General features: G+C 45.0%; 4 protein-coding genes across 4 annotated transcripts; all 4 read left to right on the forward strand.

Annotated features, from left to right (window-relative positions):
- The first annotated feature begins 13,904 nt into the window (after nucleotides 1-13,904).
- LOC111138922 (T-cell surface glycoprotein CD1a-like) lies at nucleotides 13,905-17,464 on the forward strand. The gene is made up of 6 exons (XM_022490919.1): nucleotides 13,905-14,087; nucleotides 14,646-14,912; nucleotides 15,584-15,862; nucleotides 16,060-16,338; nucleotides 16,665-16,755; nucleotides 16,902-17,464. The coding sequence occupies exons 1-6, from the start codon at nucleotides 14,027-14,029 to the stop codon at nucleotides 16,996-16,998; spliced, it is 1,074 nt and encodes a 357-aa protein (XP_022346627.1). The 5' UTR covers nucleotides 13,905-14,026; the 3' UTR covers nucleotides 16,999-17,464.
- A 17,090-nt stretch (nucleotides 17,465-34,554) lies between these two features.
- LOC111139021 (T-cell surface glycoprotein CD1c-like) lies at nucleotides 34,555-38,458 on the forward strand. Its single transcript, XM_022491113.1, has 6 exons — nucleotides 34,555-34,615; nucleotides 35,137-35,403; nucleotides 36,064-36,342; nucleotides 36,547-36,825; nucleotides 37,162-37,252; nucleotides 37,397-38,458. Exons 1-6 carry the CDS (start codon nucleotides 34,555-34,557, stop codon nucleotides 37,416-37,418), a joined length of 999 nt encoding a protein of 332 aa, XP_022346821.1. The 3' UTR covers nucleotides 37,419-38,458.
- A 6,283-nt stretch (nucleotides 38,459-44,741) lies between these two features.
- Nucleotides 44,742-47,594, forward strand: LOC111138941 (T-cell surface glycoprotein CD1b-like). The gene is made up of 5 exons (XM_022490964.1): nucleotides 44,742-45,009; nucleotides 45,675-45,953; nucleotides 46,166-46,444; nucleotides 46,775-46,868; nucleotides 47,537-47,594. The coding sequence occupies exons 1-5, from the start codon at nucleotides 45,003-45,005 to the stop codon at nucleotides 47,556-47,558; spliced, it is 681 nt and encodes a 226-aa protein (XP_022346672.1). The 5' UTR covers nucleotides 44,742-45,002; the 3' UTR covers nucleotides 47,559-47,594.
- Nucleotides 47,595-62,917: 15,323 nt separating this feature from the next.
- Nucleotides 62,918-65,681, forward strand: LOC111138829 (CD1e molecule). The gene is made up of 6 exons (XM_022490730.1): nucleotides 62,918-62,978; nucleotides 63,284-63,580; nucleotides 64,168-64,446; nucleotides 64,652-64,930; nucleotides 65,293-65,389; nucleotides 65,507-65,681. The coding sequence occupies exons 1-6, from the start codon at nucleotides 62,918-62,920 to the stop codon at nucleotides 65,679-65,681; spliced, it is 1,188 nt and encodes a 395-aa protein (XP_022346438.1).
- The last annotated feature ends 4,585 nt before the right edge of the window (nucleotides 65,682-70,266 follow it).

Here is a 70,266-nt window from a genome sequence, read left to right on the forward strand (position 1 = left end):
ACCTCAATGTTTGAAGGGACAGAGGGCTGAGAGGACAAAAATGTCAGCAGGTGGCAGTCAATCTCAGAAAGACAAAGATTAGTTTGCACATTTGTCATTATGTTCCTTCCCAGAAATGGAATGGGGCAATTGGGTAAAACAGGAAAGGATTGGATAAAGGTATTGTTACCCAAAGAACAAATTAAATGGGTGTCTGGCTATGTGGGTGAGGAGAGTCTAGGACTGAAATGTGACTCCTGAGTATTTTATAAGGGTGGGAAAGAAGACACTGGTATGTATTAGGAATTCAGTTTTTCTCCTGCAACATCTAGGGTTACCCAAGTCTCTACCACAGTGATGGAGAAGATGGGAGCCTACACAGCCTTTGGGCCCCTTCAGTCAAAGGAGAGGAGACTGTTCACCCCTTCTCTGTTGGGCTGATCAAGTCAATCATAATCAAGTTACAGAGTTAAGGGCATCTGAGGGTTGTCTGGAGTGGCATTGGTGTGAGGCTGTTGATGACCTGGGATGGCCTGGGCTTGGGTTTTGGGGCCTGGGGGGACCCTCCTGCATGTGGGAAGGAGGACAGTCCCATTTCCAGTGCCCTGATTGTTTGCTCAGCGCAGGTCCTGATAGAGGATGCCTTTGACACTCTTGGGCCAGATGCCCTGACTGACAATAAGAGATACAAGCTTGACGTGCTCCTGGGACATGGGAGGCTTGTACCTTTAATGGCTTTTGCCCTTGGATGGACCCAGAGAAGGGCAGGAAGCTAGCGATAGCTGTGGTCATATATTAGGTCTGCCCCTTGTCTCTCTGTTCCCTTTTAGCAGTCAGGGCTACTCTTGGTTATTGAAGACCTTGAAGGCCATATCCAGAAGTGTTGGAACATGGGTCTGAGGTCCCTGATTGAGCTGGGTAATACAATGCATTGCTTATATTGCCATGACCTCTTGGCCCTCAGGATGTAGGCTGGTGTATATTCTCATGGCCTCTGCTAAGCAAGAATGAAATTAGATGGGATTTTCATTTGGGCCTTGGGTTATTTAAGTTGTGCATAATTCAGAGTTTTCATGACTGCTTTTTGCTTACCCTGATTAGGCACAGTATCATGTAATCCTGAATAATTCTACCAGAGTCTCCTACCTGATAATTCCATCTAGGTTTGGCATTTGGGACCACCCATACCTCCACCAGAGCACTCATGATTATGGGTCTGGGTATCACCAGCCCAGTTCTGAGACAAGACCAGATATGGGTTTTTTCCTCATGGGTACAGCACATGGTAAAGACGGTATGAATGTCCTGCCAGGTGAGATCCAAAAATAATTGTGAGGCTTTCAAAGTCCTTAGTGAAATGGGAAAGATCTTGGCTAAAGGGCCAAGTTTTCTATCTGAGATAAATCAGACATTGAAGAGGGAACATGGACACTTATGGTCCTGGCATCCTTGTTTGCTACCTCACAGAGGGTTACTATATTTTGTGGAGAAACAGAAGTCAGTTCCTTAAGCTTGTAGTTAGTGGCAGACTGGGTATGAGACAAGGAGAAGTGTCCTTGGTAGAGTGGTAACATAGTGGCTGCAGTGGCAGGGACACCTAAGGCATTAGTAGGATACAGGGGATCCTCTGAGTCTTCAGAGGGAGGGGTAAGATCATGGTATGGAATGAAAGAGAGGTGTTCTAGAATGTCTACAAGGTTAGATGGGCCATGAAACAGGAAGACACATTCCGCAGTTTTTTGCGGAGGCCAGGGTTTTGGGATAATGCCATGACAGATTGCACATATGAGACCTCCACATATTTGAAGGAGTTCTGGCAAAAGTGTCAAGCTTGAAAATAGTATTATAAAAACAAGTTCTATGGAGGGCTCTTCCCTCTTCATCCGGGAGTTTGTTCTGAGCCCAGGAAACACTACAGAAAAAAAAAAATAATAAGATGTTGCCTCTGCAGTCCTTGGGGGTCGAATTTGTTTCAGTTTTTTTTAAAGGTTTTATTTATTTATTCATTTATTTGAGAATGAGAGAGTGGGAGAGAACACAAGCCAGGGGAGGGAGAGGAACAAGCAGAATCTGCACTGAGCAGGGAGTCCACCTTGGGGCTGGATGCCACCACCCTGAGAATGTGACCTGAACTGAAATCAAGCATCAGACCCTCAACTGACTGAGCCACCCAAGGACACTAAATTTTTAAGAATACAGCCTAAGGGTGAGTCTGCAGGAATAGAGAGATTTTGTGCCATAGTTGAAAAGACCAGCTGCCATTTCTCAAAGGGCCAGTATGCCAAAGGGAATGGAGCTCTGACTCCTGGATATTTTTTCAGTCAGGTCATCCTACTAACTTCAAAAAGGACCTGACTATAGATGGAGTGACTGACCCTACTGTGGAGGCCCTACAAGAAGAGTGTCATGGCAAATAACAATGGCTATTCTTGGTGGGATGCCCCCCGCAACAGGGAGAGCCAGACCTCATTTGACCGAATAGGATTGGAAATTGAGGGGGGGATCTCACTACTCAGACACATAGGAATGTATTTTTCTTGTAGATCAAGGTTGTGATAGGGCCCATGGGAACAAAGAAATAAAGAGGTGGGACATGGAAGAAGTAAGATGACTGATAGCCAACACCAGGAAAGGGTCCCAATATGTGTGTATTTGTGCACTTCCCTCAGTCTGTAATGTGTGCAGATTTGCCCTGAATGACCCACTGTTGGGAAGTGTGCCACACATTGGGAATGGAAACCTCAGGGGGACAGAGTGGGAAAGCAGAGAGAAAAGGGTCCTTCACCCTCACAGGCATGGACAATCTGATGTGTTGTTCTCAGACCTTCAGACCACACTGGAAACCTGCAGTGGCTAGAGATCCTCAGTTATTTAAGTAGTACTAGACACTGAAGGGCCAAAAAGAGAAAGGAGAGGAAGGGAAGAGTCCCTCTGAATGGCATGAGCGAAAATCTCTCACCTTTTTGGTCTATTTCCTGGAGCTATAAAACCCCAGGGAGGGGTAACCTTAGCTATAGGTCATCAATTTCCCAAGAAGTACTAGAGTTGGTCCACTGAGGGAAAGTTCCAAGAAATTCCATGGGTATCTGGGGTGACCCTGGCCCTGCAAAGTCTCCACATTAGAGCCACCAAGTGTGGGGCAATGGTGAGAGCAATGTAAGAATCCACCAAAGGCTGGGCAAAGAAAATAGAAGTTTACTGAATACCCTGTCAGGGAGCTGTGGACAAGACAGCAAAGGAGAGACTGTCTGGGAGGAGGAAATGGTGGGTAACTGTAGTTAAGGAGGAAGGTGAACATGTCTGGGATCATATGGAATTTTCCATTTTTGGTATATGTATCCAGGTGTAGTAATCCATTGGTCAGCTAGGGATTATGGATGTTGTAGGTACGTCACCTAACTGGCTTGCTTGTATTCAGCCAAGGGGTAAGGGTTCACTGTGGGCCCTTCTACCTTACTCAGGTTTTCATCACTCAAGCTCATTGCCTAAAAGTGGCTTGCATACATATCCTTTTTTCTGGGAGAGTTTGTCTTTCCCTAGATTTTGGGTTAATGAGCTGCCTTGGTACTTCAGCTTTCTGATAGATTCAAGACAAGTGATTTGATTATCCAGTTTTTCACATTCTTAAGCACAGGAGTGAGTTTTTTTGAGCTGTCTGTGTTCTAATCTTTACTTTATATATATAAAAAAAATTCCTTCCTTTCTTTAGACTGAGATTATTTCTGCTTACTGATTTACCAAGAATTAACAAGACAGGGGCACCTGGGTGGCTCAGTGGGTTAAGCCTCTGCCTTCAGCTCAGGTCATGATCCCAGGATCCTGGGATCGAGCCCCGCATCAGGCTCTCTGCTCAGTAGGGAGCCTGCTTCCCTTCTTCTCTCTCTGCCCGCCTCTCTGCCTACTTGTGATCTCTGTCTATCAAATAAATAAAATCTTAAAAAAAAAGAATTAACAAGACAAATAGCATGAACACATATATTCAGATGAGATAAAGTGCAAATACTGAAGAGCATTTAACAGTTATGAACACCATAGAAGTAGAAGGTCAGCATGTCTAGCAGAGCCAGCTCATTTTTAGACAAACATGGAACATTCATGCAAGAACAGTAAGAAGGGAATGTAGACACATGATTTCAGAACACTCTATTAACTTCACTTGCTACAAATTCTCATGGTATCTAATTAAAGTAATAGAAGATTCACAGCAGACTCTGCATGAGCTTCATAAATATTAGCATATGCTTTTCTCCTAAAGGAAAGAGTATAAAATTCTTATTTCCTCAAATAGGGTTACAATTAGTGCTTTCTCAACATTAAGAACTTTTTGTTGAAACTCCATAGTTTTAAGACTAATTGGATGCCCAAAGCAAATTATTCAATCATTCAAGAATTTGGGGCATCAGGGTGGCTTAGTCAGTTGGGCACCTGACTTCTGATTTTGGCTCAGGTCATGATTTCAGGGTCATGAGATAGAGTCCCATATCAGGCCCTGTACCAAACAAGGAGCTGGCTCAAGATTCTCTCTTTCAAACTTCTCCCTCTGCCCCTCCACTCACCCCTATTGCATACGCTCCTATCTTGGAAATAAATAAATAAATAAATAAATAAATAAATAAATTTAACTAAAAAATTAAAAAATAACAATCTATGGGCACTTCCTACTTATTGAGCTATCTGTTAGATGCTGGGGATCCATTATAAGAGGGGTATGTACCTAATACCCAAATGCAACCAATGAAGTCATTATTCTGAGTGAGCAAAGATCTGTTAAGGAACACCACTTTAGAAAATTCATTTCATGCAGTCATATTGTTGTGCAGACACTGTGTATCGTAATGAAACTCAGTGCACAGAGTTCTGGGGAAAATTGTGCTGCAGGAAATTTCTAAGATCACCTTTTCTCAACTATATAACAGTGTAAATAACCCTGAAAATGACCTAAAGACTGGCAGAACAAACTGTCTACAGGTAAATGTAGAGAAGAAGCTGCACTGGAGAGAGTAGGATTGGGAGAGACCCAGTAGGGAGCTAAGAGGACCTGCACAATGGCCACAGGAAGAAGGGATGCCATGGGAACAGATGAGGCATAGAAAAAGACTCACACTAGGGAGCCCACATGGGGAAGATGAATTCCGACACTATTTGATTTTGAAAACCAGAGGGGCTTAATTTCTGGGATTCTTATAATTCATGGGGTTTAATATATGGAACATAAAAAAATCAGCAGGCTCAGCTCTGGGATAGCTAGGAGGTCAAAAGAAAGTTGAAACCTCCTGCTCTTAAAGAGCACAAAAACAAGAGCCAAGAGAGTAACAGCATAGATGCTGTGGTTTGAAATAGGCCTGGGTTTATGGGAGAGAATCGTTTGCTAATGTCAGCGCATGCCCCAGAGGGACAGAGATTGTTGAAGACCCCTTCAGGAATAAAGAAGCAGGCAGGTGACATTTCCCTCCTCCTCTGAGTGTGAGCACACAGACAACTGTGAAAACCTGTGTTGAGCCTGTTGGGGTCCGTTATCATAGGAACGGGACTGAGACAAAGTGAAAGTTATGCAAAGCCTTATTCTATGTCAAGCATTAGAAGTCAGACTGACCAGCCAGGGCCGCCTCCGAAGAGAGCAACCCCCTCCCGATCTCACAGGCTGGTTTTATAGGGCATAACTGCAGACCCAAGGTATGTGGCTTCTATTGTTAAGGCGTTTACTCCCGGAATCGATACCCGGAACCATACCAGGAACTACTGGGGTGTTTATTCCCGGAATGAAGTCCGTGGATGTAAACAACAATATGGCTACCTAGGCAATATGGAGTCACTCTGGCTAAGCAGGCCCTAATAGTTAAACAGGTTTTAACATTAAATTGCCCCTAACAGAGCCAACTAACTCACTTGCTATCAGCACACCACAAACCCACGTTCCCCGGCAGGCACACTCCCTCCAGTCAGGTTAATGCTCCAGGTGCCCTCCTGCAGCAGATCTATGTAAACCTTGTCAACACAATGCATCCTGCCCCAGTGCCCTCTGGTGGGGGTGGATTCAACCCCTTCAAACCAGCCTGCCTGCATCTCACTGACTACAGACTCCTCCAAAAACATACCTGTGCAATTCTTACTAAGACTATGCATCCAGTACTAGTTTTCTTTGTCAGATGTCTCTTCGTCAATATGATCTTGATAAGACTATAAGCAAAGCAGTGCCACAATCTTGGCAATGCACATGCAGTCCTGACATGGGCCATACAACTCCAACATGAGTCTTGTGCTGGGGAGAAAGAAAGGTAGCTACACAGAACATGGTGACTGAGGCTTCAGAAGCTCTTCTTCGTAAAGCCACTTCTCTCAAGAACAGAAGACATACCTAACATTCCTAACACACAGAAATAGACATAGAGACTTAGACAAAATGAGGAGACAGAGGAATATGTCTCAAGTGAAATAGAACAGGACAAAAATCACAGCAAGAGTACTAAATGAAAAAAAGAATAGTAATATACCAGATAGAGAATTTAAAGGAATGGTCATAAAGATACTCACTAGACTTGAGAAAGGAGTAGAGGACCTCAGTGAGACCCTCAACAAAGAGATAGAAAGCATAAAAAATAACCAATCAGTAATGAAATCAAAATATGAAATTAAAAATGCACTGAAGGAATGAATAGTAGGATAGAGGAAGCAGAAAAGCAGATCAGTGACCTGGAAGGCAGGGTAATAAATAGTGGTCAAACTGAACCAGAAGAGAGAGAGAGAAAAAAAAACTACAAAATGAATAGACTTAGGGAAGCAGTGACTTTATTATTTGCATTATACATCACAGAAGAAGAAATAGGAAAAGGACCAAAAATTATTTGAAGAAATAATGTCTGGAAACTCCCCAAATCTGGTGAAGGAAACATAAATCAAGAAGCAGGAGGCCCAGAGATGCCCCAATAAAAAATCAACTCAGGGAGGTCCACACCATAATACATATTAATTAAAATGGCAAAAAAAGTAGTGCTAAAGGAGAATTGTAAGACCAGCAGGAAAAAAGAATGCAATTACATCCCAGGGAAACCCATAGAGTTTTGAACTGATTTTCAGCAGAAACTTTGCAGGCCAGAAGATAATGTCATGATATATTCAAAGTATTGAAAGAAAAAATCAGCAGCCAAGAATACTGTATCCAGCAAGGCTATCATTCAGAATAGAAAGAGAGATAAAGAGTTTCCCAGGTAGGCAAATTTTAAAGGAATTAATGACCACTAACACAACACTACAAGAAATGTTAAGGGAGGCTCTGAATGAAAAGAAAGACTAAAAGGAAAGGAAGTACAAAAGCAATAAAAATAGACATCTGTAAACATCAGTCAAGGGACTCACAAAATAATAGGATGCAAATTATGACTTAATATACTGAAAATGTAGGTGGGGGTGGGAGAGGAATAAAGGATGTGTTCAGACTTAAGTGACCTTAACTTAATATTGACTGCTATATACAAAAGCTGTTCTGTACAAACTGAATGATAACCAGAAATCAAAAATTTGTAACAGATATGCAAAATGTGAAGAGAAAATCCAAGTCCTTTGCTAAAGAAAGCCAACTGTCCATTGTAGAAAAGAGCAAGAGGAGAAAGGAAAAAGAACTACAAATACAACCAAAAAGCAAGTAAGATATTTGCAAGTGACAGTACAGACAAAGGGCTGATATCCATGATCTATAAAGAACTTCTCAAACTCAACACAAACAAAACAGATAATCATGTCAAAAAATGGGCAGAAGACATGAACAAACACTTCTCCAATGGAGACATAGAAAAGGCTAACAGACACATGAAAAATGTTCATTATCATTAACCATCAGGGATATTCAAATCAAAACCACATTGAGATACCACCTTACACCAGTTAGAATGGCCAAAATTAAGAAGACAGGAAACAACATGTGTTGGAGAGGATGTGGAGAAAGTGGAACCCTCTTACACTGTTGGTGGGAATACAAGTTGATGCAGCCACTTTGGAAAACAGTGCGGAGATTCCTCAAGAAATTAAAAATAGAGCTTCCCTATGACCCTGCAATTACACTACTGGGTATTTACCCCAGAGATACAGATGCAGTGAAAAGAAGGGCCATCTGTACCCCAATGTTCATAGCAGCAATGGCCACGGTCGCCAAACTGTGGAAAGAACCAAGATGCCCTTCAATGGACGAATGGATAAGGAAGATGTGGTCCATATATACTATGAAGTATTATGCCTCCATCAGAAAGGATGAATACCCAACTTTTGTTATCAACATGGGCAGAACTGGGAGAGATTTTGCTGAGTGAAATAAGTCAAGCAGAGAGAGTAAATTATCATATGGTTTCACTTATTTGTGGAGCATAAGGAATAACATGGAGGACATGGGGTGCTGGAGAGAAGGCAGTTGAGGGAAATTGGAGGGGGAGATGAACCATGAGAGACTGTGGACTCTGAGAAACAAACTGAGGGTTTTGGAGGGGAAGGGAATGGGAGGTTGGGTGAGCCTGGTGGTGGGTATTACAGAGGACACATATTACGTGGAGCACTGGGTATGGTGCATAAACAATGAATTCTGGAACACTGTAAATAAATTTTTAAAAAGGCTAAAAACACCCAAGTAACAAACTGGCAATAAGTGCATACCTATCAATAATCCCATTGAATATAAATGATTATATGATTAATCAAAGGACAGGGTAATGGGATGGGAAAAAGAAATCAAGACCCATTTCTATGCTGCCTACAAAAGACTCATTTCAGACCTAAAAGCACATGAGATTAAAACTGAAGTAGTGGAGAAGCATTTATCAAGCAAATGGATGTGAAATGAAAGCCAAGATAGTAACGCTTGTGTCAGACAAGATAAATGTTAACAGAAAGACTGTAACAAGAGGCAAAGAAGGACACTATATAATAATAAGGGGAAAAATCCAACAAGAAAATATAACAATTATAAATACTTATTCACCCTAAATGGGAGCACCCAGATATATAAAGCAGCTAGTAAAAAGATGAAGGAGGCAATGAAAAGTAATGCAATAATAGTAGGGGACTTTAATACCCCACTTACATCAACGGACAGATCATCCAATCAGAAAACCATCAAGGAAACAGTGACCTTGAATGACATATTAAACCAGATGGATAAATAATATTTCAGACCATTTCATCCTAAAATAGCATAGTACACATTCTGACATATCTATACACTAATAGTGTTACAGCATAAAGATAAATTAAGAAAGCCACCTCATTTCAATTGCGCCAAAAATCATTCAATATCTAGGAATACACCTGACCAAGGATGCAAAAGATTTATACTCTGAAATCTATAAAATATTGATGAGAAAAATTGAAGGTGATACAAAGAAATGGAAAGATATTCCTTGCTCATGGATTGGAAGAACAAATATTGTTAACATGTCCATACTACCAAAAGCAACTACAGATTTAATGCAATGTCTATCAAAATACCAATAGTATTTTTCACACAACTAGAGCAAACAATCCTAAAATTTGTATGGAACCAAAAAGTACTCTGAATGGCAAAATAATCTTGAAAAAGAAAAACAAAGCTGGATGTATCACAATTCCAGATTTCAAGTTGTACTACAAAGCTGTAGTAATTATAACAGTATGGACCTGGCACAAATGTAGACACATAGGTCAGTGTAACAGTACAGAAGCCCAGAAATAAACCCACAACTTTATGGTTAATTCAACTTTGACAAATGAGGCAAGAATATGCAATGGCAATAGAGAGTCTCTTCAACGAACAGTGTTGGGAAAACTGGACAGCACATACAAAAGAAAGAAATGAGGTGACTTTCTCACACTATACACAAAAATAAATTTAAAGTGGATTAAGGAGCTTAATGTGAGACCTGAAATCATAAAAATCATAGAAGAGAGCACAAGCAAATATCTTATCCAATTCTGTGGATTGCCTCTTAGTTTTGTTGACTGTTTCCTTTGCTGTGCAAAGTTTTTTACTTTGATGAAGTCCCCAAAGTTCATTTTTACTTTTGTTTCCATTGCCTTTAGAGCAGTGTCTTGAAAGAAGTTTCTATGGCCAATGTTGAAGAGGTTACTTCCTATGTTCTCCTCTAGGATTTTGATGGACTCCTGTTTCACATTGAAGTCTTTCATCCATTTTGAGTTTATCTTTGTGTGTGGTGTAAGAGAATGGTCTAGCTTCATTCTTCTGCATGCTGTTGTTCAGTTTTTCCAGCACCATTGACTGAAGAGACTATCTTTTTTCCATTGGATAATCTCTCCTGCTTTGTCCAAGATTAGTTGACTAGAGAGTTTCTTGAGCCTTTTTCCATTTCTTGAAGCCATTTCTTGAGGCTTTATTCTGTTCAATTGATCTATGTGTCTGTTTTTGTGCCAGTACCATACTATCTTGATGACTACAGCTTTGTAATGTAGCTTGAAGTCAGTCATTGTGATGTCCCCCATTTTGGTTTTCTTTTTGAATACTCCCCTGAAGATTTGAGGTATTTTCTGGTTCTATAAAAATTTTGGGATTGTTTATTTCAGCTCTGTGAAAAATGTCAATGGTATTTTGATAGGTATTGCACTGAAAGTGTAAATTGCTCTGGGCAGCATAGACATTTTCACATTTCAGTTAAAGGGCTGGTATCCAAGATCTATAAAGATCAATACTCAATACTCAATGCTCAAAAACAAATAATCCAGTCAGTAAATGGGCAGAAGACATGAACAGACACTTCTCCTAAGAAGACATATGAATAGCTAGCAGAAACATGAATAAATGTTCATCATCATTAGCCATCAAGGAAATACAAATCAAAAACAGTGAGATATCACCTTACACCAGGTGGAATGGCAAAAATGAACAAGACAGGAAACAACAAGTGTTGGCAAGGGAGTGGAGAAAGGGGAACCCTCTTACACTGTTGGTGGGAATGCAAGCTGGTATAGCCAGTCTGGAAAATAGTACAGAATTTCCTCAAGATGTTAAAAATAGAGCTATACTAAGACCCAAGAATTGCAGTATTAGGTATTTACCCCCAAAGATAACAGATGTAGTGAAAAGAAGGAGAACATACTTCCCAATGTTCATAGCAACAATGTCCGCAATAGCTAAATTGTGGAAGGGGCTGAGAGGCTTTTCAACAGATTAATGGATAAAGAAGATGTGGTCCATATATACACAATGTAATATTATTCAGCCATCAGAAAGGATGAATTCCCACCATATGCATCGACATGGATGGAACTGGAGGAGATTATGGTGAGTGAAGTAAGTCAAGTAGAGAAAGACAATTATCATATGGTTTCACTTATATGTGGGACATAAGGAATAGCATGAAGGGACCACAGGGGAAGGGAGGGAAAACTGAACTGGAAGAAGTCAGAGAGGGAGACAAACCATGAGAAGCTCTGGACTGCAGAAACAATCTGGGTTACAGTGGGGAAGGGGGTACGTGGGTGGGGTAACTGGGTGATGGGTATTAAGGTGGGCATGTGTTGCATTGAGCACTGGGTCTTATATACAACTAATGAATTGTTGAACGCTAGATCAAAAACTAATGATGTACTAAATGCTGACTAACTGAACATAATAAAAATAGTAAAAAAAAAATAAAAAAATAATATAATGTGCAAAGAGAGAGAAAAAGAGAGAGAGAGAGAAAGGGAAAGAGGGAGAGAGCATGGGCAGTAAAGTCTCTGACATCAGCTGCAGCAACATTTTTCCAGATATGCCTCCAGAGGCAAGGGAAACAAAAAAACAAAACTAAACTGTTGGGAGTACATCAAATAAAATGCTCTGTACAGCAAAGGAAAGAATCAACAAAACTGAAGGACAATCACTGAATGTGAGTAGATACTTCCTAATTACATATTCAATAAAGGGTTAGTATCCAAATTATATAAACTATTTGGACAATTCAACAGCAACAAAAAACACAAATAATCCAATTAAAAAAAATGGGTAGAAGACATGAGTAGACATTTCTTTCAAGAAGATATCCAGATGGCCAACAGGAAAAAAAATGTTCAACGTCTCTCATCATCAGGGAAATGCAAATCAAAACCACAATGAGATATCACCTCACACCTGTCACACTGACTAAATTCAAAAACTCACAAGAAAGAAGTGTTGTAGAGTAAATGGAGTAAATGGAAATCTTGTACACTGTTGGTGGAAATGGAAACTGGTACAACCATGGTGGAAAGCAGTATGGAGGTTCCTCAAAAAGTTAAAAACAGAATCATCATATGATCATCATATGATCCAGTAATTCTACTACTGGATATTACCCAAATAATGTGAAAACAGTAAAATGAAAAGAAACATGCACTCCAATGTTTACTGCAGCATTATTTACATTGGTCAATGTATAGAAACATCCCAAGTGTCCGTAGATAGATGAATAAAGAAGAAAAGGTCTGGTGTGTACATTCAATGGAATAAAATTCAGCCATAAAAATGACGGAAAGCTTGCAATCACAACAACGTGGATGGAGCCAGAGAGTATGATGGTAAGTGAAATAAGAGGTCAGAGAAAGACAAATACCAAATGATTCCTTCCTATGTGGAATTTAAGAAACGAACAAAAGTAACAGAGAAAAAAGTGACAAGGGAAAAAACAACCTCTTATCTATAGAGAACACACTACTGGTTCCCAGATGGCAGGTGGGTTGGCAGATGGAGAAATAGGTGAAGGAGATTGGGAAAACACTTAAATTGATGAGCAATGAGTAATGTATGGGATTTCTGAATCTCTACCCTGTACACCTGAAAGTAATATAATATTGTATATTAACTATCCTTAAAATAAATAAATAAACCAAATAAATAAAATAAACCAAACAAAGAAAAAAATCTGGATACCAAAATTTATAGTTCTTGGTTTATGTATTTTTCTTTTCTAAAATCTCCCTGAATAAAGTGACTGCACTGTGAACACTGTATTTTCATGAGTGTAGCACGATGCTTGGATCCAGGCAGGGGCTAAGTGACTGTTTGGTGAGCGAATATATATTAATTCAAGTCAGACTGAGGGGGTTTTCCTCAGATGTTTCAGTGTCACGTGGTTTCTGTGATGGCTGCTGGTTTCCCCTAAAGATAATGGTGGACTGGTGGTTGCTAATACTGTTACGCGTTCAATCATGAGGGGATCCAGAGAAGCAATAAAACAACTGTTAAAAAGAAAATATTGGGCCCCAAAATGGCACCTTGGGCCATGCCAAGTCCCAAAACCTTACTTAATCTCTAACCTTCCCCTAAAATGTTTACCTGTCAGTTAGGAATTCTCTGTTCAGCACCAGGGAGGTGCTCTGTCCCATGGGCCCTCTCCACCCACAAGGAGGGGAGGTCGTCTTCATTATAATACCTCCTCCTCTCCTAATTAAGGGAGGGTGACCTTCCCTGAAACACTCTTTCTCTTCTTTGCCAACTTTCTTGCTATGAAATCTTTCCATTAGCACCACTCTTCAGAGCTCCCCTCTACCTGCCAGATGGGATGCTGGCTTATTCTTGAATCGCTTAATAAAACCAATTGTATCTCCAAATTTACCCATTTGCTTTTGTTTTTTAACATAAGCAGTGAGAAGTCAGAGATGTGAATGAGCTGGGGTGGGAATGAGAAGGGGAAGGAAATGCATGGGTGATGTCACATGGGCAGGAGGGACAGAGTGACAGCAGAGTCTAGGGCTGGGGAACTGTGTGTTTTCATGGGTTACTGTCTGAATGGGAAGAAAATGTAGGAGAGCTAGGATCAGTTTCCATACCACACAGGACTCATTATGTAGTATCTGAATGAGGAGACAGGGAGCAGAATGGAAGCTGGTGACAGGGAGAAGATGGAAGCCAGAGAGGAGCGTCAGACCAGGAGGGGAACTGAGAGTCTGAGTAGGTGTACAGGATTGAGTGAGGAGCACATTTGCATTTTAGCAGAGACTCAGGGAAGGCTTGTGTGTGGAGAAGGAAGTCAGAAGAGAGGGGCTGTGTGGGGTAGGTTTGTTAGAAAAGAGGTCAAAGACCGACTCTGTAAGAGAAAGAAAGCATCTGCAAATACTAATGCTGTTCCTACAACTTTTGCTGTTGGTGGTTCTCCTCCCAGATGGTGACAGTGAAGATGGTGAGAACTCTGGTCCTGCCCAGTGGGTACACGTGTGTTTGTGTGTATGTGTACATTTGTTTATGTGTGTCTGTGTGTGTTTCTGCCAGTCTGTGTGTTTCTGATGTGTGTATATGCGCTTATGTGCATTTGAATATGTGTATATGTATGTGTGTATAGGAGTCTTCTGCATCTCTTTGCATTTCTGTGTGTGTACATGTGTTGGTATTTGTCTGCATGTCTGTGTTTGTATATGTACATACATGTGTGTATATGTGTACATCTCTGTGTGTGTCTGTATGTGAGCATTTGTGTCTCTGAGTGTGTGCATTCATGGTGTGAGTTCCCCAACACATAATAGGGGAGGGAGACTGTCAGCCTGGCTCCTCCCTGAGAATTCCTGACCCTGAGGACCTGTGCTCTTCTAAAGGCTGGGTATGAAGCTTGAGGGTCTGGGGAAGCAAATGTCTCCTGAGATAACTATGGTTTCTCTGTCCTCCAGATTTTGGTTCCCCTTCCTGGCACCTCTCTCCTTCCCAATGCTCTCCACTCCAGAGTTTATCGGTCCTTTTCCCACAGATTTCCAGGAGCCAGTCTCCTTCCGAATCATCCTGACCACATCCTTTTACAACCCCTCCTGGACACAAAATCAAGGCTCAGCTTGGCTGGATGATTTGCAGACTCACGGATGGGACAATAAGACCGGTGCTTTCATTTACCTGCAGCCTTGGTCTAAAGGCAACTTCAGCAATGAGGAACTGACGGAAGTAGAAAAGTTATTCTACACATACTCCATTAGATCTCCTTCAACATATCATAACCACGTCAGCCAATGGCAGCTTGAATGTAAGTTCATTTCCCTCTGGGTTGGGTTGCACATGGCAAGTGTGTGTGTCTCATTGAGTTCCTTCTTTCTCTAGGAAATGAACTACACTGGCTTTTGAACTTCACCTCTCTCTATCTGAAAAGTGAATCACATGAATCTGGGCAGGGGTAGAGCCAGACCCTGATTCTTGAAAAGCTTCACGTTTTCTTCAGCTTCCCACTCCTGTCATTGACCACAGGTCGTGCTCTCCATCTCTCACTAGTGTCTCCCCTGACCACCCCTTTCCCTGGCCTCCAGCCAAGCACCCTTGCTCCCTCACTTGTGACTGACTTTGAACTGTGCTTTCTCTCCATTCAATCCCAGCAGTGATGTCTATGTGTTCCCTGTACCCCACTGTACTCCCTTTGTCCTAGATTGTTTTTACCCCAGCTCTCCCACTGAGTCCTCCCCTATTCTCTTTCCACACCCTTCATGTCTCTCCTCCAACATTTGCTCCTTCCTCAGTCATTCACCATTGCCTCCACCTCCTGCAACCACCACTTCCCTTTAGTCTGAGCCTCCCCTCAAGTCAAACTTTCCTCCATTGCTCCAGTTCCCAACGTCACCCTTCCACTTCTAGCATCCTTGACTTGCATTCATCTAATTTCCTCTCCTTCACTTCCCCTACTATAATTCTGTCTCTCTTCCCCAGATCCCTTCCAGATTCAGCTGGTGTTAGGCTGTGATTCCCACTTTGGAGAAGCATCAGTAGGCTTCATGCGGATTGCTTATCAAGGATCAGATCTCATGAGTTTCCAGAACACGTCATGGTGGCCTTCTCCAAAGGGAGGAAGTAGGGCTCAGCAGGTCTGCAGAGTATTCAATCAGTACCATGTTTTCAATGAAATAGTATACAAACTCCTCACTGACTCTTGCCCCCAGTTCCTGTTGGGTCTTCTTGAAGCAGGGAAGGCGTATCTCCAGCGACAAGGTCAGTCCTGCTCTCTTTCTCTATGAATTCTCTACTCTGCACTCATAGTTTATAACATTCCATCAAATTCAGGGTAAGAAAGAGTCAAGAGGGAGAGGGGATGATGGTTACAGGTTTCTAGATGTGGAAAGATGTCTATATAAAGTGATGTGAAGATCTACCCTCTCAGTCTGTGATTATCTGTCCTGTGTCTGCAGTGAGACCAGAAGCCTGGCTGTCCACTGGCCCCAGTCCAGGTCCTGGCCATCTCCTGCTGGTGTGCCATGTCTCTGGCTTCTACCCAAAGCCTGTGTCGGTGATGTGGATGCATGGTGAGCAGGAACAACAGGGCACCCAGCGAGGTGATGTTCTGCCCCATGGTGATGGGACGTGGTATCTTCAGGTGTCTTTGGATGTGAAAGCCAGAGAGGCTGCTGGCCTGTCGTGCTTGGTGAGACACAGTAGTCTAGGAGGCCAGGACATCATCCTCTACTGGGGTGAGAAAGAGCTGGGGCCCAGCTGGGAAAGAGGGTGGGTGGTTCTCCAGCAGAGCAGGAGAACCAGATGAAAAATTGGGGTTACTAGAAAAAAGTGACTAAAAAAAATGGCAATCCAAGAAAGGAAGAACTGGGAGTGCAGTCCTACAGATATGGGAGGATGCATCAATTTGGGTGAAGGGTCCATCTCTGAGGAGGGATGGGAGAAGTGAAAACGGGAAGGGGAGTGGGTGAGGCAGAGGGTGACCAGAGCAAGGAGGACCAGGGAGGTGCAGTTCAACCCAGGGTAGATGGGAAGTGACACCCTCTGTGCACCAAACCCACAGAGAAGCCCCATTCCATGGGCTTGGTCTTCCTGGTGGTGATAGTGTCCCTGGTGCTTCTGGCCGGTCTGACGTTGTGGCTCTGGAAGTGCTGGTAAGTCTCTGGAGCCACCTTCCTGCTCTTTCCCATGTGTGTCCCACCTTTCAGTCTGTCCTCAGCCCTCCAGCTCCCAGTGCCCTTCCCCCCTGCAGTCCTCACCTCCCCCCGCTGCAGAATGACTCTTCCTCTGTTGCTCCCAGGAAAACACACTGGAGACATCCGTGCACTGACCTCCGTTCTGAACGGGATCCCAGCAGCCCAGGCTCCAGTACTTACCTAAACCCAATTCAGTGGTGAAGTCCTTACAACTCTCTGGGCGCAAGTTTGACTTTCAGTTGTGCTTAATGATCAGTTGTCAATAGAAGCTCAGTGTAATTCAGTGGGGTGTTGTTCTGACTTGGCTCTGGAACTTAACGCTCAAATTTAACTCAGTGTAAAATGAAGTCCCAGCACCTCCATGGGTGACAGACATCAGATGTCACTTCTTCCAGAGAGCCCTCCCTTACTCAGAAGTGGAAGCTGTCTGTGGAGTGAGAATTCCCACCACCTTTCCCTGCACTTTGACAGTTCTATTCCCCATCCCTGGTGCCTGTTTTCCCCAGTTAGGACAGTTTTCCTTCTAACTCTTAGGATCCTTGAGAGCAAAGTCTATATGTTCTTCATATTTGTATACTTGGGAAGGCATCTCACCTGCATGGAAAATGTCCTCAATAAAAACCCATAGGTTCTTCTTCTCCTCCTCCTCCTCCTCCTCCTCTTCTTCTTCCTCCTCCTCTTTCTTCTTCCAGACATGCTTGTAGTTGTTGAAGTGTTTGCTGCTCTTCTTGTTAAAAGTCTTGTCACCTGGCCAAGGGAGTGCACAATTTCCCTGTTCTGGTGACATCTCCAGTCTCCTAAGTAGAAACACGTTTTCTGTGAAGATTTGTATTATTTAACTACACAAACCTATTGGACGAATCTGTTGCTCCAAGTATTCTAGATTAAACAGAAATGCATGATTTAGGTTTTTTTTTTTTTTTTTTTTTTTTTTAATGTTTGCTGGACTCTGAGCAGCAGCAACAGAACTGTCACCCTGGGGCTTCTTAAAATAAAGGTCTTGGCCTCAGTTGACTTCCTGCATCACAATTTGCATTTTAGCAAAGTCAGCAGGGAGATTCGCAGGTGCATAAATGTGATGTCTGAGAGGTAGCCGAGTCTGTGAGTCCCTGAAGGGAGAGAATCGCTCCAGGAAAGAGAACGGGGGTGTTGTGGTCAGGAATGAATGGAGATCCAGCAGAGACCACGCATACAGTGCCACCTGCCATTCGCAGCTGCTGTTTACAGCTTCTAGGACTCTGAATCAGAGATAGTGAGCCATTGCTCCTAGGGGAAAGGCACGGTTCAGGTTCTGGGGGTCTTTGCTCATGATCCTTGTCACTTGTTTCATGTGTGTTTCTGTTTAAAGACAGGTTCTTGGGTGCATGGGTGGCTCAGTCAGTTAAGCTGCTGCCTTTGGCTCTGCTATTACTCTCAAGGTCCTGGGATCGAGCTGTAGTCCAGCTCCCTGCTCAGCAGGGAGTCAGCTTCTCCCTGTCCCTCTGCCCCGCCCTCTGTTTGTGTTCTCTCTATCTCTGTCTCCTTCTCTCTCAAATAAATAAATAAAATCTTAAAAAAAGTAAAGACAGCGGGGCACATGGGTGGCTCGGCCAGTTGAGCATCTGCCTTCAGCTCAGGTCATGATCCTGGCTGGAGTCCAGGGATTCAGCCCCGCATTGGGCTCCCTGCTCGGCGGGAAGCCTTCTTCTCCCTCTTCCAATCCCCCTGCTTGTGTTCCCTCTCTCGCTGTGTCAAATAATAAATAAAATCTTAAAAAAAGAAAAAAAAAGTAAAGACAGCTTCTTTAATATGTATGTATTTGTAAATAATTTTTTGTATGGAGTATTTCCCCACAATAAAACACCAGCTCAGAAGTGCGTAAATTTCCCAGCTTGGGTACTGTGATCACCCGGGTCTTTGGCTTTCAGTCCCATGGCTATGCTGCCCAAGACAGTTTTAGAAACTAACAAAAAGAAACAGTCATTGTCTCATGAATCCAAGAACAGAGTTCCTTTCCCCCTTTTTCTTGGCATCATCATGGCATCATCATAGCCTCCTAGATGCTATTTTACTATTCTCTGGTGTGGGTCCACACTGATGTCATGAATGTCCTGTTCTTTTCCCTGGATTTACTGCATTGTTTACTCATTATCAGTAAGCTCAGAGCCCACAGCTCTGCATCAGGAGTCTGAGCGAGCCTTACCTACGCAGGTGTTTTGTCATGAGGCACATTACACCTTCTTGTGCTTAGGACACCAGTCCTTGTGCTTAGGACACCAGTCCTTGTGCTTAGGACACCAGTCAACCTGAAGCTCTGGGCTTCAGGGCCATTTAAAACACTGAAGTCACCTGGAAAGACAACAGAGGTGCAGAAAATGTGGCACCAAATTGATCATGAACAGGATATCTGTTTACAGTGTCAGAATTAATACAGGAAGGCAGAAAGACACTTGGTTCAACCTTGGTCTGGAATACCTGTGGTTGACTCATGTCAGGTCAATCTACATGTCCATGAATAGTGTTAAGCACATGTGTCTGGGGCTTACAAATCAAAGTCAGCAGGTAGGCCAATCAGCATAGACAGACTCCGTGAATAATGAAGATGGACCCTCTGTGACTGATGACCCCCATCCAGTGGGAGTGGAGTCATCCATGACGAGACTTTAATTACTCTCGGTTTCATTAATTAACTGAGCAAACCATTCTCAAGCTCTGACCACGAAGCAGGGACATTCTGGGTTTCAAGTAGTGCGAAGAAAAGGTCTTCCCTGTCTTTGTACCTTGAAAATTTTGCTTTCCTGATTTGATTATGGTGTTCATTGTTGTTTCTAACCAGTTTAGTCAGCAATTTATGTGAGTTGAACTAGGGGACAGGGACTTAGGGTTTTTTTGTTTGTTTGTTTGTTTTGTTTTGTTTTGATTTTTCAGAACTGAGAGTGGGGCCCATGGTTGGAAAATGTCCAGAGAGACCACATGCAAGGCCCAGACCTACGCATTTGGCCATTTCTGGAAAATAACGTTGAGATGGGAGAGGTGGCAAAGGTGAAAATATGGGTATGGGAAGAGTAAATCATGGGTCATCTGCAATCTTCCTGCCAGGATCAAACTGCTTGGCTGTTTCTTTACCTTCCAGTCCACCTTGTCATGCTTGCATGGACATCATGTGGATTTGGGTTGGTTGACTTCACCCTCATGTGTAACCTTGGGCTCTGATCAGCCTGAGGACATCAGGAGAAAGCATATTTGTCAATGTGACAGGTTGAAGGATGGACAGGTAACCTGCCGGTCAGGCCAGTCATCAGATAGATTCCATTTGTATCACCCAAAGTGATAGTTCAAGGCCAGGCACCTGCTCTCGGTGACACAGGTCACACACAGCCTGATTCTTTTTTAAAATTAATTAATTAATTAAAATAAATTAATTAATTAACTTAAATTAATTAATAAGAAATTAATTAATTAATTTCTTTTCAGTGTACCAGAATTCATTGTTTATGCACCACACCCAGTGCTCCATGTAATATGTGCCCTCCATAATACCCACCACCAGCCTCACCCAACATCCCACGCCCTCCCCTTCAAAACCCTCAGATTGTTTTTCAGAGTCCATAGTCTCTCATGGTTCACCTCCCCTTCCAATTTCCCTCAACTCCCTTCTCCTCTCCATCTCCCCATGTCCTCTGTGTTATTCCTTATGCTCCACAGATAAGTGAAACCATATGATAATTGACTCTCTCTGCTTGACTTATTTCACTCAGCGTAATCTCCTCCAGTCCCGTCCATGTTGCTACAAAAGTTGGGTATTCATCCTTTCTGATGGAGGCGTAATACTCCATAGTGTATATGGACCACATCTTCCTTATCCATTCGTCCATTGAAGGGCATCTTGATTCTTTCCACAGTTTGGCGACTGTGGCCATTGCTGCTATGAACATTGGGGTACAGATGACCCTTCTTTTCACTACATCTGTATCTCTGGGGTAAATACCCAGTAGTGTAATTGCAGGGTCATAGGGAAGCTCTATTTTTAATTTCTTGAGGAATCTCCACACTGTTTTCCAAAGTGGCTGCACCAACTTGCATTCCCACCAACAGTGTAAGAGGGTTCCCCTTCTTCCACATCCTCTCCAACACTTGTTGTTTCCTGTCTTGTTGATTTTGGCCATTCTAACTGGTGTAAGATGGTACCTCAATGTGGTTTTGATTTGAATCTCCCTGATCACAGCCCGATTTTTATGGAGGATGTAGGAAAAAGAAATGCTCTCTCCTGTCCTGGATGCTAAGGTCAGGGTATGAAGCCTGAAATAAATACAATCCTTTTTCAGCAGCAAGAAGCAAGCCTAAGGATGAAGCCTGCAAGCAAGAAGGCAGGGAAATTGTATGAAACTTGCCAAGAGTGTAGATCCCAAGTGTTCTCACTACAAGAAAGAAAAATAAAAGAAAAGAAAGAGAAGGAGAAGTTCCAGATGTGAGGTGGTGACCGAGTTAACTGCCCTGGTTGTGGACATCACATCACCATGTACACATACATTAAACTTCCAGCGGCTACTTCATTTTATGTTTTTAAAAGAAAATGACAAATGAAGTATTCCAACATGTGACGAATACTACATAAAATATTAATTTTCATGATTTGCTTCAGTAGACATTTTCTTGACCAGTTCTGCATTTTCCTTCTGAAATGCTGCGTGCCCTCACTGGAGGCACTACAGGGAAGGATGTGGGCATTCAGCTGCAGCTCCCTGCAGGCCCCAAGTGCACCAGGCTCCTGTGGGTCTTCAGGCCGTCCTCTCTGGGAAGTTGTTGGAGGACTTTCCTCAGGAGGACCTTCGTTCATGTCACGTCAGAGGTTCTGCTGCACCTGTTAGAGCCTGCGAGGGTCCACATGGCCCAGGGTGCCTCTGAACCTTCCTTCCTGGGAGGCTAGAAAGCTGCACATGGTCCATAGGTCCAGTGTTCATTTGTCATCATACTTCAGTGATGCTGAAAATAGCAACAATAACAAAACCAAAGCATCAGAAAAGTGAAGGCAGATACACAGACCCACAGAAGGGGCTGGAGCCCCAATGACTCTGGGCTCCCCAGTTCCATCAGGCAATACATTCCCCACATGACTTCAGCCCAACAGGGTGGACTTCTAGCCTTAGTGACCAAAAGCTTCCCTCTGATGGATGTGGACGTGGCCTCATGGGGACACTGGGATAATGTCTCTCTTCCTTGCAACATTCTTCCTCGCTTCCCTCTTCCCTTCCCTGGATTCTTGAAAATGTTCCTCTAGCCCTTTTCTTTGATTGCTTTTCTCTTCATGTGTCCTCATCTTGTAACACTCACCCTTTTTGCACGTTAACCCGCCATCAGAATCAATCCCTGTCCTGGGTGTTTTCAAGGATTTCTAGCAAACTTCTGGCCAGGAATTGAGATGCCAGGTCCGCTGCTGATCAGTGACTGGCAGAAATCCATCCTCCAGGGTTTTCGTCGGAAAACTGCACCAGCACATGATAAATCGGGAAGCGTCGTGGTCATGACAGTTAAACATTCAACATGCAAGACGTTTTCTGAATTCTTCCTGACACAATATGTCCATCCATTCATTCATTCATTGATTTCATCATGTGCTGAGATTTTCCTATTGTAATGGTAAACATACTCTCTGTGAGTGTTTCCAGGGTGTAGGAGAGGCAGCTCTGCGGCCAGATGTTTAAGATACAATGAATAATCTCTTCCTCCAAGGTTCTTACTTATTTATGTTTACATTTAACCACCCAGAGGCAAACTTCAGAAATCTTTGCAGCTTGTCTGTCCCAGCTTTTGTCTTTGCCAAGTTATTCTCTACAAATCTGTGAAAACCATTTCTTCCCTACCCAAGGTGGTCCTTGTGAACCTCCACATGGGGTGCTTACATAGCTTTCCTCTCTCCCCTCAAGCAACAGAGGCTCTACCTCAGCCACAGTGGGCTCGTATTGAAGGGATGGACGTGTCCACTGGGAGAACCTCCTCACGGAAGGTTCTAGATTGTGGTATAAGCACGAGGCCTGTTTGTGATTGAACATGGGAGAAAGGAGAAGCTGAAATGTTAACTTTCTGGATCTGGCAGTTGGAAGGGGGGGCAGTTCTGTCAGACTCCATGGGGTGACAGGAAGCAGCTGAGAGTGTGATGGCGGCCAGTCCCACTCTTCAGACGTGGCAGGTCCTAAGCATTTGGTTCCCACACTGTGTCCCTCTCCTGATTGTTGGACATAAAAGCAATGTGATTGAGTCGAAAGGTGAGATATTTTAAAATGTAAAGTTGGGTTGAATAGTAAAAGTGTGTTTAGTTAGTTAGTATTTGATCTTTTCTTAATTTATTCATTAGATCCTAATTTTGTTCTAAACTTTTTTTTTTAAGATTTTATTTATTTATTTGACAGACAGAGATCACAAGTAGGCAGAGAGGCAGGCAGAGAGACAGGGCGAAGCAGGCTCCCTGCTGAGCAGAGAGCCTAATGCGGGGCTCGATCCCAGGACCCTGAGATCAGGCAGAGATCAGGCAGAGGCTTTAACCACTAAGCCACCCAGGCGCTCCTGTTCTAAACTTGTTAATGGCATGTAAGAGCCATTTTTTTTAGGCCATCCAGACATGTGACTAGATGGCTACAGTCAGCTTTGTACATGAGAGAAGAGTTAACTCATCATTGTGTGATCATGTTTATGAATCTCTACGTTTATAATTTATAATAATTTCATTATGAATCATTTTATTCTTAATTATTTTAATTGTGTGTGGTCACCTAAAAAATAATCCTTTTCTTATTCTCACATGAGAGGAAGTTTACTTGGCCAAATCCACAGCAAGCTATAAGCATCCAGGGAATTTGTCCCTTCCAGAAAGATTAGAAGTGAACTTGAGAGCAAGGATGAGCCCCAGCAGTGAAAAAGAAGGGAAAGGACATTTCTTCTCAAATGAGGCCTGGACATGTCTGCGCACAAACATGTCCTTCCTCATTAGCAAGAAGGAAGGAGATGCCAACCAAGGGCGTGTATCTACAGAGTTAGTATTAGCTTTTTTTGCCATGAAATCCACTTTCTGTGTGACTTTAGTATGGGGGTAGGTGCACTCACTGGTGAATTTGATCACTGCTACGGTCACTACCTTTCAGAAATAATTTGCTTATGCTTCGTTCCCTTTTCTGTGGTGACTTGTAACTTCAGTTCTTCAGTGTTTTTAGTGAGATGCAGACCGGGATGGTGAGGAAGGTGTGTCTCTGGCCTAACACCCCTCTGTTTCTGCATTTGTTCAGTTTTAAATATTCTGGGCTTTTTAAAAACTGTGGTTTTCACAGTCTCATTGACAGATACTGCTTTTACATTGGTGAGCACATATTCTCTTTTTCTGGTTCAAAGTGATTGTGAAGTAACAAGTATTGGGGGAATTTATAGTTTCAAAACACTTATTTGTAAACAAGATGGTTTAAGGGGAGTTAGAGAGGAGAAGGGAGTTGAGGGAAACTGGAAGGGGACGTGAACCATGAGAGACTATGGACTCTGAAAAACAATCTGAGGGTTTTGAAGGGGCGGGGGGTGGGAGGTTGGGGGAACCAGGTGGTGGGTATTAGAGAGGGCACGGATTGCGTGGAGCACTGGGTGTGGTGCAAAAACAATGAATATTGTTATGCTGAAAATACATTTTAAAAATTTAAAAAAATAAATATATGAGTTAAAATTTTAATCAGGAAGCTAGAAAAAGGACAAAATCAGTAAAAATTTAGAAGGTAGAAAATCCATCTAAGAGCACTAAAAATTAAAAGAAAAAGCAAAGCAAACAAAAAAAAAATTGATAGAAATGACTGAAAACACCAAAGATGGTCTTTTGAGAAAATTAGTAAAAATATAAAACTTCTCTCCAAACTGATCGAAAGAGTAATAAATATGAGAAAGTAGACATGTTACAAGAATGGCATGTAGATTGAAGAAAAACGTGTTGTCTATGACTTATATCAACACATTCGCTATAGATAAAATTTTATCTTAAAAAATCCTAGAAGAGGGAGAAAGTCTGAATGCACCGTGCTTGCTAAGGGATAGGAGGGAGGGTCAGAGCTGCTGCTGGTTGTGCAGGGTCCTAGGTACAAACCAGACGAGCAGCAGGTAATTATACTCCAGATGCGTTGTTCCAGGTAGAGAAAAGGATAGAAAAGGGTCCAGCACAAAATCGTCAGGACACCAAAGCCAGCAAGGCTTTGCCCAGAAAAAGGTAAAACAATTATTAAACGAGTGACTCTCCGCTTACCTCATTTACGCATACATATAGGGAAAGTAGGTATATAGACTCAAAGTATTTGCAAACAGAAACCAGTGTCAGGTGAAGTGGGATTTACCCGTAGAATATAAGGACTGTGCCCTTAAAAATTTCTTAATAGAATCACTTTAACAGATTAAGAAAATAAAGTCATGTAATCCTCTCCAGAGGTACAGAAAAGGCATTTGGTGCATTTACATGTCCCTTCCGATAAAACCTGAACAACCCAGACCAGAGAGAAATGTAGCTGCAAACAGCATGTATGACCCACTGTTGACGCTGAAGGCTGAAATGCGCTCTACTGAGTGAGGGACACGACGCCCAGCTACGGGAGTATCTGCTCTTCTGTAGAAGATACTACAAGCCCCTCTTAGCCCAGCAAAGCAAGGGAAATAAGAAAATAGAAACTAAAGAAAAATCATTGTTATCTGCAGATCATATGATTGTATATAAGGAAATGAAAAGCAAAATACTGGGAGTAATAAGAGAATTTAGGACTTTATTTAGATAAAAATTGTAAGGATTTCAAGAGAATAAGAATCTTTTTTTTTTTTTTTGAGATGATATAATTTCTACCTAGAAACTAGTGGAGTAAAAAGCAAACAATTAGACCTACCATAAAAATGTAGCAAGTTCTTTTTTTTTTTAAAGATTTTATTTATTGGGGCGCCTGGGTGGCTCAGTGGGTTAAGCCGCTGCCTTCGGCTCAGGTCATGATCCCGGGGTCCTGGGATCGAGCCCCACATCGGGCTCTCTGCTCAGCAAGGAGCCTGCTTCCTCCTCTCTCTCTGCCTGCCTCTCTGCCTGCTTGTGATCTCTCTCTGTCAAATAAATAAATAAAATTAAAAAAAAAAGATTTTATTTATTTATTTGACAGACAGAGATCACAAGTAGGCAGAGAGGCAGAGAGAGAGAGAGAGAAGGCGAGGCAGGCTCCTGCTGAGCAGAGAGCCCGATGCGGGGCTCGACCCCAGAACCCTGGGACCATGACCTGAGCCAAGGCAGAGGCTTAACCCGCTGAGCCGCCCAGATGCCCAAAAGCATAGTAAGTTCTTTAGGCACAAAGTAAATTTTAAAAAATGTCTGACCATAAACATTAAATGCTGTTAAAAACAACAAGAACAATATATTTTATTGTAGAAAGCATAAAAAATATAAAATATACAGAAGAAATTAAAAGCACTTGTAATTATACTACTAAGATATTAACTAAAAAATAGAACTAAAGGTTTTTTTGTGTATATTTATGCATGCATTATGCATATATATGTGAATTTTCATTTTGAAATAAATGTCTTACATTGAAAAAAATCAACACCACTTTTTTATGCAAGAAACAAGAACAAGTAAGATAAAATTAGATGCCATTTAAAATAGCAACAAATCTATAAAATAGCTAAGAATTAGCTAAAGAAAGAATATACAAGACTTCTACAGTGAAGTTATTAAAAACTATTAAAGATCATAAAAATATTTCTAATTAACTGGAGTAGTATAGATGTAGTTATAAAAAATTATAATTCTCTTTAACTTATTCTGTAACTTTAGTAAATTCCTAATTAAGATTCCAGTTGGATTTCTAGAAGTACATAGTAAGCTTATTTTTTTATTATATAGAAGAATAAATGACTACAAGTATCTAAGTCATTTTTGAAAGAATAGAACAAAGACTTATTGACAAAGGAATGAAGTCATAAATGCAAAACACAACACTACAAACTTAGTAGCATAGAACAAAGCAGAATATTTTTACGATCCATTGGTGGGGAATCATTTCTTAAACTAAGTTCCCAGAGTGGAAACTGCAGAGCCTTGGAGAGAAATGGCCTATGGTGGTTGTGCCCCCACCCTCCCTACACACACACACACACTCTGCTCCAGCTACAGGGGCCTGGAGCTAAGTCAGATCCTGCCAGGCAAGGGTCCTGGGCTCTCCACCCTTAGGGAGCAGGAATGGGCATGTCCAGGAGGAGCGGGGCCAACACAGACGGTTCCACTGTTTTGGACATTGTTGCTTTGGTACAACAAAATGTATAAAGTGGATGGACTTCTTGGGAAAAAAAAAATAAAATAAAAAACAAAACCTGTTGAATTTTATTTTGCAAAACTAAGGCTTTCTGATCAACCAAGTATAAAGTGAGTACAGTTTAATTCATAATAATAAAATTATATAAAAACAAAAAAATAAAAAATAAGCTGAATAAGAATTAACGGAGGAAAATTGAGAGAAGTATTTGGAATTCTAAAAATAAAATGTGTGTATACCCAGATCACTATGGGGAGGTCTTTAGAACAGTGCTCAGTGAGATGTGTTAGTAAATGAAGCTCACAGCGTAATACCTTTCGTGGGAATTGAAGTTGTATACCTCGGAGCACCCCATTTTCTAAGAACACGTAGAAACAGAAGGACAGCGCATCCATACGGGAGAACGTGGGGAACAGAAAGGAATGGGCCTGAACACGAGGAAGTTTACAGAGGAAGTCTGCTCAGACCAAGTGATGACCAGGGGCCACAGATGGAGGAGAAGGGTTAGTTCAAGCCCCTGAACTTGAGTCTACACAGAAAACACAGCAGAGGAAAACCAACGTTGGAAATGTTTTCAAATTAAGTTCTGTAGAATAAAGAGACGGGATTGGGATAATGGATTGCACCAGAGATAAAAAACTAAGGGAAAAAATAAAAATATATAATATTATATAAAATATTTCCATTTCTAAGCAAAGAATCAAAATATGTGCAATATCCAAACCCTCTGGTTGAAAACGTCAGGATCGGGACGCCTGGGTGGCTCAGTTGGTTGGACGACTGCCTTCGGCTCGGGTCATGGTCCTGGAGTCCCGGGATCGAGTCCCGCATCGGGCTCCCAGCTCCATGGGGAGTCTGCTTCTCCCTCTGACCTTCTCCTCGCTCATGCTCTCTCTCACTGTCTCTCTCTCACTGTCTCTCTCTCAAATAAATAAATAAAATCTTTAAAAAAAAAAAAAAAGAAAAAAAAGAAAACGTCAGGATTTTTGTGACCACGGGAGGCTCCAGGGTGGGATAAACTTCTGTATTTTACCTCTGGGTGGCAGTGGAGATTAGAGCAAAGCTTCTGTGTCCTTGTTCCTAAGACAGTAGAAGCCCCCCAAATCAAGGGGTTTGCAAACCCATGCTTAAGTTCACTGTGACTTGCTAGCTGGTCACTGACATTACTTACAAAATCATGCATGAAAGACTGAGCCCATCAATAATAACACGGATTGAATCCAAGGGACTACACGACTGGTAAAGAAAGACGAGGCCAAAAATGGGATAAATGTTAACAAGCGTCTGATGCTCTGAACACTGGCAGTATGTGGGCTGTAAATTACGAAAGGGCTCTGAGGTGACTGAGACAGGGTCTAGAAGGGTCTAGAAAGACGCAGACCGGCAGATCATTTGGGAAAAGTACCGCTCTTCCTGGTCCTCAGGCCACAAAGAAATTCCTCCCATCAGTTCTTAGAAGGAAGAAGCTACATGGCGCTATGAACAACGTTGTCAGGGAAAGTTGGTTCCAACAGTTGCACCAGTTTCCTAGGTCTGCTTCAGTCTCTTAAATGAAGCAAGGTGATCCCGTCAGCCGGCATGTAAGAGAAAGTGCCCAGCACAACAGGATCTGGCCGGGTATGCCTCGCTTCCATGCTGTGGCGAGCTCAAGGGTTGATTGGACACTCTCTGCAGGAATGACCATGTTGTCTTGTTGAACTGAGGTCATGATTTTTGGGCAGCAGTGGCGTTTACACTAGATACTCTAACATACACCTCATATACCACCATTGCACATTATCTCTTAAATGCAGAGCAGTAGCCCGTAATCAGCTGAGCCGTGGGTGGGATTGGCAACTGGACATTTCTGACGGCGTTTGGAGATCTACTCAAAGACTGTCTCTTGAATCCTAGATTTGCTCCCAGGAGGCTGACGGCATACGAGAGTACCGAGATTCTTCTGGAGGTGAAATTTTGGGGCTACTCCAAGACAGAGGCACTTGTTGGCCTAATCATGACTCCTTCCATTCCCAGGGCACAACCAACACTACTTCAGTGAGAATGCCAGGTGTGACTTTAGGCAGGAACAAGTATGAGACCTAATTTGAGTATAACGTGTCCTGAGAAAAGCACCCATGGTCTTTGAGCCTTGAGCAGTGTGATTACCTGTTACCTTATTCGAGCGAAACTGCTCGCCAACCATATACCCGTGTGCCTAAGTGGGCAGATGGATTGTCAAATGGGGCTCCACGGCAGAGACCCTGGTTGTCTCCAGAATCCATTTTCCACTTCCTCTAGAATACGTCAAGTCCCATTTATGAGCTGGGCAGGATCAAGCCTGCTCCCTTAGGCCCCCTGTGAGCTGCTGTGGCTGTGTGTCCGCGGTCTGACCGTGAATGTATCACTTCCATGATGCAGAACTGAGTCAGGGGAGATGGGTGTGCTCAGCCGCCTCCTTTCTCATGATCGCCGGCGGGACACTGGGTTTGAAGGAAGGACCTCCAGCAACCTCCTCAGAGGATGGGTGACCTTCAGAATGAGGACCAAGCATGGTAAAGACCATAACAGGACAAAGCAAAGCAAAACAAAACACTAAAAAAAAACCCAAACCCAAAACAAAAGAGGAAGCTAGCCACCAAGTCCCTGATCCAACAGAAAGCCACAGCCCTGAACTGCCTTTTCTAGTCTTTTCAGGAGAGAGAGAGAAATGCACTATCTTTTTAAAGATAGTGCTAATTTGAATCTTTAATAAAATAAAAGTCAAATGTGTACTTTCAAAAATATCCTTTAAATGGATATCCTAAGCCGTAGCTCGGCACGATATTTTAGTAAAATTAATACCATAAGCAGAATGACATTAGAATCCCAGTTCAATGGACTTGATTCCTTGTACACGTCAAAGGATTAAGGGATTTTTTTTTTTTAAAGAAAATGAATGGATGACGTCAATAGGAAGATGGTCATTGATGCAAGCCAATTGCCATTTTTAAATTTCAACCCTAAATTTTAGGGTGTAAAGTCAGTCTTTGCTGGGAGCGTGGGGCTGTACAGAATGATCATGTAAGCCTCACTCTTACAAGAATGTCTGGCTTCTGTCTGGGAAAAAAACAAACAAACAGTACCGTCCGTATATAACTGCACAGAGAAACGGAAGGGCCAAGCAGTGAGCCGTGCGGTCGTCCCAGATTTCAGCCCGGGCGGCGGCAAGCCTTTGCATGCATGGAGGAGGAGACAAGTGGGAGTGGTGATAAAGGAGGAGCGGGGAGCTCCGATGAAGGCTAACGAGAGAACAGTGTGGACACAAGATGGGAAAGCGAGAAATGAGACCCAGGAAAGGGAGAGAGAAAAAGCTTCTGTAAATGGAAACGAAGGTGCACACAGGCCAGGTCAGACAAGGCTAAAGCTGAAGCTGGTTAGAGAACATCGGCCTCTCTCCTCAGACGCGCCCTTGCATTCTGCAGGGGTCCCTGTGGGGTCGATCCTGCCCTCAGTGCTGAGGACGGGGGCCAGTGGAGGACAGAGAACAGAGGCAGGGCTGCCGCTGGGAGCCAGGAAGGGGAGAATAATGTGAAGGCGTGTTCATGAGGAAATGAAAGGACCCCAGCAGAAGCCATGTGGTTGTGGGAGGCAGCGAGATTTCTCAAACAGGGAAGTGGGCAGAGCCTGAGGTTTGGCAGGGAGGGGATGGCAGAGCAGGGGTGATGAGATCATGTGAGCTGCGCTCCCAGTGGGAGCTGAGGAGAGCTCTCTCTGAGGGGCCAGCATTTCCCCATGGAGGTGAACCTGGGGGACAGGCAGGACGAGGACTTCTGGGCACCACTGAGGCAGGCAGAGGAGCCTGGGGAAGGCTGGTGCCTGAGGCCGAGCACTGGCCACCCTTGGATGGCCAAGACTCTCACCTCTGCCTGCATTCTGATGGCAGATGGCCGCACCCATCTCAGACCATCCTTTTGGGACGGCGTGTACCCACAGGCACTCTCACCCCCTTCTCTGCCCACGTCAGTATGAGACGGATATACTCAGGAGGAGTCCAGAGTGTTTCTTGTGCAAATAAGTGAACTATTTTAAGCACAAGCCTGATATGAGCTGTTAGGGTACAGAGTTGACCACCCCTCAATTAGACAGAGAACACTCTCGATAATGCAAGTCACACAGTGAGGTTTACTTGACAAGCTTAAGCTTGGGCCCAAGTATACCCGACACAGCAGAGTAGGGACTTGGACCCCGAGGCTAGTTAAGGCAGGGGTTTTTATGGGTCATTATAAGAGGCTTGGGGCAGGGGGAGGAGGAGAAGTTTCAGACTTTTCTGCAGTAGGCTGATTAGCTGTTGCCGGGCTGGTTACAGGGTTAGGTACTTTCTTGGAAGTGTTTACAGGGTTAGGTATAGCTGTTTTTCCTGGAAGTGTTTACAGGGTTAGGTATTCCTGTTACTAAAACAGGGTGGGGGTCTCTGGAACTAAAGCAGGGTGGGGGTCCCTGGAACTAAAGTAAAGTAGGGGAAAGTTCAGCCCTTGGGCCTGAGATGGCTGCCCAAGCTAAGATGGCTGTACTTATGCTAACCCACTCTTACAGAGCAAGTTTACATTAATTTGGCACCGAGGCAGAGTGCCCAGTAGATGTGAAGACGGTGCCGGCTGCCCCGGGTCACGCTCCAGCAGGTGGGAATGAGGTCAGAGGGGAAGAGGCACGTGAAGGAGCTGGGAGCAGGCAGGGGATGGCTCCCAGGAACGCAGGTTTCCAGCTTCTGTTTGGGTGACTGGCTGGACACAGCCCCGTTCTGGGCTGAGCTGTACCTGCTCTCCTCATTCCCCTGCGGCCGAACTTCCCCACATACTTCTCCTGCCCTTCATCACTCCGTATTCTTTCCTGGGGCAATCACATGGATTGCATCACGGGTGAGTCCAGGAGAGAAAAGGGGTGTAAAACAAGTCTCCACGCCTTCTTCCCATGCCCGCAGGGTCATCCCGGTCTCCTCTAGCCTGTGTAGACTCTGGCAGCTTAGCCCAGCCTAATCTCACAGTCACCTTCCCCAAATTCTTGAGACTAAAGTGCAAGACAGGGGCACCTGGGTGGCTCAGTGGGTTAAGCCTCTGCCTTCGGCTCACATCATGATCTCAGGGTCCTGGGATTGAGTCCCGCATCGGGCTCTCTGCTCGGCGGGGAGCCTGCTTCCTCCTCTCTCTCTCTGCCTGCCTCTCTGCCTACTTGTGATCTCTGTCTGTCAAATAAATAAATAAAATCTAATGAATAAATAAATAAATAAATAAACTGCAAGACACTTTGAATTCCAGGGAATTCTCTCTTCCTGGCTTCCAGACAGCTGCCTTCTCGATATCTCCTCACATGACCTTTCCCTGGTGCCAGTGGACAGGGAGAGAGGCAGGGAGAACACTGTTTCTTCTTGTGAGGTCCCCGTTAGTGTCTTGTGTAACCACAGTTACTTTCTAGTGGTCCCATCTTCAGACAGAACCCTACTGGGAGAGGGTTAGGCCTTCGGTATATGAATTTTGTTGGGGGAGGGGCACAAATAATCAGTTTATAACAAGACCGCTTCATTTGGGGTTCACTGTCCGCAGAACCACTTGGGCTGCACACGTCACGGGAAGTCACTAGCGGCTTTATCAGAAGCGAAGCTGACAATCTGATGGACGATCTTGTGCTCTGTATCTCTGCCTTGTTTGGTTCTGAGCTCAGGAGGGGGAAGAAGGCTCATTACCTGGGTCTACAGGCTCTATGATACTAACCAGTATGGACGGTTGGGTTGCAGTCATAAGTGAGCCTGAGGACCTCAGCGGTTTGCTTTCTGACACCAGCACAGAGCACGCGGCCTCTGTCTTGGGGCCGTCATCCCAGGCAGTGGGATGTCCGAGCTCTGCAGACCAGGTGCTCCGAGGCCAGCATGGGGTCTATGTCTGCAGCACCACATATCCCGCCGGCTGGACCTCTGTGGCCCTAACCCCCCCAGGAGGGAGCAGGAGGGCTGTGTGTTTCCTACGGGGGAACGTGATAACCAGACGGCATCCTGCGGGTTGTGGGTTCCTAACACCAGAGATTGCCGCTGACAAGAAGGTCCGGGGGACGATGGGATCTGGGGGCCGTGCAGGATCTGGGTGGGGCTGAAGTTGTGGTTGGTAGTTCTTGGAGGAGTTCGTGGCACACAGAAATCGCCCCGTATCCGTGGTCGTAATAGAAAGAGCTCGCTGATGGCAACTCCAGCTTCACTGCTGATGCTGCCAACTGTGGGAGAGAAATGGCTGCAAATGGGATTTCAGTCAGTGTCCACTGCGCTCGGTGAGCTCTGGAAGTTATTAAACGGAGCTGTAATAGCATGTGGCTTGGGTCTTTAAAAGATGGGCTCACATTAACCAATCAGAACCATTGACAAATCCCCTGGCACTTCTCAGTGTATCTTCGAACACTCACAAACACCACTCCTCTTTGACAATGTGTTTTTGTCGGGTCACAGTCCTTACTGTCCGTGAGAGCGTTCACAACCTCCCCTTGTGTGGGTCACCTGAAAAGCTGCACCTCTGACCCCCCAGTCCCTTGCCAGACATATTGTCCACCACATCCTCAGGCTGGCAAGCTCAGCCCCCTCCCAAGACTTCAAATTACAGACACTCCAGCAGCCAGGAGGTCAAAAGGCCTCTCTGGAGAACATCGTTCCTGCGCCTGGCACGCTAGACCCTGAAATGGCAATTATCATGATGTACTTCATTCCTTGGTTTAAACACACCCATCCATCTCGGTATGTTCACTCGCCTCCTAAGACACTTGGTACCAGGCACATGCTGGGAGACTTTCTAGTGAGTGAATATATGGTCTGAACTCAAGAGGAGGGCATCTGCTTTGTATTTTTGATGGTCTTATGCTCTGGGGTGGCTGCGCTTTCATCTCTAAAGACAGTGGAGAACCGGCTATGGCTTAGACATGTGCCTGGGGAGATGGCAGAGCCTAAGAACCCCGGTCCTCCCATTTAAAAGGAGCCAGCGAGCCTCAGGGAAGGAGACAGGTAGAGGGAAGGAGGGGGCCGTGAAGATACTGAAAAGGGGAAGAGGAGGATGGAGTGTCCAGACAGGAGGCAGGAGGGGACACAAGCAGAGCTAGTGGAGAAACTGGAACTCTGATCTGTTAGGACAAGCAGGGCTTGGCGACACCGCGCTGTTCCTGTGTTTTGTTGTAGTGAGATGCGAGTCTCTGAGAGGTACAGAGACCTTCCAGCGTCACACACAACTTCGAGGAGGGAATCAGGCAGGGGGGAGGCTGAGGACGAGGAGAACAGCTGGAAGCCAGGCTGGAGGACAGCTTTGGTCTGAGCTGGAGGGGAAATGAGAGCCAGAGTAGGAGGCTGGAGGTCGAAGGAGCAGCAGATCGTCTTTTGTTTCAATTAGCAGTTGGTGGGGGGCACGGCTTGTTGGTGGAAAAAGGAAGTGAGAGCAGAACACCGAGGGGCAGGGCTGCTGAGAACAGAGGGAGCTGAGAATTGCCTGCAAGTGAAATGCCCTCTCTGGAGCTTGTCCTGCTAGCTGCTCTTCTCCTCGCGGGTGGCAGCGCGGAAGGTAAGAGCTCTGACCGCTGCCCAGTCCCTGATCCAGGTGGGGTGTGCTCGCCTCTCCCAAGGCAGGTCACGGTTCTCAGGTCACCAGAGTGCTCAACCCTGAGGGTTCTTGTCTCCAGGTAAGGCTAACTCTCTGAAAGGACGTGGTGAGTACGGGGCACCAGGTGAGGGAAATGCCATCACTAGCCCAGTCATAACTTGTCTCCCTCCCTCCCTCCTTCTCTCATTTCCCCCTCTCTCCCTCTTTTTCTCTCCCTCACTCGCTCCTTCTCCCTCTGTCTCTGACTCTCTCTCCTTCTCTCCCCCACCTTCTCTCTCTGTCTCTCTTTCTCTCCCTCTCTCTCCCCCTTCCTCCCTCCCTCTCTCTTTCTGTATTTCTCTCCTTGCCTCCTTCTCTCTCTGTCTCTCGCTCTCTCCCCAACCCCACCTCTCTCATAACTGGCTCACTTTCCATCTTCTCCTTCCTGCTTGCCTCCCTTTTCCCCTTAAATTACCTGACCCTCTACCCTTCTCTCTCCTCAGCCACCCAGGAGCACATCTTGTTCAGTGTCATCCAGATCTCATCCTTTGCCAACCAGTCCTGGGCACAACATCAGGGCTCAGGTTGGCTGGGTGACATGCAGAGTCATGGCTGGGACAGCGAGCCTGGCACCATCATTTTCCTGCACACCTGGTCTAAGGGTAACTTCAGTGATGAGGAGCTGATAGATTTGGAGCTGCTGTTCCGTGTCTACTTCATTGGATTCACTCGGGAGACGCAAGAATATGCAGGTCAAATGCACTTTGGATGTGAGTGCAATCCAGTCCATTAAGGAAAGCCCTCAGAAAATTCCTCTATTTCTGGGCAACATCCCCATGCCCTTCTGGACCACTGTTCTGTATTCCTGTCCTGCCATAAACATCTCCATGCATACACTTCTTGGGAGTCATTGCAGATGTTGACTCCTCAAGATTTCCTGGACTCTTGCTTCTTCTGACTCCTTTTTTTCTTGTGTATTTTCATCTTGCCCCAGTGGTCGCCCTTCTGTGGTAAAACACAGAGACACACAGTTGTCCTCCTGCCTTAATCTGTGATCTCTTCCTCCATTCAGTATCTTCCAAGGTCTACGTCCACAACCCAACCCCCATTACGGCCCATGTTATGTGCCCCGGAGAGCTGTACCTGAGGCTCCTTCACATGGGCTCTTGCCCCCACCCTCACCCTCTGACCTGCAGCTCACCTAGCATTTCCCTGACTTCTTCGAGTCAAATTCTTAATTCTTGGCATGTATCCTTTACAGCCCCTTCCCCATCCCACCAATTTTCTTCCTTGTTCCTGATCAAACACATCCTTGGCTTATGCCCACACCCCTATAAATTCTTCTTGCTCCACTTTTTAATAAAGTTCTTATACTGTTTCTCTCATTCACCCCTCCCACAAATCTGTTTCTCCTTCTTCCTTCTTCCTAGATCCTATTGAAGTACAGGTGAGAGCCGGCTGTGAGCTACATCCTAATGACACTGCGGAAAGCTTCTTACAGGCAGCTTATGGTGGATCGCATTTCCTGAGTTTCCAAGACATGTCATGGGTGCCAGCTCCAGAGGGTGATAGCAGAGCCCAGAGTGTCTGTGACCTCCTGAACCAGTATGAAGGCATCAGGGAAACAACACACAGGCTCCTCACGCACACCTGTCCCCGATTTGCCCTGGGTCTCTTCGATGCAGCAAAGGCGGATTACAAGAGGCAAGGTTTGTACACCCCTTTCCTGAAAGACTTTTCCATACAAGTCTTGCCCCTTTCTACCATCCCTTTCAAAGTTGGAATAAGGAAGAATTCAAGACAGATAAGGTTGCTGGGTACAAGTTTCCTAATCTTGTGCACACTGATGTGGCTAAAGACCCCTAAGCTGCGCACTAGAGACCCCATCTGAATACCTCTCATGCCTTCTCCAGTGAAGCCGGAGGCCTGGCTGTCCACTGGCCCCCGTCCTGGTCCCAGCCGTCTGCTGCTGGTGTGTCACATCTCTGGCTTCCACCCAAAGCCTGTGTGGGTGATGTGGATGCGGGGTGAGCAGGAGCAGCAGGGCACCCAGCGAGGTGACATCCTGCCCCATGCTGATGGGACGTGGTATCTCCGAGTGACCCTGGACGTGGCGGCCGAGGAGGTGGCGGGTCTGTCCTGTCGAGTGAGACACAGCAGTCTGGGAAACCAGGACATCGTCCTCCACTGGGGTGAGAAAGATGGGGTCTGTAGGTGTGCAAAGGTGGTTGTTGAGCATAGAGGTTAGGGCAGAGGAAGGTTTCATGATGCCGGACGAGGTGGGAGCAGTATCAGGATGGAATGAATGAGAGTGACTTCAGGAGTGTAGGGATGGACCGATGGAGCACAAGGGGCGCAGATGTGAGAGACTTAGGCAGAGATGAGCAGGTGTGAGAGCACAGGGACAAGGCCGGTGGAAGACGACTCTCGTACCCAGCGCACATGTTGACGTGGGGGGAAATCAGGGGGCAGAGTAGAACTGGCAGTGGGTGGAGAATGACATTGGTGTGTCTCTCCAATACCCACAGGACAGCACCTTTCCGTGTACTTGATCCTGTTGGCCGTGACAGTGCCCCTAATGGTTCTGGTAGCCCTCGTGTTGTGGTTTAAGAAGCGCTGGTGAGTCCTTTGTGTTTCCTCCTCTCCTCCCTGTATCTTCGTTCACATTCCATTTTTACCTCTCTTAGTGTCTGTCTCCTGACACTCCCTCACCCTCACTTGCTGCCTCCAACGCACCCAATAGCTCCCATTTCTCTTTCACAGCTCCTATCAAGACATCTGGTGAGCTGCCTCGCCATGCCTGCCCCAGGGCCCTGGAGCCTAGGACCACAGAGTGATGGTGCTGTTCCTTCCATCTTCCATTTAATTTTTCCCTGTTTCTGCTTTATAGTCGCTTGTTCACATGAACGAGTTTCGTTCTGTAACTGTGTGGAATGTCTTCCTTGTCTTCTCCATCTGTTCATAGTCCTCCTCTTTGGAGGCCCGTCCAGATTTCATCCTGCAAGGCGTTCCCTGACCCGCAGCTGGGAAGCCCTTCAACTCTGCTACAAGTGCACCTCACTTCTATGCTGCATATGGTCACTTGGGTCTTTCTTCCGCTTCCAGGGTGCAGGCTCCTCTGGGACACGGTCATGATGAAGGTTCATTTCCTGTGTGTAGTACATGCTCCATGAAAATCAAACCCAAACAAACCGAACCCATGTTAGAGTCAGTGTCGTGCTGGTAGACTTTCTTCGTGATGTTCCTCCTTCATATGGCTGTAGCATTTGAAGGGCTGACACTTCCCTTCTTGTGCCAGTGTTTCTTAGTTGGTCCAGAAATCCCACATTCTTTTCGCTCCTTCATTTTCTCCCTAATTCTTAAGGAAAAATGCAGGTTACAGATCTTTCCTGGCTTCTCCTTTGTCTATGCAAAACTGCATGTCTGGCCACGGATAAGCAGAAAACTGTGACGAGCTTTGCTCTCTCTTTGGTATGTGTGCAACGTTCCACACCTCCAGGAATATGAAAGAGCTCCACATCCACCATGGCTGACTTATTTCCCTGACATCTGTGAAACTTCAGTGGCTCCAGTCTTTGTGTCAGCTGGAATCACTGCTGTAGGCAAGAGTCGCATTGACCTTTGATTCCTGCCATGGACCGCTATTTTCCTACAAACTCCCTGGACTTGGGCCTCCCCTGTGGAGCTCCAAATTTGGCCTTCCCTTCTGGTGACAGCAAGACTGCATGTCCTCAGCCTCTGGGATCACTGCACAGGGGTGGGGGAGCAGTTCTGGGCTGGTCACGAGGGTACAGCAGTTTCTGAATAAAGTACTTCTCAATCTGCTGCATGCTTTTGGCCATTTTGCGGAATTCTGAAATGGTTTATTCAGAATTTTATGTCCAGTATTATCACTGATCTTTAGGGAGAGAGTGTGCTGAGTCCCTTACCCAGCCATTTGGGGTGTCCTGCTCCCCATAGACAGTTTGTAGCATTATAAATCAAACGAGAGTTTCAGTTCCTCCCCATTGAAAGCGAAACACAGCTATACGCAGAACCATTTATCAAGCTGGTGACAAACCACAAGTCAGGAACTATTTCAAGAGACTTTAAAGCATAACAATTTACTTCTTTCCAGTGATATATCCCACGGTCAGAAGATAATACTTAAATTGTTTTCGATAACCGTATTGCTCATGATAGTGTTGGTGTTGTTCTAAGCCCTCTTGCATGTATGGTCCAGCGGGATACAGGGTAGAGTGTGGGATGGGTGACTATGTAATTATATCGATCTACCAGCAACCAGGATTTTCTGTAGGGGGAGAAGAAATTGTTGTGAGATAAATGAGTAAAACTCTGTGCTTCTAGACATGAGTTGAAAGTATAAATATGAACTCATTACAGTATTCTTTTTTCCCCTCTGTGTCAATCTTCTAATGTACCGATGTTAAAAAAGGACAAAACAGAAAGAGTTTTACATTGACCGAGTGGAGATCATCCATTCCATACAGCCGTGTTCACAAACCCTGTGGCCAGACACAAAGTCAGGGCAGGTCCTGGGGTGCCTGGGCGGCTCAGTCGGTTAAGCTTCTGCCTTCGGCTCAGGTCATGATCTCAGGGTCCTGGGATCGAACCCCACATCGGGGGTCTCTGCTTAGTAGGGAGCCTGCTTCCTCCTCTCTCTCTGCCTGCCTCTCTGCCTACTTGTGATCTCTGTCTGTCAAATAAATAAATAAATAAAATATTTAAAAAAATAAAAATAACTGATAACTTTATATCAGGGCATATCAGGGGGAAAAAAAAAGGAAAGGATCCCAAATCAAGATGGGACAATTAGAACCTCACAGAAACAATGACTAGGATGGAGTCAAGCATTTCAAATATGCTGACATTCCTGCACTTGCAGCAGGAAAAGTAATTCATTGGTCACCCAGGAAGCTAGACAAACAGTTCGTTCTCTTGAAGACTGGCAGATAAATGGAAAGGATCAAACATTTATTCTGTCCTAGGCTAGCTCAGCATAACGAGACAGTTATTTAGGAGAATATATCCTTTTAGAAATATTTTAACTAATAAAGAAGGTGGAATACCTTTGTGTACCCCTGGAGAAATACCTGATGTAGGCCAGGTAGTGTCAAGGTGTGTTCAGGGGTACCTGGAAGCTCCTGACCTCCGCCCAGAGGCTCCATGAGTTCAAGACCGTTCTTACGACAATACCACGAGGATGTTTCCATGTGTATTGTTCTCCGGAGACTGTAGGCATGTCATGTGGCATCAGACGGGATTTGGAAGCAGTTATGAAAATATAGCTGCCTTCTATCAAGTCAAATATTAAAGAGAATGGCAACTACAAAGCCGCTATTATCACTATATTTTTAAAAATACACATTCAGTTTATTTTAAGTTAGTAAATAAACACATATTTTATTTTATTTTAAGATTTTATTTATTTATTTGACAGAGAGAGAGATCACAAGTAGGCAGAGAGGCAGGCAGGGTGGGGCAGGGCGGGGAGCAGGCTGCCTGCTGAGTGGAGAGCCTGATGTGGGGCTCGATCCCAGGACCCTGAGACTGTTGGGGCCGATTCCACAATAAAACCTGTTAAACCCCTAGGGCCTGCCTGGGTCTACTTAACCATAGGAACTCCATGTTGCCTAGGTAGAGATTTTGTTGTTTAATAAACGCCTCAGCAGTTACTGATATCAGTTCCAGGTAACCGTTACTAAAACACACACCTAAAACAAGGCCAGACAGGTGGAAACATCTAATCAGCCAAAGCCACATACGTAGAGGTCTGCAGTTGTGCCCTATAAAACTAGCTTGTAAGACTGAGGGGTCGTTGCTCTCTTTGGAGGCAGCCCTGGCCGGTCAGTCTGACTTCTAATGCTTGGCATAGAATAAAGCTTTGCATAACTTTCACTTTGTCTCAGTCTCATTCCTTTGATAACGGACCCAACAAGACCATGACCCGAGCCGAAGGCCCAGGCTTAACCCACTGAGCCACCCAAATGCCCCAGTAAATAAACACATAATTTAAAAATGTATTCGCTTTTCCTTCTAATACAGTAACTCTGTAAAATTCTAACCCTCTCATGTGGTCAGGGGAACGTAAAGTGATTGAGCTGCTGAGGAAAATGGTTTGGCAGTTCCTCAAAAAGTTAACCAAGAATCAACCATTTGACCCAGACTTTTCACCTCTAAGTATAACCCCATAACAACAGAAAACAGATGTTCCAACAAATATGGGTATGCAGCACTATTCACTGTGGTGAAGGAAGAATCAGCCCAAATATCCATCTGCGGATAAAGGGCGAGACAGATGTGGTAGATACATACAACAGAACATCATTCCATCATAGAAAAGGAAAGATACAATGATGCAACGTGGATGAACCCAGAAACACAATTCTCTGTGAAGGAAACCAGACCTGACAGTGCTCGTGTTGTGTGTTCCATGTATATGAAAGTCTCAGAATAGGTAAGTCCATGGACATGAGGACAGTTATCAGTTAACAGGAGGTTGGCATGCGGGAGGGCTGGAGGTCGCGGATGCATGTTGGATGTGGGATATTCTCTTGCAGAGACAGACGTTTTTGGGAAGTCGTTAGAGCTCATGGTTGCACACCATTGAAATGTGCTAGATGCCACTGGATTGAACACTTTAAAACAATTTTATATTGTATTTCACCTCAATAAGAACCAAATAAGGAATTAGATAGTCACGCTGTGATGTCATATTCACACTATGGTGTGAAACTCCGGACTCTAAGTACAAGATGCTCCATTTTGAAAAGAATGGAAGGAAATGTGGAAAATCTTTGGAGATGAAAAATGGCCTACAAAGTCATAACAAATAGAATACTAGAAGTTTCCTCTTCAACAGTAGATTTGGGATGATAATAAGCTAGAATTTGGCACTTGAATTTGAAATTCAGACGTACTCAGACCTGTACACGCTGTCGGGATTGTGTGGACCTCACCGCGAGCATTCTTCATAGACAGATGGCAGCAGAAAGCAAGCACCCCCGCAGGAACAACATCACATAAACAAAGAAGAAGTCAAAACCCAAAAACATGCAGTTTGGTTGGACCCACCAAGAAAGTAAAAAACAGTGGGTTTTCTGCTCAGTCTATCTCAGAAATTTGAACCTCTCTGTGTCCCAGTACTGGGGAGTTGGGTCACTGTCACAGGAGTCAGCCCCTTGAAGATCAAATTTGAGGTTCTTTCTGACTCTTAAGCATCTGTGGGCCTTGGGCTAAATTAAGCCAATCGTTTCCTGAACTTACAAGGGAGCCTGTGAACTGACTCCCAAGTCTGGGACCGGGCAGGATGGGCGATGAGAATTTGGATGGTGAAGAGGTAGCGCAGAGCTGCTGCAGATGCAAACAGTAGGTGCCCCATTAATACTTGCTGGATAAATGAATGAGTGCATAATAAACAAGTAGGTCAAGACACACGTGTAGTTTTTGGATCTGTTGTTAATTTTTATTCTTTGGTTAAAATCACAGAACTTGAAAGAAAGCAATACAACGGGCTGCTCCTTTGCTCACTTTCCTCTGGCCAGTTTAGGGCCCCCAGGTGCTGTGACCAAGACTCCCACGCAGAACGTGCACAGCAGGGGCCTAGGGCAGCTGCCTGCACTTCGGGGGAGGGGCGCCTGCTGGCCCCTAGTCTGCAGAAATCTCACGTTTGGCTCCAAGATGTTTATCTTCTTTGCTTTTGGGGTAGAATTTGAGGGTTATATTTCTATTGTGGGGATCTTGGAGGACTCAGAGGTAAGTTTTCACCCATTAATCCTGTTCTCTCTCCTTTTCACCAGCAAAGGCAGGACCTCGTCATCTGAGCTTCCTGACCGGAGTACACTGGATGTCCAGAGATCCATGTCCCCTCAGGCTTTTGTTTGGGAGCCATGGGCCATTTGGGGAGGAGAATTTATAGCCCGAGTGTGGAGAAGCTGTGTCACAACCAAGCTTTGTGTGTACCTCTTGCAGGAATGCCTGAGGTCTGGTTTGCATGGAGCAGGGGTGGTGGTGAGAGGGGCAGCATACAGTGGGGAGGAGAGAGGGGTGGCAGAAGCACCTGTTAGGTGCCTGGCCCTGGAATGAGGCTGAAGTTCTCAGGTTCCCCTTGAGTGTGCACCAGGATACGGAGGGCAGGCGCTCACGGTCATGCACCGGCATCCTCTCCCAGCCCAGCTGCCCTGCCTCCCCGTGCTGCCATGTGGCTCTCAGGGGAGTATCTGTCCTGTGGGAGAATCAGTCTGCTCACTATGCTCACACACCACTAAGTTTTAACATATGTGCATGCCAGCGAACCAACAGCGCACCCAACAGAGTCTTGGGCGCTCTATTCAGACTCAAGGCTCGCAGAGAAAAGAAAAATGACAATGTTGACGGCAAGTAAGACTAAGTCTCTGCTGTCATTGGCTGTGACCCAAAAAGCAAATGAGCTTATAAGAGGAATTGGATTTCCGGAATATTGCCCTGGCTCACATACGTTGTGATCAGTCTTGGATAAAGGCTGCTCTTAATATTGTGAGTCTTGGATAAAGGCCACTCTTAATATCGTGAGCCATTTATTTCCAGGCATAGAGATCGTTACAATCCTCATTTTGCATTTTTCATCTACATGAATGGATCATCTTGGTGAAGGCCCCTATGCTTGGATGTTATTACCACCTTTCTGCTAGATGATATGTAGATCTATGCAAATTTGTCATTTCTTCCTGATTGGAGAAAATCCAAGGATTCTCTTTACAGCTAACATTGATTAGGGACCTAATAGTCCACTCAGTGATGCTCTATATATTGTTACCATGTGCCAAGGGCGTTCTCAGAGAAGACAGGACGGCGTCTTAGGACAACCGCCTCTAAACTTTTGGTGAGAAGTGACAAGCTCCTTGGTCACCTAGTGATCTTTCATTTAGTGTCAGAAAGGCCAAAATGCAGATCGAGGTTGGAGAGAGTCTCTATTGCTTGTGAACCTTCTAGAGAAATCTACCTTTGACTCCCTAGGTTCTCTGGGCCTCAAGAAGATTTGTTACTCCAAGCTCCAAAGCTAGAGAGCTACTGAAAAGAAGACCATATGCCAGTAGAAAATGTCACTTTCACTCTCACAAATGGCTGTGTTTTAAGATCAGTTTTGTTGCATTGTACACGGCAGTGTTGATCGTATTTGATTTGGGGTTTGGATCTGTAGCACGGCACTCTGGGTGGTGTCTGCAACACCTTGCCTTTTTGTGAGTGACGGTCAACATACACTCCCCCACCATGAGAACGTGGATGAGAGGGATGAGGCAGAGGGATGACATGAGCAACAGAGACAACAGGGACCCTGAGGACACGGGGACTGGCGACGACAGAGGGCCAGTGTGGAGAGACTGGGAGAAGTTTGAGCTGGATGGATAAACCTAAAGCTTCCTTCCAGGTCAGAGTGAGCTCCAGGAGCTGCTGACATGACCCTCTTCTTTAGGGTGGTGGAAGGACAGGACTGGGCCGGCAACGTGACCTGTCAATGTCACGGCGGCTCTTCTAAGATAGTAAGTACGAAGGGACTAAAGATGGGGGAGCAGCTGAAGGCCGGGGAAATAAAAAAGTCAGTGTTACAGTCGGGCTGGAGTGGAAACGAGAGGCGAGTGGGAGGCCCGGGGCTGTTGGAGGTGCAGCTCTCCTCCCCTGGTTGGCGTGTGTATAACTTGCTTCACTCAAAGCCCAAATGTCAGACCTGGAGATCTGCCAGCTGAAGAGGAAGTCCCTGTTGAGCTCTGAGCAGAGCTGCTGAAGCCTGAGACCAGCAGCGGCTCCGAGAGTCTCTGGGGAGATGCTGCTCCTGCTGCTGGTGCTGTCCATGGTTTTCTGCCTGGGCCATGGCGGTGAGGAAGGTGGGCAACAGGCCACACCAGCATGGGGACGGAGTCCAGATAAAGCCCTGGAGGGTCAGGCTTCGCCAGCCCCGCCCACCACCCTCCAGACCGGGGAAGGGGGTCTGAGGCCCTGGGGACGAATGTCTTGGACTCTGTTGCTCTTCACACCCTGGGTCCCTTTTCTCTGGATCTTCCCAGTGTCCGTCCTCTCATCGTCCCCCGCTTCTCCCTTTCTCCTCATGTTTGTCACCCTTCCATTCCCCACAGCCTTTCAGGGGCCCACGTCTTACCACGTCATCCAGATCTCGTCCTTCACCAACAGCAGCTGGGCCCAGACCCAGGGCTCGGGCTGGGTGGGCGACGTGCAGATTCACGGCTGGGACAGCGCCGCGGACAGGGCGGTCTTCCTGAAGTCCTGGTCCAAGGGCAACTTCAGTGACGAGGAGGTAGCGGAGCTGGAGGAGCTCATCCAGGTCTATCTCAGCGGGTTTGTCCTGGAAGTGCAGGACCACGCCTCCGAGTTCCAGATGCAGTGTGAGTCCAGTCCTCCGACACGGGGGTTCTCAAGGACTTTCCTCTCCCCTGCTTCAGGCTATGACTCCCTCTGATTCCGACCCCCCCACCGCCAGCCAACACACACACTTCCTGCATCACCCAGCTGCACGCACACACTTCTCTGGAGAAGTTGCACCCCTGACCCCACACCCCCACAGAGCATTCCACACTGGTCCTGCTGCCCACCCTCTGCTCTGCCAGGTGAAGGTGCCCCTTTGTCACAGTTCCGGGTTGGCTCCTGGGTAACTTGCTTCTCTCAAACCCCAAGCAGGATGCCCCACTTGTCTTCCCCAATGCCTGAGCGACCTCTTCCTACAATCCCCCTCTTGGAAGCTCCTGCCTGGCCCTCTTTCCAGTGCACTCCTCCTACTGACCCTGGATGGCTGCCCCCAGCCTCCACACTCAGCCCCCTCTCCCCTCTGACCTCATACGTCATCTCACCTCCTTCTCTACCGTTAGTGACCTGCGCATGCACCTATCCCTGGTTCTCAGCTTCCTGAAAACTCTCGGATTGCTGTGAGAAGATTTGGGCTCATCATATCACGCCTCAGACCTTTTGCATCACCCAAATCCCAAATCCCAGGTTCTTCCCTCATCTCTTTCTTCTTTGCTTCTTAGTAACTGTCCACTTTCCTTGTGCCTAGACCCCTTTGAGATCCAGGGCATAGCCGGCTGTCAGCTGCACCCTGGCGGGGGCACCGAGAGCTTCCTGCGGGGGGCTCTGGGAGGACTGGACTTCGTGAGCCTCAAGAATTACTCCTGTGTGCCCGCCCCAGAGGGTGGCAGCAGGGCACAGCGCATCTGTGAGCTCACTAGTCAGTACAAAGGCATCCGGGACATCGGGGAGAAGCTCCTCTTTGAAACATGCCCTCGGTATCTCCTGGGCGTCCTCGATGCAGGGAAGACAGAACTGCAGAGAAAAGGTTAGTCCCATTCCCCCCTAAGGCTTTTCCCTTTCACTTCCCACCACTTTCCTTAAATTGAAGAGGAGGTACCTATGAAGAGAGGGACTTAATCAATAATCTGGTTTCCAAAGGAGGAGAAGGGGTCACTGTCCAGACTTGTGAGTTTCCAAATCCCTGTCCTCTAGAGTAGAGTCATAATCTGATACTCTTCCTACTCCTTTCTGTCTCAGTGAAGCCCGAGGCCTGGCTGTCCACTGCCCCCCGTCCAGGTCCCGGCCGTCTGCTGCTGGTGTGTCACGTCTCCGGCTTCTACCCGAAGCCTGTGTGGGTGATGTGGATGCGGGGTGAGCAGGAGCAACAGGGCACCCAGCGAGACGACGTCCTGCCCCATGCTGATGGGACGTGGTATCTCCGAGTGACTCTGGATGTGGCGGCCCGGGAGGCAGCTGGCCTGTCCTGTCGAGTGAGACACAGCAGTCTGGGAGGCCAAGACATGGTCCTCTACTGGGGTAAGAAAGAGCTGGGGCCCAGATGGGCATGGGGGAGATGGTCCTCAAGCATAGAAGGAGGCACCTGCCACAGGTGGGATGACCCATGAGAGGGGGCTGGGGAGGGACAAGAGGAGGGATAGAAGGAAGGGAGAAGGATGGAGGGATGGAGGGGGAGTGGGAGGGAGTCAAGGGAGGGGAAGGGGGAGAGGGGAAGAGGGCTAGAGTAGGGGTGGAGGGACAGAGGGGACATACATCAAGAGTAGGTGACCATCAAGTAGGAAAAGGAAGGCCAGAAAATTCAGAGAATGGGTTTTGAAGTGACATCCTGCGTCCTTCCCCAATTTTCAGGAAACCCCATCTCTGTTGGCTTGATATCGTTGGCAATAATAGTGCCCCTCTTGATCCTTTTGATTGGTCTTTCCTGTGGGTTTTTGAGACGCTGGTGAGTTTTTGTTTTTCATCTTTTTTGTCTGCCTATCGGCTCTTTCAACCATTGCCTCAATCACAACACCTTAGCCTCAGTCTCTCCACCAGACTCTCCCCTTTCTTCCCAGTCCCATCTTCCTTACATAAATCTATTGTTTAAATTGTGGTAAACCTACCCTCATAAAACTTAAAACCTACCATCTTCACCATCTTCAAATACACAGTTTAGAGGTATGAAGTACACTCACATCTTTGTGCAACCGATCTCTAGAGCTCTTCTAATCTTGAAAAACTAAAAGTGTATACACATTGAACAACGCCTCCACCGTCCCTGCTCCCCAGGTCCTGGCACCCACCATGCTATGCTCTGTCTCTAGGAATTTGATGACTCTGGAGACCTCATATAATTGAAACCTTTAGGAGTTGTCTTTTTGTGGCTGGCTTATTTCTCTCAGCACAAGGTCCCCGTGGTTCATCCATGTTGTCCCACATGTCACAATTTCCTTCCTTCTCAAGGCTGAGTAATGACATTCCTTTGCACCAACACAACACACTGTTTATCATTCATCTTTCGATGGATGCCTGGGTTAATTCCATGTTTTGGCTCTGTGAAAAATGTCACTGTGAATATGAGACCACAAGTGTCTATTCTATAGAGATATTTTTTGCTTGTGTTCTCCACAGGTCATATCAGAGTATCTCATGAACCCTTGTCATGACTCCTCTTCCATCTGGAAGAAGCACCCAGAAGCCTAGAAGCTCAAGCTGTCAGCCTCCTATTTCATCAAACAATCCTGTTATTTGATCACGTCGAGTTCCCATAGGATGCAAGATAAATCACTACTTACAACTAACAGAAAAGTAATAGAAAACCGTCAATTTATTATGAGATGGTATCAATAGTACGGTCGCCCTGATCTACATGTGAGATGTGGAAAAGAATGTGTCTTAGAATAAACGTAATATGGTACACAACTTGCGGGTGACGTCTCTTTGGTTTTCTATTTTAAAGCTTTTTTTGTTCTGCTTCTGCTGAAATGTCCTTTGTCAAAGTAAGCTAACGATAATCATGCTGCGATGGTTGTATTTGCAGAGCTGCTGAGCATGCTTGCCACAATGTCTCTGTCTCTGCCTTGATGACTTTCTAACCCTGGAGGCACAGCTGAGATGCTTCTTCCTCCAGGAAGCCTTCCTTAGTGCTACAGTGGAAGTGTGGCATCACGCAGAGATCTACTTCACTCTGTACCCATGGCGTTGAGCTACTTCTGACTTTCTTCTCCCTTTACTTGTGAGTTCCTTGAGAGAAGAGCTTGCCCCAGGTGGATCTCTGGCAAGATCTCTTCTGTGCATGAGCATTTGCTCATTGAAAATGGTCTGAGTTGATGTAATTGCCACATTGACGGGCTTTTTTTTCAAAGTTTATAGCTTTTCTTCTCCCCAACCCCGTAGTTGATATTCTCAATTTCCCTCTTTCTAAGATATTTCTCAATTACAAAAAAAATACCATGCTCTACTCCTTTCTGCCCTGAAGCCTACTAGAGAAAATATCTCAAGTCCTTGCTGTGACCACAGTCCAGCTGCTGAGATTCTGGATGGGCCCCTGCTCCCCATGTTCCAGTGAGGAGGAGAAGCAGGATGGAGGAAGGCGAGTAACACAGCAGGGGGTTAAATACCCCCGTGAAAGACTCAAGAGGGATTTTTAAAAAAAATATCTGTGCTGTAGCAATTCAGTCATATTTGATTTACATTGATGTTTCATCATTCTTTTGCCTCTTCCATAGTTTTTTAGAAGCCCCATTTAAAAAATTCAAACTCATTTTTATTAAAACAGCATGAGGAGGAAGGACGGGGAAACTTTGAGTGTATTTTTTATAGAAATTTGGGAAGGGAGGTCAGAATAAGCAGAGACTTTGGGGAAGCTGAAAGTACTGGAAGCAATTTTCCCATTCGAGGAGAATGTGAACTTTAGGATTGGGGAAGGTTAGGAGAAATACGTAGCTTCCTCTCTTCTCCGTTAGCACAGCTGGTCACTCTCAGGACACATTACACTGCACCTTACCTTAGAGCGAGGCACACTTAGCTACCACCTGGGGCCCCAATGAGTGTGTTTTTTGGAGCGTGATGATGAATTAGCAGCAGGACTAGTACCTATAAGCTTGCTAGCAACAGAAGTCTTCAGGCCTACCCTAGACCTCTTGAATCAGGAAATGCAGGAATAGGAACCAGAAATCTGTATTGTAACAAACATTTCTGCTCGTTCTGATGTACAAATATGTTTAGAAACGCTTCTCTAAAGATTTCTCAGCATTGTACTATTGACATTTTGGGCCGGAAACTTCTCTGTTAGGGAGGGTTGTCCTGTGTGCTATAGGATTTTGAGCAGAATCTTGGGCCTCTACCCACTAGATGCCAGTAACACTTCCCCAGTTCTAACAACCAAATGCATCTTCAGACATTGTCAAATGTCTCCTATGGAGCAAAATGGACTCCAGATGAGAATCATGGTCTAAGATAATGAACATAACTTCATCCCCCTGCTTAGTTAGAATAACTGGTTCATAGTGTGTATGTGACCTAATTTGGTCCAATCCAACTAGAGCCTGAGTTTCCATTTGGTGGTTGAGGAAGGAAGGGCTCTCTCTTTGGATGGCATCATATGCTTTCAAAGTTCAAAACTTCGCTATAGAGTTTTGTTCCAAAAGCAAAGCTGACCCAGGAATGGAGTTCACAAATAAAACAGAATGATGGAAGAGAGGGCCAAAGGCCAGATCAAGCTATACCTGCAGACTGTCCTCCTCTGAGTATCTTAGTTATTGGGATCTAACACGTTTCATTTTTCCTTTTGAATCAATTGGGCTGGAACTTTAGTTGCTTAAAAATTCTGATAGTCCTGTGATCTCTGATGTCTTGCAATAGCTCCTTCATTTTCTTCTTATACCTTTTATTTACTCTCCTTGTCGCCTCCCTTCTCCAAATCATCCCTCCAAGGTGGTTTTTTGGGCTTATGATTTTCCTCTGATTGTCCTCCTAGAAAACCTCAATGCACCCATAATTTAATTATGACCTCTGAATGAATGGCCTTCAGAAATAGATCCTCACTCTCAAATACAAGGGCTTTCCAACTCTTTTTGAGGGAGTGTGTATGTGCACATGTCTGTGCAATTTCTGCTAGTATATAAAAATATGTTTAAAATATTTTCTCTTTGCTTCTAGTATTCATGTTAAATTAACTTATTATGTTTAATATTTTATCGGTAGATCCTTTGGATTTTCTATACGTAATCTCCTGACATCACTAAATATGAAAATTTCAATTTTTTTTTCCAATCCTCCATCTTTTACTGCATTTTCTTGTCCAATTACACTGACTGTGACCTCCAGTACACGGATGAACAGAACTATTGACAGCTGACATTCTCATCTTTTTTTTTTTTTAAAGGTTTATTTATTTATTTGGGAGAGAGAGAGTAAGAGCAGTGGGCGGGGAGGCAGAGAGACAGGGAGCGAGAATCCCAGCTCAGCATGGCGTCAGATGTGGGGCTCAATCCCGTGACCCTGAGATCACGACCTGAGCTGAAACCAAGAGTCGAATGCTTAACAGAATGCACCCCCCAGGTACCCCCCATCTTTTTACTTATATCAGACAAGAATTATTCAGGAGTTAATATTAGTTATAATAATTGCTGTGTGCTTCATGTTCACTTTTTTAAAAATCAGATTAAGCACTTTTTCAAATTTGATAAAAACTTTTTATATTCCTTACTACTATGGATAGTTGTTGAAATGTATTAGGTGCTTCTTCTGCATTTCCTGAAATGACGACATGTTTTATATCTTTTTTCTCCTGAATGTTAGGAATCACACTTATTGATTTTCAAATGATAAATTAAAATTATGTTTCGATGAACTATCTTGTCATAATGTATGTATATGGATTCAGTTTGAATATTTTATTCATTTTTTAGAATAATGTCCTTGTCAGGACTTTTTGCTTCATAAAATGATTTGGAAAATCTTTCTTTGTATCTATTCTCAGGGAGATTTTGTAGTTTTTCTTTTTTTTTTCCCCCTTAAATATTTGGCAAAATTTATCATTGAAGTCTAATACATTGTTTTTGTTTGTTTGTTTTGGTGTGGGAAGGATTTTAAATTTAACTGCTAATTTTTAAAAATACATATAGGTTTACTCAAATTGTCTATTTCTTTTTGTGTTAGCTTTGGTAAGTAAGATTTATCCAGGTTGTTCCAATGTCCAGTTGCTTATCAGCTTCTTCATAATGTCCTTATTGTCATTACCATCTTTTTACAAGATCCTGGAAATTTGTTCTTTCTTTAGTTTGTTCTTTCTGTTTCTCATTTTTACAGGGGCTCATCAATTTTATAAAGTTTTCAAAAAGTAACTTTTGGCTTTTCTGGTTCTCTCTATGAGCATATCATTTTAGTATTTCCCTCCTTCTACAAACATAACCGGAGATATTGTGGGTTTACTTCCATACCACCACAATGAAGCAAATATAATAAAGTGAGTCAAACGAATGTTTTCATTTCCCAGTGCATATGGAAGTTACATTTATACTATACTATAGGCTAATAAATACACAGAAGCATTATGTCAAAAAAATGTACTTATCTTTTGTTTTAAAATGTACTTATCTTAATTGAAAATATTTCATGGTTAAAAAAGCTAATCATCCTCCAAACTTTAAGCAAGTAGTAATCTTTTTGCTGCTAGAGGGTCTGCCTTCATATTGGGGGCTGCTGATTGATCAGGGTGGTGGTTACTGGAGGCTGGAGTGGCTGTGACAATTTCTTAAATTAGACAACAGTGCAGCTGGCTGCACTAGTAACTCTTCCTTTCACGAAGGGTTCTCTGTAGTATGTTATGCTGTTTGGTAGAATTTTACCCACAGTAGCACTTCTTACAAAATTGGAGTGAACCCTCTGAAACCCTGCCACTCTTTTAGAGAACAAGTTTATGAAATATTCTAAATCCTTTGTTGCCATTTCAAGAATCTTCACACCATCCTTACTAGGAGTGAATTCCAGCTCAAGAAGACATTTTCTTTGCTCATCCATAAGAAGCAACTCCTCATCCATTTGAATTTTATCATGAGATTGCAGCAATTTAAATATAATAATAATGAAAATGTTTGAAATATTGCAAGAATTACCAAACTGTGACACAGACGCCAAACGAGCAAATGCTGTTGGAAAAATGAACTGATGGACTGGCTCAATGCAGGATTCCAAAACCCCTTTGATTTGCAAAATATGCACTATCTGCAAAGCACAATGAAGTGAAGCTCCATAAAAGGAGGCATTTTCTTTGCATTTAACCTGCTGTAATCAACAAATTCCAGCGTGTGCAAGAGGGGGTTTCCCACACACAAACACCAAGAAAGTTTCTGACACCATTGGGATGTCCTACAACAATTCAACGCAATTGTATCTATCTGGAGGGAGCATCAGATCCCACCCATCAGACTTTCAGCCCTTCTGAGACTGCACATCACACTTGAGATGCTAGTTGCAAGTTTAGGTGGTCACCTGTGTTTCTGACCATCCAGCTATAGATGGGAGGTCCCATGACTTCTTCCCTGGGTTCGATCCATTTGCTGGAGTGGCTCAAAGAACTCAGATAAACATATTATTTTACTAGATCATCAATTTATTGCAAAAGAATATCACTCAGGAATAGCCAGATAGAAGAGATGAACAGGGCAAGGTGTGGGAAAGACCCTGAAGCTTCTTCCATGTCTTCCCGAGTGTACCATTCCCCTGAGTCTGCATGTGTTCCCCAACCTGGAAGCACCCCAAACCAGTCCTTCTGGGTCTTCATAGAGGCTTCATTACATAAACATGGCTGATTAAATCACTGGCCATTGACAATTGATTAAACCTCTAACCTCTCCTCCCTCTCCTAGGATCTGGGGCAGTGGGACTGAAAGTTCCAATCCTCCAATCACAGGGCTGGCTCCTAACCTAAACACGGCCCCATTCTTAGGTGCAATCTAAAAGTCACTTCATTAGCATAAAGATTACTCTTAACACTTAGGAAGTTCGAGGGTTTTAGGAGCTCCATGCCAGAAATGGGGACCAAGTACATATTTTCTATTATAAATCATAATGTTACTTCTAACTTCTTAATGTAGATGCTTAAGCAATTTATATTCAGTCATTATTTTCTTCTATGTATTTCTAAGTCTAAAAATTCCTCTTAGGGACACCTGGAGCTCTCAGGCAGTTGAGTGTCTGACTCTTGATATCAGCTCAGGTCATGATCTCAAGGTCTTGGATCAAACTCTGCGTGGGGCTCCATGCTGAGCACGGGCCTCCTTAAGATTCTCTCTCTCCCTCTCCCCCCCTTCCCTCCCTCCCTCTCTCTCTCTCTCTCTCTCTCAAAGAAATAAAGACAAAATGATAAAAAATAATAAATAAAAATAAATATTCCCTTTAAGCAGGGATGTTGCTGCATATCAGAAAGTTTGATAAGCGGCATTGAATTTGTCAGTTCAATATATTTTCTCATCAACATTAGTTATCTGGAATTGGTATTTCTGAATTTCTAGACATGGAATAATTTCTGGTTCTACTTTCATCTTTGATTTTTTTTTTAGTTTAATTCCACATATCAAAAAACATTTTGTATGGTTTTAAACTTTTGAAATTAATTCACATAATTTCATGAACAAACGTGTTGTCATTTTTTTAACTTCACTGACATATCTTTGATACATAAAAATCACAGACGTTTAATATCTACATCTTTTTAAGCAAGAAATTGAATATTTATTTTTAATTTATTAAAAATTAATATTATTTAAAAATATATTTAAAAACAAAACAACAACAACACTTAACATGGGATCTATCTTCTCAGTGTATCTTCAAGTGCACAATTCCATATTGTTAACTCTAGGCACTAAATACAACATATCAGGAAGACTTATTCATCCTGCATGACAGAAACTTCATATCCGTTAAAAAACAATTCCCAATCTCCCTTCCCCTTCCGCCCCACCATTCTGTTCTCTGCTTCTGTGGGTTTTGATGATTTTAGGTGCTTCATGTACGTGGGGTCTCGCAGTTTTTGTCCTTCTGTGATGAGCTGATTCCATTCTGTATAATGTCTTCTAGGTTCCCAAATGACAAGATTCTTTCTTTTAAGGCTGAATAATACTCTGTTGTATGTATAAACCACATTTTCTTTATCCAGTCATCTAAGTAAATGATACATGTGCACTTGAAAAGAATAGGTATTTTTCTATCGGTAAGTGTTGAGTTCTAAATGTATCAGCCGAGTCTTCTTCATTAAGTGTGTTGTGTGAGTCTTATACACACTTGCTGATTTGCTTTTTCTATCATTCAGACAGGTACACTTCAAAAAATCTCCACCACTATTATACATTTGAAAAATATTTTCTTTTTAAAAATATGTTTTCCTTTTTTTCAGGGTTTGCTTTATAATTTTGAGACTAAAGGCCTAGATGTGTACAAGTTTACAAATGTCCCATCTTCTTTGAAAAGCATTTCCTCCTTTACAGCCTCGTGTCCTCACCTGTGTGGTTACTTTGTCATCCCTTAGTGTTAGCCTTGCACCTGCTTCCTCGTGACTCCTGTTGCCATAGTGCGTCTTTCCCATTGATTGAGTTTTCAAATCTTCTGCTTACTGACATGCATGGTGTTTCTCTTATGAACATGATCTGATATAGTTGTGTTCTATTCAGTTGGAGAATCCTTATCTTTTAGCTGGTCTACTTATTTCAGGATAACTACTGAAACTTGGGGTTAAATTTAACACACACCATCTTACTCCCGCCTCCCTCTTTTCCAGTCCCTTTTATATTCTTTCCCTCCCTGACTCCCTGCGCACTTTTGGATTAAGTATTTTTTAATTATATCCTCTCCCCATGTAAGCTCATTGGCTTCATGGTCCTTTATAATTCTTTTACTGGTCATTCAAGAAACATTTGCATCCCTCCAAAACTTACCAAATGTATTACAAGTTAGTATTTTATCACTCTGTGCCAGTGCGATGACCCTAACACACTTTAACTGCATCTATTCTCCTGATTTACATGCTGCAGTTGCCATATATTTTAATTTATTTCACAGAGCAAAGTTAACATTTTAAATCAATTCGGAGTTACATTTATTTCACACAATACACATTCATTATTGTTTGTTTGCCCTTTGCAGCGCTCCCAGTGGCAGTTAGTGCTGGGGCCTAACAGTGTCAGCTGACCCTATTTGAATAAGGAATTGCAATTCTTCAAGTGTGGATTTCAATCTCTGTGAAGTCTGTTCTATTTTTTCTATTTCTGACTCACTTGTACTCCTACAGTAGAGGGCTTTAGAATGGAAGCTTTTCAGGTCTCAACCTGGAGCCCATGCTGTTTACCAGGGCTTCTCTTCCAATTAGACCCCAAATTCCAGTGTTTGTCTCCTTTAGCCCCTTGGTTCTGTGGAAGTTTCTGTTCAACTTCTTGGCCTCTTGGGTGCCACTCTTGGGATTGGCAGGGATTTATCAGAGAAAAAAAAAATGATTCCAAATGCTGGCTTTCAATTCTCAGGACTCCTTTCCTTTCCTGGATCATAGACTTTCCATTCTCTTTCCATTCTCTAATGTCTTTAAATAGATGATGTTTTTCAAAATCTAGTTTTGCCAGCTGTTCTCAGCAGGATAATTTCCCCTAAACAATGTAACTAATCACTACCAGTGTTATTTTAGAAGTCAATAAAATTGGTTAGGACCATGACCTTGAAAGTATAAAGATTTAGCAATCAGGGAGGCAGATAGAAATGGATTGACCCATGACATTAGCACATTCAAGGAAGACATTGTTTTCTCAAGCTGCAGAGATCATCAATGATGATGTTGGTGGTGATGGTGGTGTTGATGGTGGTGTTGATGGTGATAATGATGGTGGCGGTGGTGGTGATGGTGATGATGATGATGATGATGGTGGTGGTGATGGTGATGATGATGGTGATGATGATGGTGGTGGTGATGGTGGTGGTGATGGTGGTGTTGATGGTGATAATGATGGTGGCGGTGGTGGTGATGGTGATGATGATGATGATGATGGTGGTGGTGATGGTGATGATGATGATGGTGATGATGATGATGGTCTTAATAATTTTTTAAAAGATTTTATGTATTTATTATTTTTAGAGGGGGGAGGAACAGAAGGAGACAGAGAGAGAGTCTTTTATTTTATTTTTTTTAAAGATTTTATTTATTTATTTGACAGAGAGATCACAAGCAGGCAGAGAGGCAGACAGAGAGAGAGAGGGGGAAGCAGGCTCCCTGCTGAGCAGAGAGCCCGATGCGGGGCTCGATCCCAGGGCCCTGGGATCATGACCTGAGCCGAAAGCAGAGGCTTTAACCCACTGAGCCACCCAGGCACCCCCAGAGAGAGAGAGTCTTAAGCAGACTCCCCACTGAGCAGGAAGCCTGATGTGGAGCTCCATCTCATGACCCTGAAGATCATGACCTGAGCCAAAACCAAAAGTCAGGGGCTTAACCAACAGAGTCACACAGGCATCCCAGTCCTAATAATTTTTAAGTTTTGTGTGTGTGTGTATGTGTGTGCTTTTTTTTCACATTCCTTGTTTCATCTTTAAAATAACCCCATAAGGAATGTAATATAGCTGTTCTCATTTCACATGTGGATGCTGTAACTCCTAGAATTGTGCAATTTGTTTGTTACATCCACATAGAGCAAGATGGCCCAATAATAGTCTTGTTTTCAATTCTTTTTTTTTTTTTAAGTGACTCTTGGGTAAAAGAAGAACTTACAACACTTTTCATATATCTTTAGAACAGGAGTAAAGACAATTTTAGAGTTTTTAATTGCTCTCAACTTGGGGAGCTGGTTTACAAGGAAAATTTAAGGCAATGGATAGCAGAGACAGGAATGGTCATGGACATGGGCAGGGGTAGGGGTGATAGTAAGTCTGAAGAGGTGGGGGGGTGGGAGGTTGGGGGAACCAGGTGGTGGGTATTAGAGAGGGCACAGATTGCATGGAGCACTGGGTGTGGTACAAAAACAATGAATACTGTTACATTGAAAATAAATTAAAAAAATGATTAAAAAAACCCAACATATAAAATAAATATGCACAAACCCCACAAATATAATAAATGATGAATAATATCTTAAATGGGAGAAGAGGCATTCATCTTCCTTCCAGAAGAATTCCAAATTATCTATGTAAATATTTCCTTTCCAGGAGATAGGGCTTGATTACCTACCCTTGAGTGGGCTGGGCTCACTTCCAATGGACAGAGTGTGGACAGGTAAAAGAATAACTTTACAGTGTAAAAACCTGGCAGATGACCTTAGCCAAATGATCAAGGTGAATATCACCAGTCACAAGTCATGTTGATAACACAGGCGCCTCAGATGGTCTGAAGAAAAGGGCATGCCGCCTCCATGGTATTCTTCCTTCAAACCCACAACCCAAAACTGGTCATGAGAAAAACATCAGACATCCCCAAAGTGAGGGAAATTCTACAAATCTGACCAGTACACTTCCAAATCAAGGTCATGGAAACAAGGCAAGACTGAAAAAACTGAAACGTGTCACTGAATACAGCCTACTTCCCTGGATTGAAACTTGGAACAGAAAATAGAAAATAGAAATTAGTGGAAAACCTGGTGAAATCCAAGTAAATCTGCCCTTTAGTTCATGATAATTATATTAAGGTTCGTCTCTTAGTTTCAATAAATTTGCCACAGTTATGTAAGATGTTAATTTCAGGGAAAACCAGGTCAAAGATTTCTCCATACCATCTTTGCACCTTTTCATTAAATCTGAAATTATTCTGAAATAAAACATTTCTTTAAAAGTCCTAGTAAAGTCCTAAGAAAAACCTAAGAAGGGCAGAGTTCAGAGTTCTTAAGGTCTGTTTTCTTTTTTTTATTTTCAGCATAACAGTATTCATTGTTTTTGCACCACACCCAGTGCTCCATGCAATCCGTGCCCTCTCTAATACCCACCACCTGGTTCCCCCAACCTCCAACCCCCCGCCCCTTCAAACCCCTCAGATTGTTTTTCAGAGTCCATAGTCTCTCATGGTTCACCTCCCCTTCCAATTCTGTTAACTGATAAGATGACCTACACAAGTGTGTGCCTCATGAGACAGCACTTGCTCTGAGAACATACACGCTCTAGGACAGAAACTAAGAATAGCTGAGAAAAAGTTCCTGGAGCATGAGCAGTAGAAAGAAAAATTTAAATTAGAAATAGATGGACAACATGTTGAATCAATTGGAATAAAAATACACAGGCTGAAATTCAGCATCAAACCTGTTATTCAAATATTTTGTCTTCGGATGTGTTCATGAACCTACTGAAAAAGGTCAAGTCTCCCAGCTGGAGAGAACCAGCATGTGGGTCATGAGAGACCAACCTTCCCCAATGGCTGCTCCATCTTCACGCTGCTTGACTAGTAGTGCAGGGGATGAAGGGCTAGTCATCATTAGCCATAGAATATAAGATATCATGAAGTTGGTAGCGTGGATGGAGAAGCGTAGGATGTGGTGGTGAATCCTCCAGACTCCCTAAAGGAAGCACGACCATGCCCAGCTGTCAGGGGCTCCAGTCTGGGCTGAACAGCGTCAGTCTTTGGGACTCCAGATGTGAGGGGAAGGTCTGGTTCATCTGTGGGTGGACACATTTGAATTATAGAAAGCCATAGAGGTGAAGATAAAAACTGCAAATTATTACTTGTACTTTAGACACTAAAACTGCACTTTCTAAAACTAAATTAAATTAAGTTAAAAATTAAATTAAATTAAATGGCGTACTAGGCAGTACAGAATAGACCATTTCCATCATGCAGATAGCTCTATTACAGGGCACCGCTGTAAGACGTGGTGAGCATAACCGAAAACGTCTTAAGCCACATCAATAAAACGCAACTGGAAGTGTGGAGAAAGACAGGGATTTTCATTGAATTAGGCACTGTGAGGACCTCAGAGTGTGCTGTTCTTCAGGACACGTGGGTCCAGTTCATGTCAACGGCCGCCACTGCTCTCAGACATGAGAGGTGGTAACTGTGAGTGACGGGGTCGAGGACCTCACACACAGGTTTTCAAAAAGTGGGAGGTATGCAGACACATCGGTGAGTTCATGGTAGCATCACCATGAGCTCTTGCGGGACCTGAAGGAAAAGCATGGCAAGGGGCATGGTCTGAGCCAGAACCCTCTTCATGTCCTTTTACTGCAGTTATCCATGACAACGTTGGCTTCCTCTCTTCGCATGAATGAAATTGTTATCTAGGGAAATCTCTTTGAGAAAGAATGAGGCTCAGGCAGAAAATGTCACTGGGCTTTAGAATTAGATGAGGAAGGAGCGGAATTCTAAACCTCCTGGAAATTAGCCATAGGAAGGAGCTGACTGTGCAGTTGGAAGATTAAGCATTTGCCGATACCTTGTAGATGAAGAAGGCTCAGGAAAGGCTTGGTTAAGTGACGGTCTAGGGCAGTCTTCACTCCTGTCCACATTCCTCCTGAGGCTGGGCTGGAAGGGCAAAACCTTCAGAGGCAAAGATGAGATTTTGTTACACAAAACTGTGGTCGGCTACTGACTGTAGATGTAGTAAGAATTGAGGCTATTTTATGCTTTCTGTTAACAGTTTGCTAAGTTCACATTGTTTATACCAAAATCATTAAAGTTGTAAATCAGACATCTTTGCAGGAAAAACAGGAAGGTCCTCATAGGATTACAGAGTTTCCAGGAGTAGCAGATGGAACATCTCCTTACATTTACACAAACTTGTTCCAAAACGTATTTGCTGTATTAAATCGATTCTAGGTGATGCCCACCCCCACCCCCCAACCCTTTCTTTCTTAGGAAGATTCATTTGTCTAGAACCACAACTAGTGATGGGTTTCCAGGGAACCTTTCAGTTTGGGCAAGAAGTTTTACAAAAGGGATCTGGGAGTTTGAGGGACAGACACAAGTGTAGGAGGGGAAATTTCCTCTTAAAAGAGACCTGACCACAAATGGTAAGTTTTTTTTGTTGTTGTTTTGTTTTGTTTTGTTTTTAGTAAAAATCTGTGGTTATGCACTAAGGAAATTTTGTCAACCAAGGAGGAAATAATTATGCCATTTTAGGTAGCAAGAAATTAAAATTAAAGTTAGGTATTTTTCCTGCGAAATTTGTCTTCTGCATGTTTTCAGTTTAGAAGGAATCCCCTTAATGGTTTCGTTCACCATTGTTGGGTTGCTATCAGGAAACGATTTGTTTTGCTCAGCTCATTACAGTGACCTGCAGATTCAGTAACCTCCAAATAGAAAACTGTTGTGTGGTTTTACCCACGTAACCGTGATTTCTCGTGGAATAAGGCAACTGTTTTATCCCCAACTTACTTTTGCTTTATTTTATTTTGTACATGATCCTAAAATTCCTCAAATCAGAACAGTTACTTGTGACATGGATGTTTGGTGTAGGTCATTCCCAACGGTTGGATGTAGAATTCGTATATATGTTGATGTGTGTGAGTCCTTTTATTCACACTGAACTCTACCAGGACAAGGGGTTTATAGCCTCCCTCCCTACTCTTAATTTGCTCTTAATTTAATATTCTCAGTACTTGGAAAAAAAGCCTGGCACATAGTTAAGTGTTAATCAATGTTTATTTAATGAATGAAAGAAAGAACAAATAAATGACCAAACTTCAAGAGACTTGTAGATTTTCTAAGATACAGATGTAATACTTACTAAATTTAACTTACAAATGTAATTTGAAAGAGGGACAGGTTTGTAGACGCCTGCACTTCTGGCTGTGGCACCATGTGTGCGGCAGGTTCGTAACGCCCCCATGCCACAACCCTCATGCTGCGAACCACCTGATACCTCCACCTGGAGCCTCAATCTCAACGCGACCCAGACAGATCTGTGCACCTCAATACCGTCCCTGCAAACTTGCGTCATTGGCCTCTGTGAATGGCACCATCTTTCTCCTCTATGGCTGATCCTGGTTCCGCCATGCTATCGCTGCAATTCCACTCCTCTCCATCACTAACACCGTCTAGTTTTCTACAAACACCATGATTTATCCCATTTTCCTGACTCCATTTTGCACTGTGTTCTTGGTCAATAAGAGATGTTTGAAATAATCCTATTTCTCTCTTTCTTTTCATCCCCCACCCAGGCTTTGGTGAGATTATAAGGAAAGTGATTCTTCAATTATTACTAACTTTTTTTCTGAAATATCAAACAAATCTTGGAACACTGAAAAACTTTACAAATACATTTTAAATAATTATTTAAAATTAACTCTATCTTTTTAACATACTTGGATATGGGGATTTCTCACAAAAATCATTTCTTGGGTGCTTCCTTCAGGTCGATTTTGGTTTTACTCAGACAACTGCTTTCATGAAAAGAGTGTGTGACATATTCTTTGTCACACACAGGGTTTTGAGTCTTCAAATACGGATTAATTTTGGTCTCATCAGAGAATTATAACTTGCTTGAATAAAAACTTTGGGATGATCTTGTAATAAGATCAGAATTTTGAAATGTTTCCCCACAGCCTTGAGTGGGAGGTATCTGAAGCCAGTGTCATTTTTCTTTGAAACTAATCTGCATTTTGTCTGAAACTTTGCAGGGCTTTTCTTTACCCCTAGAATTCAGAAATAATACCAGGATGAGAGGGGTTGTGGGCTTTTTCTAATGTTTGGTCACGATTCTGTGAGTCCTCTCTACAGGAGAAGTCGAGATTTTAGGTTCGTTTTGTTTTGTTTTCTTTAAGGGACTTCCGTCTCTGACATCTTTGTCCCTGGCAAATATTTTGTTTTGTTTTGTTTTGTTGTTTGTTTGTTTGAGGTTTCTCCAAAGTTAATGTTTGAGACTTTATTTTTTTTATTTTTATTTTTTTAATTTAATTTTGTTTTTTCAGTGTTCCAAGATTCATTGTTTATGAATATTTTGACAACAGGTAGGTTCTGACTTCACATCAGCTTGATGAATCCAGGAAAACCAAACAGAACAGCAGTATTCCTACTGGCTTCAGGCTACCCTGGCCAGCATCCTGAGGGGAACAAAAATAAGGACTCCCCATGGTAATTAATTCTCCCAGCAACACAACAGGCCGCCAGCATGCTTTCCTTGCTCCAGTGGAACTCTTTCTGGCCAGATACCCCAAGGAGACACCAGTGCTCCCCGGCCATGAGCTGAGCACCCTTCACACCCAGAGTGAGGCTTGCCCACGGACTTCTAGACTAATTGGGGTGGGGGAACCCAAGGCCCCTGTGTGTTCCCTCCAGACCCACTCATACCACTCAAGTGAGAATTACCTGTCTTCCCACTGTCGGGGCAAGCCTACCCTAGGACCCTTTCAACAGTGGTAGCTGGTCTGATGGCGGAAGCTGGGCATAAGGGCTTTTTCTTATTAACAGGCTGCCTGCATGGCCACGACTGCTCCCTGTCGTGGTGGTGGTATAGCAGCTCTCCGGATGTCCCGTGTCTTCTGAAGCTGGTTTGAGAAGAACAGAAGGAAGAGACAGAGGGGGTGAGGGAAGGGAGGGAAGGAGGGGAGTGGTGGGGGGAGCAGTCTCAAGAGGGAAAAACAGGGGCAAGTAGAGGATGAGGGTTGGGGAGGACCACTGAGAGGGAGAAGGGGTTGCAGCAGCTGGACGAGGGGCTGCTAGAAAGGCCACGAGCACTGTGGGCCACTTCCACCCCCTCAGGACACCAAGAACCCACGTGTGGACCCGATTCCTCCGAGGCCAGAAGAACCTATGTTTTCCAGCCGGCCCAGGCTGCAGACTCTGTCCTGAGCCAGGACCCCTCTGACAGTGCGTGTGCACAGAGACAGTCAGGGGAAGCAGGGAGAAAACCTGGAAGCCAGAGAGGGGCAGAGAGGGAAGGGAAATGAGAGCCACGTGAGGCTGTGCTGAGGAGGCAGGAGGGTTTCCCTGACAGGGAAGTAGGCAGAGGGGGAGGTGTGCCTCTCTGTGGCAGGGGAAGTCAGACAGAGCAGTAGGGTTCGGAGGGCAGTGGTATTTGAGGCCTGTAGAGGCATCCTTCACCTGACCGAGCCGCAATGCTGCTCCTGCTGCTCCTGTTCTCTGAGGGACTGCTCCAGCTCGGGGCGAGTGCAGAGGGTAGGAAGGGCCCTGGAAAGGCTCCTGAGGCTGGGCGCGCAGGGGGGCATCTGGGAGGACCTGCGGGAGGGAGGATGGCTCCCACTGGATGCCCTCGGAGTCTGCATGCCAGACTGCCTCCAGGCAAAGCATCCTGCACCAGCTCACTTTCTGTTTCTGGGTTTGGGGAGAGGGAGCAGACCTGGGGAGCAGGGTGGGCTACGGGAATGTGTGCAGTCTGTGTAACTGTCTCCATCGTTTCACTCCCATGTGGACTCTCCCTCACCCATCCTCGCATACTCTGTCTGCATGGCCTGGCTTCTCAGCATCCCAGGTCCCAGGACCCCCTCACCCAGCCACAGAAGAGCCCCTCTCCTTCCGCGTGCTCCAGTCCTCCTCCTTTGCCAACAGCAGCTGGGCGTCCTCGCATGGCTCAGGCTGGCTGGGCGAGCTGCAGACGCATGGCTGGGACAGTGTCCTGGGCACCATCGTCTTCCTGTGGCCCTGGTCCCAGGGAAACTTCAGCACCCAGGAGCTGAAGAACCTGCAAAACCTCTTCATGCTCTACTTCCACGGCTTCACCATCGAGGTGCAGGCTTTTGCCCACGAGTTTCAGTTCGAATGTGAGTTCCTTTTCCCAAGCCCATACCTGCCTGAAGGCTCCAGCCCGCTTTCAAAGGGGCTCTGACCTCACCCAGTCTTGCCGACCTGTTCCCTGTCCCTGCTGGGCTCTTGCTGTCTTTTCTGCCTCACCAGTCACCACCGTCCCCAGTCCACCTGCCCACCCGCCAGAGACACAGATGGGCTTGCAAGGACACAGCCCTTCACATCGTATACCCCTCCGTGTTCTGGCTCCTTGCAATCGTGTCTCCCTGTGATCATCCGCCCACCAACCCTGACCCCAGACATGGCCTTTCCAGCCAGTTCTGCCCTCCCTTGTCCCTGGCCTGAGAGTCAATCAGGCCCAGCCTGTACCTAACCATTGCCAAGGGAGCCCTTCCAGTCAGGCCTTCAATGCCCCAACACCTTCCCATCTAGCCCGTCTGCATCAATTATTCCTAAATACCTTCGTATCTTCACATTTTCTTCCCACAAATTCCCTCCCCTCCTGCACCCGACTCCAGCATGCTGTGTGATTGCAGAGAAAAGTTCCTAGACGGCTTACTTCCCTTCCCTGTAATTGTTTCCACATGGCTCTGTCCACCCCCAGACCCTTTCGAGCTCCAGGTGTCAGCTGGCTGTACAGAACATGCCGGCAAGTCCTCTGGAAGCTTCTTGAATGGGGCGTATCAAGGTTCCGATTTCCTGAGTTTCCAAGGAAACTCCTGGAAGCCGTCTCCAGGAGCCGGGAGTCCGGCTCAGAAGGCCTGCGAGGTGCTCAACAGCTACTTAGACATTAAGGAAATTGTGCAGAGACTTCTCAGCAACACCTGCCCTCGGTTCCTGGCAGGAATCCTTAAAGCCGGGAAGTCAGAACTGGAACGACAAGGTGAGTTTCCCGACACTTTGAGCTTCATATTCTGCCCTTTACCATCCCTCTGTAACATATACTGAGAGGCTCGAGGGTGGGGTTTGAGTTTGGGATTGTTCCTTAAATGAGGGAAGGAAGAGATTACTCCAGCTGCTAAGACCACCGAGTCACTGAGCTCGGCCCAGGTGCCCCTAAGTGCCTCGTCTCCTCGTCTTCTCTCCAGTGAAGCCCGAGGCCTGGCTGTCCGCTGGCCCCCATCCCAGTCCCGGCCGTCTGCTGCTGGTGTGCCATGTCTCCGGCTTCCACCCGAAGCCCGTGTGGGTGATGTGGATGCGGGGTGAGCAGGAGCAACGGGGCACCCAGCGAGGCGACGTCCTGCCCCATGCTGATGGGACGTGGTATCTCCGAGTGACCCTGGACGTGGCGGCCCGGGAGGCGGCCGGTCTGTCCTGCCGAGTGAGACACAGCAGTCTGGGAGGCCAGGACATCGTCCTTCACTGGGGTGAGAAAGAGCTGGGGCCTGGCTGGGAAGCAACGGTCCTGGGCTGCTGAGGGAGGTGTATGGAGGTAGATGGGAACACACTGCACAAGAGGACAGAGGTGGGACCACCTGAAGAAAGAAGGGCAGAGAGTGAGCGCCATCAAATTTCAAGAAATGGAGGAATGAGATTGGAGTACTGAAGAGAAAAGGAAGAAAGTCCTGGTTACTTGGGAAATAGATGGGGTGTGGATTGGGGACACCAACTCAGGAGGAATTGAGATGAAGTCTTCAGATGCAGAAGAAAATTCTAGGAAGGAGGGAAGCATTGATGGTGGTGGCCCACGGAGAGCCGCGTAGACTGACACCCTTGCTTCACGCCCCAGGTGGTGGGAACTCAGCCCTGCTGACCCTGCTCTGTCTCATGGCCACAGTCAGCCTGCTGGTGCTGCTTGTAGGGCACTTCTGCTTGAGAAGGCACAGGTGAGCCTCCTCTACATCTGTTTCTTCAACTTACCAGCTCATTCTTCTTTCTTCTACTCTCCCCGCTCTCTCTCCGATTTCCTTCCTTGGGATGAAAATCCTCTTCTTCTCCCACAGCTCCAACTGGAAGGCCCTGGCACCCGCTGCCCCCAGTCCTGAGTCGCCCACCGGGGCCGATGGCCAGGGACCCAGGACTCTCAGACACCAGGTCTACATGCCGCAGGAGTCCTGGATCAAAAATAGATTTTTAAAGAAATGGAAAACAAGCCTAAACCAACTCTGGGGATGTTAGTTTTACCCAGCGCATGATGTCCTTTTCTGCTTCTTAAACACGGTTTGCACCTATGAGCAAAGCATAATTTTGATGAAACAGCTTGTTGCCGCAGAAATCTTGACCCCTTGGAAACCTCTCTTACTGCTTCCCATTGTCCAGCAGTATCTCTTCTGCGCGGCCGCGTGTCCATTGCTACTGACTCTTCAGACTCTAACTCAGGTGCTCCTCTCGCACGGAAGCGTCCCTGCCTTGCCCGACTGAGAACACGTCTGTACTTCTGCGACGGGTGGAGTCGTCCTGAACACGCTCATCTCTTCCTACTGGGAACACTGCTTATTTAGATTTCTACTTTTCTGTTTTTTTCCCGAGTTGCTTGAACGCAGGATGTAGGCGTTTGGGATGGCACCTGTGACCCTAACCCTGACCTGGATTTGGGGCCAGATTCTTGGGCATGTCATCTACGTAGGGCTTGCTGTCTTGAAACGTTTCATAACACTTGGAGGTACTGCATTCTCACTCTGGACTCACCCCACAAATTACGTAGCTGGTTCAGAGTAAAACGTTTCTCAGTAAATGCTGCCTGAAATAAATTTGTGTCAAATCCAGTGATGTTTTCTTCATCCATGCCCCTTTGACCTCACGGCACCATCTGGCAGTGTTCTCATTAAAACTCTTTCTGGGGGCGCCTGGGTGGCTCAGTGGGTTAAGCCTCTGCCTTCGACTCAGGTCATGATCCCAGGGTCCTGGGATGGAGCCCCGCATCGGGCTCTCTGCTCAGTGGGGAGCCTGCTTCCTCCTCTCTCTGTGCCTGCCTCTCTGCCTACTTGTGATCTCTGTCTGTCAAATAAATAAACAAAATCTAAAAAACAAAAAAACAAAAACAAACAAACAAAAACCTCTTTGTGCCTCCCTGAGTCTCTCACCAGAGCTGAGGAGGGCAGGTGTGTGTGTGCTCCAGATGGCTCTGTGATTGGCGCGTCTGTGCATCTTCTGAGACATCTCAAGGAAATAATAATACAGCAGGTATCTCCCGTCAGAGCAGGACGGAGCATTCCCACTTCTCTGAGACTGTGTGTGACCACGTTTGCCTTCACGTCGCAGATACTCAGGGAAGAAATTCCTCCTTGGAGTGAGTGGTCAGGAAGAGGACGAGGAGATGGGGGATGGGCAGAGCCAACGGCAGCGAAGGAAAAGAACGATCAGTCGCTGTGTTTACGTCTCTTTATTGGTTCAGGTTATAATTATAAACATTATTATTTAGTTTTCCCCTAACTTTTAAAAATACAGATTTAAAAATTATCTACTTAACTTTGAGACCCATTGTCTGAGCCTGCCAGAGAGCAGGAAGCCGGTAAGGTGTCGAGTTCATCCAGATGTGCCGCCGACACCTCTCCTTAGATAGGATAATTGAGCACCATGTGCAGATTTCTTAGTGGAAATGTGTCACTCTTTATAGTGGGCATTTTCAGGTTAAGACACAGGGCTCCATGACCCCTTATCCAGGCCATACTCTCACTCACGAACAAGGTTTTGGGGTCTGGCCTTCCCCCACCAAGTCCATCACCTTCTGTATGACATATTCAGGCAGCTTGGATAGAGGAGCCCCAGGAAGAATGCAGAAATTTCCAGGCCATTTGGAGCCCTCTGTGATGAAGTTCGAGGTCCCCCCACATGGCACAAGGCCATAAGTGGGGGCCTCTACCAAAATGAAGAGGCCCACAGAGGACTTCTCGGTTCCTAGCACAAGTGTGGGATGCAAATATAGTTTAGATGATTCTGACTTGGATGGACCTTTCCCCACTACTCTAATTTTTTGGTTACAATAATTCTTGAACTCCTAAGATGCCTGAAGCTCAGTTCTCAGGTCCCGTGTCCACCCGTCCTCCCGAGTGTGTGTCGTGCTCCTGGGAGGCTAGGCTTCTCTCTGTCCTTCACTATGCCAAGCTCCTCAGCTCTAGACCGTTATTGTAACTCTTCCCTCTGCCTAGAACCATCTTCATTCACGCTGATCTTCTGTGGATGATTCCAAGACAACGTTCAGCTTTCAGCTCAAGCGTCATCCTCATGCAGAGGCCCTTTGTGGCCAGTGTAGCCCAAGTGGCCCCTCTCTCTCAGTCACTTTCTATTCCAATGTTCTTTAGTTATTTGTGTTAAATATTGGGTTGAGCTGAAATTATCTCATTTTCTTTTACATATTAGTGTCCTTCCCACCTACCATGTAGGCACTGTGACATCATGTATATGATCTGTCTTGACCACATGTGAATCCCAGTGCCTAGAGTGTAGCTGGACATACAGTGGGTGACCAAAATTATGTTTGTTGAATGAGCAAATGCCATCATCTTTGACTTCCCAGAGAAGATCTTGGAGATATCAGTTCTCCAGGAAGCCCTAGGTTTTCGGGAGGTGACAGGTTTCCAAAGTGCCGGTGTCAGGGAAAGATGAGGTGCGTCCTCGACATTGTGGTCGTGCGGTCACCGGCGACTCTCTCTTTCCCTTGGGCTATTGTCTTGAGACATGTAGCCAGAGCCCGAGATGCAGATAGGGAGGAAGGCAGGAGGGAGATCTCAGAAGGTCCCCTCAGGACTCTTTACACTGTAAGTGAGGACACCAGTTAACCACAGAGTGCTGCTCTGGGTTTCTCTGCTGCTGAATTGTACAGATCATCAGGGAGTGTTTTAGGGAGGATGATTGTTGAATACAGCGATTTTCAGGAAACCCTGGGTTCCTAAACATGATACCCTAACCCATCTTAGCTCTACTTCTGGCAAGGTTCCATAGTTGAGTGGTGGGAGTATGTTTGGCTGAGGCACAAGATACGTACCCAAAGGTGATGGACTGGGGCTGCCTACACATGTGCGTCCCTTTCCTCTCTCCCCTCAGACTGTCACAGATGAGCTCAGAGAGAGCCCTGGGGTAAATGACTGTATTGCCGGATACGTATGGAGAAGTTTGACATACAGGTTCAGGAGATTGTCAGAGAATCTGGGTGTCATCCTAGTGTAGACGTTCGGGTTGGGTAATCTCATGTAATTAAAGCTTCTGGGTGAGGACCTAGTATTTAAGAGCAAAATGTGTCACCTCATGACCCCAGAGGACAGCTATCACCTACTACTCTTAACTGTGTGCTTCAGGCTGAACTCCTGGAACCCGGCTTATTTCTCTGGAAGGCCAGGTGTTCTAGGTAGTGAGAGGTAATCCTCTCCACACCCGCCAGCTATACCACCGAGAAGGGGATCTGCTCTGCTGCCTGTCTATCCTGGAGCCTGCTGTATTCTGTCACACACACAAATGTGGTACAAACACTACAAGACCATTTGGAAGCAGAGATGGAGGCATGATTCCTGGTTGCTGGTGAATTCTCCAGGACTGGCAGTGACTGTTGGCGGAGGCTGCAGTGGGACCATGTGGGACCAGGATGGGCTGGGCCACGCTCAGTAGCCATAAGACCTCAGGCAACCACAGCTGAGAGAACACTCATCTGCTGTCTTCTGCCTGAGAAACAAAGATGGCCAAGGATGTGGACAACTTGGTTACATGGAGCAATGTTCCCTGGGACAGGGATCCAGCCTCCCAGAATGCCACCTGCTGGGAAGAGAGATTTTTATGCAGAACGTGCTGTGGGGCCCTTGTTGGGGGGAAAGGTCATGATTTCAGGGTTATAGGATTGAGCCCCACATTGGGCTCTGTGCTCAGTGTAGAGTCTGCTTTGGATTCTTTCTTCCTCCCCTCTGCCTTTCCCCATTCTCTTGCATGCGCTCTCTCTTTCTAATGAATGAATGAATAAATTAATTAATAATAAATAAATAAGCAAAGTACCTATTTTATGGTACGGTTAAACCTGATTGAATACTAATAAACATCCAAATGCAGTCGGCTGTGCAGAAGACACTGTCCTACACGCTTGACACATATTAACTCATGTGGTCCTCACAACAATTCTGAGGCAGACAGTTATTCCCACTCTAAAGATAAGGAGACAAAGGGCACATAACTAGTAAGCGACGTAGGCAGCTTTGCTCCCAAACCCACGCTTGGCCACTACACCACACCCTCAACAATAACTATTGGAGGCCTGCCTCGTGGCAGGTAATGAAATGCAGCAGAGACACAAGGTGAAATCCCTTAGACACAGAACTTCCACGGTAGTGGGGTACATGGTGGGGAACATGGTAGGAGGTCTGTGAGTTGGGGCCAGATCCTAAAGGGGCCTCCAGGGCACTGCACAGGGACTGAAAGTCATTGGAGAATCGGGGATAAAAGAATAGCAGCTTTAGGTAAAAGGAGATGAGCTCTCAGGCACATGGGCTGTCTGGCCTCACCACTGGGGGACCACAACATGGGGTGTAATAGCACACACTCCCACACCCCGGTCTGCTTCTCTGCACTGGCACTAACTGAAAGTCTGTCTCAGTGTTGCTCACCAACCAGTTTGCAACAGGGATTACCAGGTGCACCTGATGGGTTTCTCCTCTCTGGGTCATGCCCCCACGGGCCCCAGGCTGCTGCCCACGGGGTTGCTTGCAGCATCTTCAGGACATCCACTGTCACTGGTCAAAGCTTCTCACCAGTTCTCAGGTGCCTGCGCGGAGGGATGCTCCAT

Source organism: Enhydra lutris, unplaced genomic scaffold, assembly GCF_002288905.1.
Source record: "Enhydra lutris kenyoni isolate GAN:26980312 unplaced genomic scaffold, ASM228890v2 scaffoldscaffold94, whole genome shotgun sequence".
Classification (NCBI taxonomy): Eukaryota; Metazoa; Chordata; class Mammalia; order Carnivora; family Mustelidae; genus Enhydra; species Enhydra lutris.

Bases quoted from the DNA above. Each gene is read 5' to 3' on its own strand.
- LOC111138941 (XM_022490964.1), top strand. The intron at 45,954-46,165 runs GTTAGTCCCATT...TTTCTGTCTCAG, and splicing joins GACAGAACTGCAGAGAAAAG to TGAAGCCCGAGGCCTGGCTG. The intron at 46,445-46,774 runs GTAAGAAAGAGC...CCCAATTTTCAG, and splicing joins AGACATGGTCCTCTACTGGG to GAAACCCCATCTCTGTTGGC.
- LOC111139021 (XM_022491113.1), top strand. From the start codon at position 34,555: ATGCCCTCTCTGGAGCTTGTCCTGCTAGCTGCTCTTCTCCTCGCGGGT. The intron at 36,343-36,546 runs GTTTGTACACCC...TGCCTTCTCCAG, and splicing joins GGCGGATTACAAGAGGCAAG to TGAAGCCGGAGGCCTGGCTG. The intron at 37,253-37,396 runs GTGAGTCCTTTG...TCTCTTTCACAG, and splicing joins TTGTGGTTTAAGAAGCGCTG to CTCCTATCAAGACATCTGGT.
- LOC111138829 (XM_022490730.1), top strand. From the start codon at position 62,918: ATGCTGCTCCTGCTGCTCCTGTTCTCTGAGGGACTGCTCCAGCTCGGG. The intron at 63,581-64,167 runs GTGAGTTCCTTT...GTCCACCCCCAG, and splicing joins CCACGAGTTTCAGTTCGAAT to ACCCTTTCGAGCTCCAGGTG. The intron at 65,390-65,506 runs GTGAGCCTCCTC...CTTCTCCCACAG, and splicing joins TTCTGCTTGAGAAGGCACAG to CTCCAACTGGAAGGCCCTGG.
- LOC111138922 (XM_022490919.1), top strand. From the start codon at position 14,027: ATGCTGTTCCTACAACTTTTGCTGTTGGTGGTTCTCCTCCCAGATGGT. The intron at 15,863-16,059 runs GTCAGTCCTGCT...CTGTGTCTGCAG, and splicing joins GGCGTATCTCCAGCGACAAG to TGAGACCAGAAGCCTGGCTG. The intron at 16,756-16,901 runs GTAAGTCTCTGG...TGTTGCTCCCAG, and splicing joins TTGTGGCTCTGGAAGTGCTG to GAAAACACACTGGAGACATC.